Source organism: Colossoma macropomum, unplaced genomic scaffold (genome assembly GCF_904425465.1).
Source record: "Colossoma macropomum unplaced genomic scaffold, Colossoma_macropomum, whole genome shotgun sequence".
Classification (NCBI taxonomy): domain Eukaryota; kingdom Metazoa; phylum Chordata; class Actinopteri; order Characiformes; family Serrasalmidae; genus Colossoma; species Colossoma macropomum.
The window spans coordinates 12,052,615-12,106,561 of record NW_023494809.1 but is presented as its reverse complement, the minus strand read 5'-3'; the positions used below and the strand labels follow the sequence as shown (position 1 = coordinate 12,106,561).

The window sequence follows — 53,947 nt, the reverse complement described above, 5'->3', positions numbered from 1 at the left end:
TAAAGCACGTACTACGTCTATTGTCTGTTGCGTCACTCACTACAGAGTCCCAAACTGACCCTGGAAGCAACGTCAGCACAAGAACTCTCATGAAATGGGTTTCCGTCTGAGCAGCTGCACACAAGCATAAGATCACTATGTGCAATGCCAAGCGGCGGCTTGAGTGCAGAGTACTCCACCACTGGACTCTGGAGCAGTGGAAACATGTTCTCTGGAGTGATAAATCATGCTTCACTGGAATGCAACAGGCAGTGTGATGGACAAAATTGGTTTGGCGGAAGCCAGGAGAATGCTGTCTACCTGAATGCAGTGTCAACAGTACAGTTTGGTGGAGGAGGGATAATGGTCTGGGGCTGTTGGATGAACTGGAATGTCAGTTGCAAGACCCTCTCATCCAACATCAGTGCCTGACCTCACAAATGCTCTTTTGACTGCTGTACATTTATCACCCTCATCCTTGACAACTTGCCATGGCAACCAGTTACACTTCACATTGTTAACCATTTGCCTCCTCAGTCAGAGGTACTCAATCCTTACATGCTAGCCTTATATACTCTAGTCATAGTGTCCTTGCAGTCCTCGAGTTCCACCTCTCTTCCATGAACAGCTGATCAGTCAGTGGAATGGCATCTAAACTCTGGAATAATCTCCAACAGACCCTTGGTAGCATCTCCATCTCAACTTTCAAATCCTAGTTAAAGACTTACCTTCACTCTGCGTTATGCCTCACTTTCTGCTCTTATCTGTCTAAATTATGCTCATATCACTTCTCCCCAGCATTAAGTTTTATGTTATATCTGACATGCAGTTAAAATGTCGCTATTTCCACAGATTACTTACCCATATCAGCACCATGCAGTGGACAAGGGAAACGAGTGACCTGGTCCTGGCAGTGTATGGCATCACGCTGATCACAGGCCTTCCTGCCAACCTGCTGGCCTTCTACACCTTCGTCCAAAAAGTAAAGCAGAACGCCAAACCCATTGATGTGCTCTTGCTAAGTCTCAACATCTCGGACCTGATCTTCCTCTTCTTCCTCCCCTTACGGATGAAAGAGGCAGCCGACATGAAATGGAACATGAGCTACTTCCTTTGTTCAGTGTCGATTTTCATCTTCTTCACCACCATCTACAACAGCACCTTTCTCTTGACGGCTATCGGTGTGGAGCGCTACCTCGGAGTGGCCTTCCCGGTCAGGTACAAAATCAAGCGGAATCCTCGCCACGTGGTGACAGCAAGCGTCATGTTCTGGGTGATTTCCATTGTGCACTGCAGTGTTGTCTTTATTGTGCAGTATTATTCCCCCACCAACACCACCATTCGACTCAAGCAAAACTCCTGCTATGGGGACTTCAACAAAGAACAGATGACCATCCTCATGCCCTTCCGTCTGGAGATGTTTGTGGTATTTTTCTGTGTCCCTGTCATCATCTGCTGCTTCTGCTACATCAACTTTATCCTCATCCTCTCCCGACTACCCAACGTCAATCCCAAGAAGCGCTTCAGGGCGATCGGGCTCGCTCTTGGCACTCTCCTCGTCTTCATCGTCTGCTTCATGCCCTACAACGTATCCCATGTGGTGGGTTTCATTGGTTGGCACAGTCCAGATTGGAGAGTGTACGCTTTGCTCACCAGCACCTTTAACGCCTGTATGGACCCCTTTATCTTCTATTTCTCCTCTTCAGCACTCCGTGCAACGTTCAAACACTGCTTACAGGGACTAATCAAAAGGCTGTCCTGCTGTCCCAAAGCTCTGTGTTGCCCCCAGATGAACCGCTCCAGTGCTAAGGAGAACACACAAAGCTCCAGCGGCAGCTTTCACTAGATTCAGCATTAATTTTGGATTTCTCTTTTCCCTCATTTCTTTGTGAGAAAATGAAGATCAAGAATACCAGTAGACTGTTAACCAAGAGCAACCAGGATGAAACCCCAAAACTAAATTGATCATGTATGTCCTTGAACAGTGACCACAGGATCAAAACTCCAGCTCTGATGCCTACAGTGCTCCAAACTACAGCTTATCAAAGTTTGTGATCTGTCCTGTAGCTATGCGCATGTTTGAAAAAAAAGATTTATAGAAAGTTTTAAAGATGTAAAGAACCTTCACATAATATAAAGGTTCAAATGTAAGGGCTCTTAGAACACATTATCTGGAATTTCTTTAAATTCTAACAAAGTTCTTTATGTTCTTCACAAGTTTAGAAGAGGTGTTGTGTGGTTTCATATTTTTCCTGTCGTAATTGAGTAATAAAAACTTTTAAAAATATTAAACACTATTATTCTTTATTCAATTATGTGTTATTGTGCACTGTTCACTTCATACAAATTTGTTGTTTGTGTACTTTTTATGTAACTTTTGTGTCAACTTTTCTGACAGTTGTTTAGTTGTTTGTCTTGAGAAAACGAAAGAAACAGACTGCAGAAATGGTTGTGGTCATAGTTTTGTTCTGTCTTCTGCTGAAATCATAGTACAAAATACTTTGCTGATCTCCTGGAAACACATGAACCCAAAAGGCCTCTCCAATCACTTGGGACCGGTCAGTTATTAGTGCCCAGAATCAGAACCAAACAGGGTGAGGCAGCATTTCAGTCACTATGCTGCCAACTGCTGGAACAAACTCCCCGATGAGGTTAGATATACTCCAACCATTTTTAAGTCCAGACTGAAAATGTTCTTGTTTTCTTGTGCCTTTGTTCAGCACTGCACTTTCTCTTTTAAGCCCTTATTTTAGGTGCTATTTTGTCTTTTATTTTTAGCTCTTTAAGTTAAAATGTTCCCTGCACTTTATTTTATTGTCTTTTATTATTGTCTTTGTACTTTGAGCTATGTACTTTGTACCTTCTTTCAATTAACTATCTTTGCAAAGGCCTTTCTAAGGTGCTTGATTTTGAGATTTGATAAACTCCCTTGTTTTTACTGCACTTTATAGCACTATTTTAATTTCTTTTAATCCCTTATTTTATTTGTGTTGTGTAAAGCACTTTGAATTGCCAGTGTGTATAAAAGATGCTATACAAATAAACTTGCCCTGTCTTACATTGTGGTATACTGCCCCCACTGTTCATGTTGGTATTGCATTTCGCACAAGCATTGCATTCATTTCTGAGGATGTTCCCAAGCAAAGCTATAAAGGCCATCAATCCTACATGTAGTTAAAATCAAGAACATCCCAAGATCAGAGCACAAAAAAGCCAACTATTCCATTACAAAAAAAACAAGGTTTAAAGTGAGTTCTTCAGTAAAAATTTCAATCTTAAGCTAACCTTTATTGAAGCCAGTATCCTCTCCTTCAATAGCCATGGTCACATGCAGCCTGATAATCCATTAATAATCCAACAAATCGCTCAATTCTAATAGAATACGTCCATGTATAGGCCAGTTGGAATAGACTAGTCTGATTGTGGCCATTTGGAATACAATTTCTGTCCGACTGAACGAGGTGGGTAATCGCATAAATAATCTGTTAAATTGAATAATAGCCGTGTAAACACCTGTATCCGATTACATTCCCAATCAGAAAGTTTAAGTATGTTCTGCGCATGTGCGTTACATCATAGCGAAAATTTATAATGTTCAACATGGAGGGAGCAGAAACTGGTCTGCAGAGGAGACGAAGTTTATGCCTTGAGCTTTAAAAGACGGCAGTGGGACGGGCGTCCAGAGTCTTCCTCTCGCCCTTCTTTAATAAGCACATGTGAAGTATGTTTTCCTGAGTCTGACATTTTAAAGTAATTAAAAACACAAGTACTGCTCACTGCTGCTCATCTCACTTTGACTGGACACACGTGATACTTGTTGTCATGGTAACATGTACACTAAGCAGTGCTCTATGCATGTGCGTGATTTTGGATCAGTTTACTTGTGGTGTGCATATAAACGGAGATTTTCCATCAGATTGTTGAGTAGAGTGAGCATAAAAACACCTCAGTCTTCTTCTATAATTGGAATGTATTCAATTGGATTGGCAAATATCTTTGCACATAAAAATAGCCAGTGATGCACACATTTGAGGCCTAATAGCGCACCCTTGTGGACAGCATTTTAGGCATATGTCGTTTAACATACTACCAGCTGGCCTACACAATGATATCCCACTGAACTTACACTGTACACTGTACAAATTTGTCATTTTTAGGTTTTAAATATTTTCATATTTTGTTCCGTTTAAAAATGGCCATTTAGCTAAACATGATATCAATAACTATTTGTGTGAGAGACAATAGCAGCTGCTTACATCTCCACCTCCTCTGTGGTTCTAATGGTTCTATCTGCTGCTTAGACAGAACAAGAACTTACATGATAAAACATTATTTATTCACTTATTTTTTTTAACTTCAAACCATACATGCCCTATTTCAACACTCACTGAAATATTTCATGACGTTTTGCCAAATTAATGTATACATAGTGCACATAAGGTGGAGGCAGTTATATATTCACATAGATTGTTTTACGGGCAGTCGTGGGCTGGAGGTAACGGAACCAGCCCTGTGACCAGAAGATTGCCAGTTTGAGCCCCTGAGCCGACAGTACGTGACTGAAGTGCCCTTGATCAAGACACCTAACCCCCAGCTGCTCCCTGGGTGCTGTGGATAGGGCTGCCCACCACTCCAGGCAAGTGTGCTCACTGCCCCCTAGTGTGTGTGCACTCATTAGTGTGTATGTGGTGTTTCACTGCATGGATGGGTTAAATGCGGAGGTGGAATTTCCCCGTTGTGGGACTAATAAGGGTCACTTAATCTTAACAAAATAAACCAGTTTGTTTGCAGTAATCAGGGCTGGAATATATTTATGCAAATTCTGAAATGGGGGAACTGATCAAAGTGATGTAATTATGGAACATTATGAAACAAACTAGACAAATGAATGTAAACAGATTTATGAAAATACTATGTGTTCAAAGTTAGCCAATATATATGAGTGATATGAGCACCCTAAATAATATTATATGGTAGTAAATCTAATTTATTTATTTGCTCTATTTATTGGACCATCAGCGCAGAACCACTTTTACTCTAAAATGAATGCTGATTGTGTTAAGCTATTACATTAAAATTATATAATTTTATCTAATTCTGCCTTAGAGTGAAATTCCACCAATTTTTCTTCATATCATGTCTCAATAATTAAAGATGTAAACAAAGTCATTCAGAGTGGTTTGGTGTGAAAAGCTCTGTTCTAGAGAAAAGAGTCAGAATGTTTACCAGACGACTTAAGTGTCTAATGCCTCTAAAAGCTCCCACACGGAGAGTTCTTACAAGAAATGGTCACATATACACTGCCTGAGGCTTGAGGCCTTGTTGAACAATACTTTTGATCTCATATATTTGGCCTAAAATATTTTTTTGAAACCTTTCATGGTAGAGATGAACATGCAGGGTGTTGTGAAGTAAAAAAGTCCCCAGAGCATGACCCCTGGTTCCTATCACCACCACTGTAAAATAATGTGAGTTGGTACGTTTATTTACAATGAACTGTTTCACATCAAGCCACTCTGAATGATTTTGCTTATATCTTAACCACTGAGTTATGCAGAAATATGAATGATCATTATCAATATTACCATGTCAGTGACACTCCAGTGCTGAGAATGACCCACTACCCAAATAATACCTGCTCTGTGGGGGTCCTGTGGGGGTCCTGACCATTGAAGAACAGGGTAACAAAGTAGGCAGAGAAACAGATGGACTATAGTCTGTAATTGTAGAACGACAAAGTGCTCCTCTATGGATAAAATGGACAATGAGTGTAAAAACAAGGATGTGGTTTTTGTGGATGGTCAGTGTAGTAATCAGCACTGAAACACATTTTAAAAAACTCTCCCGAGCCTGCTTAATTACACAGTCCAGTCCAATTAGAAAACAAATAGTATGGCCAGCTAAAGTATTCTGTAATGAATTCTAATAAAGTCTAGAGATGAAATCCTGGACTGTGGTTTCTATGTACTTGGTTAACACAAGTGAAATGGAAAAGAGCACGAAAAAATGCAAAAGGGGAAGTAAAGCTTCTTATTCATCAGTCTGCGTCACTACAACATCATTAAAAAGGGCAATAATGTTGTCACATCTCAGCCATTAGTGTCACTGACTGGCAATAGGTAAGAACATGATTCTTCACACTTTCACTTCTATATTTTTAAGTGTAAAACATTTACTGCATAAATAGCAAACATCTTGACTTAGATAAATAAAGTGAAAAAATAAAGTTTTTTTTCTGAATTTTCATTGATAAAAGTGTCATTAAGTATATTTTGCTACCTTTTAGCAATGCAAGCAGATGTGAAAGGATTCATTCTGTGTGTGTGTGTGTGTGTGTGTGTGTGTGTGTGTGTGTGTATAATGTGTGTATGTATAATGTGAAATTATTATGAAACATTATGAAGCAATGAAACTAGAGAAAGTCATGCAAACAAATATGTACAAATGTTATGGGTAGTGGAAGTTTGCTAACTAGGCTCTGGGTATTTTAACATATATATCAGCAATATGAATATGCTGAAATAACACTCCTTGGAAGTAAATCTAATTAATTTGTTCATCTATTTCTTGGAACATGAGCACAGACCCACTTCCCTTTCAAATGACCACTGATTATGTTAAGCTAATACACTTTTAACTGATGTAATTATGCTTTAAGAAATAGAAATCATGTAATGAGGAATATATATCAAAACTTTCAGATGCAAAACAACAGAAATACATTTCTATACTGAATGGATAGAAAATATGTTACTTCTTCTGAAACTAACTGCAGTAGGAAATATCTGTAAACCTCTGACCTCATCTGATGTTCCAGGAAACTGCTCACTGTTCATAAACAGGAAAAACTGAGGTTACTGGGTGAATTCAAACGTATCACCCTGCAACACCTAGGAGGACAAATTTATTACTTTGGTGAAATGAGGTAAAGATTATGGAAGTGAACATACGCCATAGTTCTTCCAATACACAGAATATCGGCATTTCAGAAGCTATTACAGAGTGACTATGCAAAAACATTTTCCACGAAAACATAGGTCTCTTGGCCATTTGGTTGGGCCATTTCAGAACTACCGCACTTGGTCAACAGGGGTAATGCCCTGGTTACTCAAATACATTTGAGATTCCAGAGAAATGAACTTCTGTAATAATGACCTACATATGTCTCAGTATCAGAAAAGACCAGTCCACTCCCAAATACATTTTGCAAACCGGAGGAACCGCCTTAAAAACTGACATGCAAAGCTGTATACAGTGAAGGGAAACAAGTATTCAGAGAATTTAGTTTTTTTATTTCATACACTTTCATTGCATATATCCACTTCTAATTTATACACCTAATGTTTTTTGACATTTTACTAAACCAAAACATGTTTTCATAAGCATATCGCTGCTGTTGGAACAAAACTTTGTATCTCCATTTTTGTTGTTTTTCAGTTTTTGTCATAATTTGCCTGTTGCCCTTTACATTATGTGTACATTTCATGATGAATGGACCAAAAGAAACAGCCCAAAATGACTTGGAAAAAAGTCTCTTTCCATCGACTTACGTTAAAAGTAAAGTAGGTGCTTTCCTTTTTCTATAAAGTTGTCATTTTGGAGATACAAGGTTTTCTTCCAACAACAGCGGTAAGCAAAGATGTGCTTAAAAAATATAACATTCACAGAAAGAAAAAGTATTTAGACACCAAATTAAAAATGTATACATGTAAAGATTACATAAAAATAAATAAATCAAGTTCTCTATATTCTTTCAGAAAAAATTCTCAAGCAAATTTTACTTCAATTAAAAGATTATTAAGTGACCCTTATTAGTCCCACAATGGGGAAATTTCACCTCCGCATTTAACCCATCTGTGAAATGAAGCACCGTATACACAAGGGGGGGTTAGTGAGCACACTTGCCCGGAGCGGTGGGCAGCTCTATCCGCAGTGGGTGTGGAGCAGTTGAGGGTTAGGTGCCTTGCTCAAGGACACCTCAGTCATGTGCTGACAGGCTCTGGGGATCGAACCGGCAACCTTCCGGTTACAGGGCCGGTTCCCTAACCTCCAGCCCATGAAAAGACGTTGCTGTTGCTTGGGAAGGTTTCAAGCAAGAGGTAGGACATCATTGTGAAGGTGAAGAAGCTTCCTAAAATTCTCAGGGATAATATTTTTAAACAACATGCAATGATAAGAGAGGTAAAAGACAAGGCAGCAGTCACTTAAGAAAGAGTTGCAGGATGACCCGAAAGCAACATGAACATCAGCTGCTACTACATCTCAGTTCCTAAAACACAGGCAAAACTCCTCTGCTAATAAACTAACACAGAGATCTAAATTTTCCACAAGAGCGTTTAGACAAATCAGAACCCCTTGGAACAATGTACTGTGGGCAGACAAAACAGAAATAGCACTCTTAGGCAATAATGCAGCTTGTCATGTTTAGAGAAAGAAGGGATGTGCATATGATTCTGAGATCACCCACAGTGAAGCATGATGGTGGGAGTACCATTATATGGGGCTGCATCTCTGCAGACGGTGCTGGGGAATTACATGTCATCACAAGATGCATGAATGGAGCAATGTACTGGTAAATATTAGAAGAGAATCTAATCTCAGCCACCAAGAAACTGAATCTCTGAAGAAGTTGGACGTTTCAACAATACAAAGTTTCTAAACATATAGCCAAATTGACTCCATAGTGGTTTCTGGGGCTTGCATGGTGTAGCCAGTCTCTTGCTTTGAATTGCTTTGAAAATTTATGGAGGTCCAACTAAGGACAGTTTGCCAAGAGGAATGGGCCAAAAAGGAAAGTGCAGTGCTGAAAAAAACTAAATGCTTCTTAAAGTAGACGTCTCAAAGCTGTAATTGCCAATGAAAGCTTTGCAACACTACTGTTATACTAGACAGTATTAATGTTAAAGCAAGGCTACATAGGCTTTGGGATTCTGGTGGAAATATGTATTTGTATGCAACATGTGGAAGAACATTTTGACCTATGCTTACAGAAGAAATCCATTTTCAGTTTCAGTTTTATTAAAATGCAATATTCAGTCATGATTTCTCCATTTCCACAGATTACTCACCAATATCAGCACCATGCAGTGGACGAGGCAAATGAGTGACCTGGTCCTGGCAGTGTATGGCATCACACTGATCACAGGCCTTCCTGCCAACCTGCTGGCCTTCTACACCTTTGTCCGAAAAAGTAAAGCAGAACGCCAAACCCATTGATGTGCTCTTGCTCAATCTCAACATCTCGGACCTGATCTTCCTCTTCTTCCTCCCCTTACGGATGAAAGAGGCAGCCGACATGAAATGGAACATGAGCTATTTCCTTTGTTCAGTGTCGATTTTCATCTTCTTCACTGGTATCTGCAACAGCATCTATTTTTTGACGGCTATCAGCGTAGAGCGCTACCTCGGAGTGGCCTTTCCCATCAGGTACAAAGTCAAACGGCATCCCCGTAATGCCGTGATAGCCAGCGTCATGTTCTGGGGGAGTTCCATTGTGCACTGCAGTGTTGTCTTTATTGTGCAGTACTATATCCCCACCAACACCACCATTCGTGAAAAGCCCAAGCAGAACGCCTGCTACGCGGATTTCAGTGCTGAACAGATGACCATCCTCATGCCCTTCCGCCTGGAGCTGTTTGTGATATTTTTCTGTGTCCCTGTCATCATCTGCTGCTTCTGCTACATCAACTTTATCCTCATCCTCTCCCGACTACCCAACGTCAATCCCAAGAAGCGCTTCAGGGCGATCGGGCTCGCTCTTGGCACTCTCCTCGTCTTCATTGTCTGCTTTATGCCCTTCAGCATTTCACACTTGGTGGGTTTCATTGGTTGGTACAGTCCAGACTGGAGAGTGTATGCACTGCTCACCAGCACCTTTAATGCCTGTATGGATCCCTTCATCTTCTATTTCTCCTCTTCAGCAATCCGAGAGACATTAAAACTCTGCACACAAGGACTCATCAAAAGGCTGTCCTGCTGTCCCAAAGCTCTGTGCTGCCTGAAGATGAACCGCTACAATGTTGAGGAGAACATACAAAGCTCCAGTAACAGCTTTCACTCAGAATCATAATCAGAATTTTAAGAACCAACATTTTTCCAAGTAATTTTGGGTCATTTCTTTTAATCCATTCATCATGAAATTTACATACAATGTAAAGGGTAACAGGTATTTTCAAATTATGTCAAAAACTGAAAAACGTCAAAAATAGAGATACAAGGTTTTCTTCCGACAACAGTGATATATATATATCAAATTTGCCAGAAATTACTGATTTGAATGACATCATTGCAATATCTTAATTCTTACATATTTAAGATCTTCTTTAAAGCTGATGAAATTTGCTTATGGCTGTACTTATAATACAGGTATTTTGTTAGTCATCATTCTGGTGTAAATTTCAGTTTGATTTTCTTGGTTTTTGTTAAGTCCAGGGATCTGTAAAAACTGTAAACTGTAAAAAAAGCCTTGCTGTCACCACTGCCACCACTTTAGTGCTTGTTAGAGTAACAATTGCATTATATTCTTAAGGTCTATCTAGTATGAGCTGCTGACACCACAAACGCCATGAAATCAAAAAGTGACCCGAGGAGGCCACCTCCATCAGTCCCTGATTTGTCTAAAAGCTGTTAACCCTGCATAGACCCGTTTAAGTGTGCAGCATAGGTTGCCATGGTGATAAAGCCCAGTAAATAGCGATCCACCATCTTGAGACAGAAAATCCAGGGTTAGATTGAACTTAAAGTTAGCTGGCTAATGCTAAAAGCCCTGCTTTGTGAGACAGGGCCCAAGACTATGAGATTTCTCTCAAACAATGTCACATTATCCCATACAGTGGTCCTTGAAAGTTGTGAACCCTTTAGACTTTTCTATATTTCTGCATAAATCTGTATAAAAAGTCCGAGAGGTAGATAAAGAGAACCAAATTAAACAAATGAGACAAAAATATGAGACTTGGTCATTCATTTTTGAGGAAAATGATCTAATATTACATATCTGTGAGTGGCAAAAGTATGTGAACCTTTAGGATTACCTATTTGAACAGTGTTTTGTGGACGGATGAGACAAAAATAGATCTTTTTGGTTTAAATGAGAAATGTTGTGTTTGAAAAAAGGAAAACTCTGCATTCCAGTATAAATAACTTTATCCCATCTGTGAAACATGATGGTGGTAGTATCATGGTTTGGGCCTGTTTTGCTGCATCTGGGCCAGGATGCCTTGCCATCATTCATGGAACCATGAACTCTGAATTAAAAACAGCAAACTCTAAAGGAAAATGATAGGACATCTGTCCGTGAGCTGAAGCTCAAGAGAACGTGGGTCATGTAGCAAGACACCGACCCTAAGCACACAAGTCATTCTACCAAAGAATGGTTAAAGAAGAATAAAATTAATGGTTTGGAATGACCCAGTCAAAGTCCTGACTTTATTCCTATAGAAATGTTGTGGAAATACCTGAAGCAAGCATTTCATGGAAGGAAACCCACCAACGTAACACGGTTGAAGCTGTTTTATACGAAGGAATGGGCTAAAATTCCACCAATCCGATGCACAGGACTAATCAACAGTTACTGAAAATGTTTAGTTGCATTTAATGCTGCACAAGGGGGTCACACCAGAGGTTCATATACTTTTGCCACTTACACATATTTATCTGTATCTACTATTAGGACTTGTCTGAAAATCAAATTTATACAGACATACAGAGAATTCTTAAGGGTTCACAAACTTTCAAGCACCACTGTAAACTCTAACAGTTTAAATCTGTGTTGCTAGAGTGTTGCGAAGAGTAGCTTTCCTTGCTCTAAGTCACCTGATGCAACTCATGATGGATAATCAGCTGCTGTATTGCATATTAAAACTTATTTTCGTGTGTCTAAGGGCTATTGAACATTATTTTGACTATGTATCAGTGTAGGCACACAGTTTTTTGTGAGTGGCATCGCGTCCGGTTAGCTGCAGCTTTTTGTGTTACAAGCTACATCCAATGCCCTCCTTGACTTCCTCTTATTTTGCACAACAAGGACATCACTGAACAGTGACAGACATCTTGGGAAGATGCCATAAAAAGACAGCAGAAGTGGTTGTAATCATGTTTTTTTTTGTCTGCTGCTGATACCATGTATCTTGGTATCTATGGTATACTACCCCCCACCGTTTTGGCTGGCACTGCGACCACATTGCACTCTGAGGACAAAACAACCAATGCTCTGAACAAATGCTGGACAAACAGGGCAGCCACCTTGAATATGCATAGTTAAAATCAAGAATATAGTGCAGTGAATATTTTAGTGCAGTGGTCATCTATCCTGGGGCCTGGAGGAACTTCCTGTGGAGTCTAGTTCCAGTCAAATTGCGCCACACCTGTTCCAACTTCTTCATTAGTCCTTGACTTAGGTTTAGTTAAGGGAGAAGCAGCATGTTAGGACCAAAGTCTGCAGGAATGTAGATCTCCAGGGGGAGTTGGTGAGCAGTGGTTTAGTGAGAAGTTGCATCTGCTGAATATATTCATTTTTGAATATTAGTTTATTGAACATTATCTCAAATATTTTAATGTTCTAGAAAAGCTCAAGATGTATCAATTTAATAACTGAATGGAAAAAAAAGTTATTCTTATTGCTGCTTTTATTATTTTTATTCTATTACTTTTACTCACTGTTATTTATCACTGTTATTATTGTTGTTGTTGTTACTGTTGTTATTATTTGTATAAAATATTGTAATTTCCTCTTGTAATCATTATTATTAATACTTTGTACTATTTGTGAAGATATTAGAGGGAGCTGTTTTTTAGCACAGCAAAGACTCTAAAGAGATATTGATTTTACATAACAAAACAAATGCATTCTGAATTAAGAGATGTGTATATATAGGAATGGTGGCACTGCTGCATGCAAGTCCGATTTCCAATGTTAGTAGAGAATTTTAGTTTAATCTCGTTATTAGCTGCAGACACCACATAATCCAAAAGTAAACCAGACTAAAAACCTGTCAGGTTTGACACGGCTTCTAATAACCAGTCTTTCATAATAGAAAAACCTTCAATCTAGTTAGATAGCAATAGCTAATCCATCTGAAACTGTGGCAAGTTTTAAAGGAAGACCATTGTTATGCTCCCCAGGAGTGGTCGACCAACAAAGATCAAGGCGTGTAATAGTCTGCAAGGTAACAAAGGAACCCAGGGTAAATTCTAAGCAACTAAAGGCCCGTCTCACAGTGGCTAATGTTCATGTTCATGAGTCCATCGTAAAGAAAACACGGAACAACAATGGTGTGTTTGGCAGGGTTGCAAGGAGAAAGCCACTGCTCTCCAAAAAGAACATTGCTGCCCCTTTGCAGTTTGCTAAAGATGACATGGACAAGCCAGAAGGCTATTGGAACAATGATTTGTGGGCGGGTGAGATCAAAACAGATCTTTTTGGTTTAAATGAGAAGCAATCTGTTTGGAGAAAGGAAAACACTGCATTCCAGCATAAAAACCTTATCCCGTCTATGAAACATGGTGGTGGTATCATGGTTTGGGCCTGTTTTGCTGCATCTGGGCCAGCATGGCTTGCCAATATTGATGGAACAATGAACTGTGAATTATAAAAGGCATTTTTTAAAGGAAAATGGCAAGACACCATAAATCCTCCATAAATAAATGACCATGTCTAATATTTTTGTCTCATTTGTTTAATTTGGTTCTCTTTATCTACTCCTAAGACAAAATCAGATGTAGTTTTAGGTCAAATTTTTGCAGAAATATAGTAAAATCTAAAGGGTTCACAAACTTTCAAGCACCACTGTAGTGTACTAGCTACCATACTTTCTATCCAAACTTCATGCTAGCCAACAGTTTTGAGACATTTTGCCTCTTTCCTTTGAGTGCCACATTTACTGCATGAAGAGCTCTGTTGAGTATATCAGACTAAAGGATTTTCTAAAACGAATGGCTCTTTATTTGAAGCTGTATTGAACTTGATGCCACTGAACTGACATGAAAAGTCAGTTAGGTAAGTTCACACTTATTAGTCCCACAATGGGGAAATTTCACCTCTGCATTTTGACCCATCCATGCAGTGAAACACCACATACACACTAGTGAACAAACACACACTAGGGGGCAGTGAGCACACTTGCCCGGAGTGGTTGGCAGCCCTATCCAGGGTGCCCAGGGAGCAGTTGGGGGTTTGGGCACTTTAGTCACGTACTGTTGACTCATGAAATTGAAACGGCGACCTTCCGATCACAAGGCTGGTTCCCTAACCTCCAGCCCACGACTGCCCCTATCACATGTAAGGTTGAAAACAAAAGGTTTTATTCATTTACTGCATGAAAGTTGCCAGACCCAGTTTAATCGGTTTTGTTTGTTTTTTCTCAGGTTGAAATTTTACAAGTTCTGAGCTGAGTCAGGAGTCAACATGAGATTAACCATCTCGGCTAGCATGTGATGTGCTGTTGACCACTTAGACTGGAACCCCTGGGCTTTGTCCAAGTCGTAGAAGTGCTTTAACCAAGCTGTAAGGTGTTAATTATATAAAATGAAAACACACAACCAATCTTCATAGGATGGAAAAGCAATTAAAATCGCAGTGTCCCTATAGTTTAGAGGTTCTGCATTCCTACAGTGTTCTGTTACAAATATTAAAGAGTAATCTTTACAACATCTTTACACTGAACAGGGCAGTTCTTAGTAAAACGAATGGAACATGTAATCACACACACTTCCTGTATCTCTACCCATTTTTTTGTGCAATTCTCTTACTTGTTGCACAAATTGGCTTCAGATGAACATGTATAAGGTAGAAAACGCAACTTCCGTGCACACAGTACGCATACTTTCGACTTGTATCTGTTCCCAGCCTTCGTCAAATACTACATTTGGCCCTTTCTGGTTCTAGGATGTCTACACCAGGCAGCTAACATGTAGACTACTTAGTGAACTTAAGAATAGAATTATAAGGCATTTGGCACTTTAATGTAATCTGATAAGTGAAAAAAGGAACTAAGGTTTCCTCATTCCTGAGCATTGACTTTAACAGACACACTCGACCACAGTCAACATTTACTGCCTTATTAGGGCATGCTGTGCATTAACTTTTACAGTAGGTGGTATATACTGTACACTGAGTAAAGCATGTGCCCTATGAGGTGTTCAGTACATTTCTATTGTTCGGTAAGTAAAGGGAAAAACCACGTCTCTTTTTTTCTGAACTCACTTGTACTTATATCACTGTAGCTTTGTTAAGACAAGAGCAGTCAAATATCAGCCCTTAGCATCATCGACAGGCAATAGGTAAGAACTCAAATCCTCACATCTTCACTTTTGTATCTATAACTTCTGAATGATTTCTATGTAAATAGCAAATATCTTGACTTAGATCTATAAATAATGTAATACTTCAATTGTATGAATGTGTGTTAATAAAAATAGTGCTAGGTTTTAGCAATGCGCAAATTCAGTTAATTCAGATAAATTATATTATTTACTTAATAAAGTTTTGAGTGAACTGGACTAAAACGTGAACTGAACTGAAATGTAGAGCAAGGAAGATGTACAGTACTGTGCAAAAGTCTTAGGCAGCTAACACATTATTTAAAGCCATTTGAGTGTGATTTTGCTTGTAAAATCACCATATATTAGAATACATGCCATCAAACACAGTAAAAAGTAACAAGAATTTTGTTTTTGAAAAAAAGTCACTACTTATTCACATCTTATTGCATTAACATAATTTGTATTTATAGTGTACAGTATATAGTGTATAGTGTATCAGTGTTGTACTGAACAAATAAATGCTGATTTCCTAGATAAATAGCTTTTTAAATTAATCCCAATAGTGTATGGTATATAGTATATAGTGTGCATTATCCAGTGTATGTTACATAAGTGTTTTACTGAGCAAATAAATCCCTATTGCCCATATGAATTGCCTTTTAAAGGCTTTTTTGGGTGCTTATAACCCATATCACTTACACAGTACTGTACATAAGAAGTAGAATTACTCTCAACTTACTACTGCTGATTAAGAAATAATAACATATTGAATATGAAAATGAAACATACCAAATACAAAACCATGTAACTGAATTTCTGCCCCGAATAATGTCTACTGCTCTGTCTGCATGTATACATCTGCAAAAAAGCTGCAGGACATTTCTTCATTGTTCTTCTGATACAGAATGTCAGCATTTTTTATTTATTACAGAATGACACTGCAGTTATAAGTATGCCAAAAATATGTGGACACCTGACCCTCATAGCTATATGAGTTTATGGGATATCCCATTCCAAACACAGGCGTTCCTGCATATGCAACAGACAACAGGCAATTGTTCTGCACTTTGGCACTGTTTTGGAAGTTAAAAAGGGTTGTGTATTTGATACTAAGAACATTACACCCTCAGTGAAGCATGGCGGTGGGAGCCTCATGATATAGGGCTGCTTCTTTGCAAATGGTACTGGGGCATTACATGTCATTAAAGGATGACTGGAGTGATGAACGGCCTGATGCACCAGGACATATCAGAAGATAATGTAATCTCAACAGACAAGAAACTGAATCTGGGAAGTAGTTTTAACAAAACAACAACCTCAAACATGCAGCCAAAATAACTCAAGACTGGTTTCTACAAAAAGGCCAAGGTGTTTACGTGGCCTAACTAATCTCCTGATTTTAATCTCTTTAAAAATGTGTGAAAGATTTTGAAATTGTGAGTCCATCAGAGGGACCCTCATAACCCTGGGGAACCCTAATTACTTCTTTCTGTTCTTTCTGTCTTCTCAAAGCTGCGACTGTAAACACATGGTTTTCCAAAAAGTACTACTGTTATTTAGGATCCTTTTTCCCTATTAATTTAGTTTTTGAAATATACATAAACATTGAAACATTTTTGTCCATATTTAGAAGAATGAAATCAAATGATTTGCATACATTTGAATTTTTATTTTACTTAAATGTGACGTAGTTAAAATCTTTCTACAGATTACACACTGACAACAGCACCATGCATTGGAATAGGGAAATGAGTGACCTGGTCCTGGCAGTGTACAGTATCACGCTGATCATGGGCCTCCCTGCTAATCTGTTGGCCTTCTACACCTTTGTTCGAAAAGTGAGGCGGGACGCCAAACCCATTGATGTGCTCCTCCTCAGTCTCAACATCTCGGACCTGATCTTCCTCTTCTTCCTCCCCTTCCACATGAAAGAAGCAGCTGACATGAAATGGAATTTCACCCACTTCTTTTGTGCAATGTCAATGTTCATCTTCTTCACTGCCATTTATAACAACACCTTTATCTTGACGGCTATCAGTGTGGAGCGCTACCTCGGAGTGGCCTTCCCTATCAAGTACAAAATCAAGCGGAATCCTCGCAATGCTGTGATAACTAGCTTCATTTTCTTGGTGATTTCAATGGGACATTGCAGTGTTGTCTTCATCGTGCAATACTGGATCCCCACCAACAGCACCACTCAAGAACAACTCACACAAAATGCTTGCTATGTAGAGTTCAGTAAAGAACAGTTGAAGGTCCTCATGCCTGTCCGCCTGGAACTGTTCCTAGTACTTTTCTGCATCCCTTTCCTCATCTGCTGCTTCTGCTACATCAACTTCATCCTCATCCTCTCCCGACTATCTAACATCAGTCCCAAAAAGCGTTTTAGGGCGATTGGGCTTGCTCTTGCTACTCTACTCGTCTTCACCATCTGCTTCATGCCCTACAGCGTGTCACACTTGGTGGGTTTTATAGAGTGGCACAGTCCCCACTGGAGAGAGTATGCACTGCTTACCAGCACCTTTAATGCCAGCCTGGATCCCTTCATCTTCTATTTTTCCTCTTCAGCACTTCGAGAGACACTAAAACTCTGCACACAAGGACTCCTCAAAAGACTGTCCTGCTATCCCAAAGCCCTATACAGTCAGAGCTCAACTGACCAATGAATTTTGGAATTCCAATTCTATTTAAGAGCTCCACAGTGTCCGGCATAAATTTCTGGTTGGCACGTGCCCGTCCCCTGGGACCCGATGATGGCCACGAGAGCTGGCAGGAAGGCAGGGTCCGAACTCTGAGCCCAGATGAACCCCCCCGAAGACAGTGGGGAGAGGATAAGATCCAGGTAGTGGGGGACGATGTGCGAGTCCCGAGCCCCACGTCCTGGGCACTGCCTCCGGTCACCGGCTTGTCCGCTGAGGTCAAATGTGAGACAAATTAAAGAGTTCGGGCCCTGCCTTCCTGCCAGCTCTCGTGGCCGACGTCGGGGCACAGGGGACAAGCACATACCACACTCTGTTTTCTACAATAACCTGGTTGTTAGTGGCTCTTAACAGGTCCCCTGCCATTTGTTTGGTTCAAAATATGCACATTATGGAATTTGATGCTTTCTGGAATAAATCAGTGCTTCATTACCAGGATTTCCAGTGATGAGGTGATGCATGAATCTGCAGATCAGACCAGAGTTGCTGAGGGGAAATCTCCATAGGTGCTGATACTATGTCAAAACGGGGGTGCCCAAGAGTGGTGAAGATCTATCTCTGTACATCCTTGTTTATATTACCTTTTTGCATGCACAATGAGCAGCATAGAGAAAATATTTCTGACGATATATATTTTTAGTTCATGTAATATTTTAAGATGAACTCAAATTTCAGTCAAATTCCTACCTGATAACATCTACCGTGTGTAACAATTAAATACTATTGAAGAATAAACCGCTAAAGAGTCTAATTCAAAGTGTCAGCATTAGTCCGTTTCTGCGATTATTATCATTATCATTATTATTATTATTATTAAAATTATTATTGTTATTATGATTATTATCATTAAGTGCTGTCACGTCATTTCCGACTCCTGGCAACCATATAAATATAATATATAAATATAATATATAAATCTCCAGAAAATCTTGTCTTCTATCTGGCTCTTCAGGCTTCTGAATGGCTGGTTCATGATTAGTTTGATTGTATCCATCCATCTTGTAGCTGGTCTCTTCCAATGAATCGTTTTTTCTCAGAATGTGTCCCTTGTTCTGCTGAGCGTTAATCTATGTCAAATTTCTTGAGTGCTGGATCCCCTGTTGTTAAAAATTTATCAGAGTAGGCCAAAGCTGTCCATTATTTCCACATCTTCTCCATCAATGGTAAAGTTAGTGGTCTTTCCTGTCGTCATAACCTTAGTCTTCTTTGTGTTGAGCTGAAGTTCCATCTTTTCACTCTGTTCTTCAACCTTCCTTATAAGGACCTTCATGTCTTCCACACTGTCTGCTATGAGTGTTGTATCATCCACATATTGAAGGTTATTGATGTAAATTTCCCACCAATTCCAAATCCTTGATATTCTTCCTCCAGCCCTGCTTCTCTCATTTTATGTTCTGCATACAGGTTGAACAGGTGTGGTGATAGTGGACAGCCTTGTCTAACTACATTGCCAATGTGAAACCAGTTTGTTTGCCTGTTTTCTGTTCTGACCATGGCTTGTTGATCAGTGTAAAGATTCTCAAAACTGGTCCGAAAACAGGTAGTTGCTGGCATGGCCTAGCCAATCTCCTGACTTGACTTCATTTGAAAACTTATGGGCCTATACTGAACCACAATGCTGCAAAAAGCGAATTACTTATTACTCTAGAGGTCTCAAAGCTGAAATTGTCTAAAATGGCTTTACAGCAAAGTACTACTGTTATTAATTTGTGGTGTCTGACTACTTTTTCCCCTGTTAATCTAACATATTTTTTACTTATTTATTTTTATTTATGAACATACTTTTTTCTTTATAAATAAAAGCACAATGTCAAAAGATATTATGTGTGCAAACGTGGTGTGGATATATGCACTGTAAGTACATAAAATAATAAAAACAAAAGTGTCTGAATACTTGTTTCCTACCGATGTTGTAATAATCTGGGAGAGGCAGGATACATTTGCAAGAGAGTTTTATTGTGAGGAATCCATGAAAATGAGTGATTCAGTTCAAAGAAAATACAGTTATGATAAATCCATGCTGAACAGCTCCAGTATTACAGTAGTACTGGAGTAGAAAGGCCTAGAATTAAGGACGTGTTGACCTGTGTGATGATGTTAGGATACTCTAACACATCACCAGAACTGCAGTACACCTCTTACCTCCATGAACATTAAGGTGACTTTTATTGTGGCAATGGAATAAATTTAAGCTTCTACTCACCAGGGGGATCCAGGTGAGGTGGGATCCAGGTTGCTGGTACCTGTAAAAGAGAAAACACAATGTTAAATAATGCTAGATTATCACTGTTCATGTGTTGAATGTGCACATGTATATATGATGAGAAATGGCTATAGTCTGTATGTATGTAATATATACACGTATTGTTTGTTTTCACCCCTGGATCTGAACAGTAGTATGACCCAGATCCAATGTAGGAAACGCTACCAGTTTAAGAGGGAAAGGGGACAATGGATGATTTTGTTCCAGAGAACTTGTAGAGAGAAGAATTACCACTTTGTAATGTCTTCTGGTTTCTCAAACGCTAGAGGGCCCTCCCGAGTGACTCCAAAATAAATGGGTTAACATAGCGCGTTTAAGCAAAACCATAGTTTTTAAATGCTTAAACATTTTTAAGATAAAAGAATGTATTCATATTCTGAACACACAACAGCATAAAACATTTAAACACCACTGTTATATTTTTGAGCGCACTCAAAGTAACGCTAGCATTGTACTGCCCAAAACCCATTTGCTTTAGAAAAAAGGAAACATACAGGTAGATTTTCTTTGCTCTTTTAGTGAAATACATCCTTCTCCTTCCTAAAATTAATGGAAAGTTCTGGGTGTTTAGAAACTATTTTAACTATTAGTTTTTTGCCGTTTAGCTCCATTTCTTCACATTCATTGAGTACTCGCTTGCGGGCGCCCTCTGCTGTTTCGCAGTCATGTTTTTGATATAACGAAGGAAATAGGAAGTGGCCAGGCTCCTCATGAACCAGCTCTGTTAGTTCCTTTGTGATTTATAAAGACCTTCATGGCTTCAGATCTAATTGAGCAGAATTGCACTAGTTCTGTTTGGAGAAATGACTGCCGGATTCTGACTGAAAGGTCAGATATATACAGCTTTGGTTTTAAACTTTTCCTCGTTTGATATAACAGTGTAAATATTTTTATGTGTGTTAGTTTCAATAAATTTCAGAGTACTGGAGAATGGAGACCTGATGTCTAAGCGTAATAAATTAGGAGTATCCGGGCCGCTCACCCACCACAACACCATCTATAGTGGTGACCATACTTATCACATCCTCCTGATATGAATCAGGCGATGGGCGGAGCTGGGAGAAACATGGTGAAGCAAAACCCATGTGTCAAGAGCACATACTCCAACATGGGAGTATGTGACAATTGTATTTATAGTGTTTTTGTAACTGGCAGCTTTTTTCCTGCCCCATGGATTTTGGGCCAAATCAGTTAAAGAAATGCTAATGCGCTAGCAGATTTCATATGTCACACTTTATGTTGTGTTACTTCACCCATGCGATTGTGGTTTACAGCACATTTAGCCATCGAGGAACTCTCTGTGGTCGAAGGACATTTTCTCAATTTTTGCATATCTTTTTAATTTCCCTTAAAGGCTCCTGTGTATAACATAATACTCCTATGTTTCATATCAAAATGCTCTGTTATCTTTGTAGCTGTAGCATCTTCAACGGCTATAAACTCTCTGCACACCATTTCACGTGCCTCCGATGTGGACTGAGTAAAGAATGAATTGTTTCCAGCATGATGGCTCAGTCCTTAGTGATTTCCTGAGTGTCCATTGGTCAGTTTCACACAGAACGTAGACGGGCACACAAATCCACCAATTACACACAGTTAGAGACAGATGGCCGGTATCTCAGCCCCTCTTCATGGCTTCATAACGCCGGATGTGAATCACATACAATCTCGTGATAAGATGGAATAGAAAGGGCGACTCTACACATTCGGGAAATGAACCATATTTCTGTGCTGTATTATAACAAAGATAGAGAAACATATATAGAAGCATTGAATTTGATGCAAAGAAAAATGGCAAAAAGTCACTCACGTGTGGAGCAAAGCTTTATGATGAGCTGAGTTTAAGGCACACTCGAGTTTATGTACATTTTAAAAACTCTAAAAAATACCACACTAATCACATTTTTAAATCCATGAGCCTGAAACAGGTTTACTTGCTGCTTCTTTACTGTGTCAGCGCAAACGGCAGGGAAATCAGCAGCAGCAGCTTCACCTTAATGGGAGAACGCAAAAGTTCACGTGAGTTCAGTGAGTTCTGTTTGGTTCAGCGTTGAGTAGTGTGTGATCCCTAATCATTTAGTGTGTGATCCCCAATATTTCAGTCACCCAAAAAAACATCAAAAACCAGTCGGATGGTGTGAGATGCCTTTTTTATAAGTCTTTTTATAACCTGTTAAGACTTTAAAAGTTGTGTAGTGTACCCAAGGCTTTACTAAACATGGCTGATAATACTAATAGCTGAGGTGCTCATTTTAAATCCATTTAAATCAACACATGTACACCAATGTAATGTTGCATTCATGTTCAAACAGAGCAAAGACCAGTTTTAGTGAACATCCCTAAAGGGTTTTATTATTATATGCAATAGTACTTTCACATTATCAGGCTGGCCTATTACTGCTGGATGTGTTTTGATTCTTCTAGCTGTTATGAAATTGGCACGTCAATTCACGAAAATCCATGATCTTATTTTGAAGATTTCATGTATTCAGTGGTTTTAGTGCATCATTAGAATGTAGGAACTTGCATACACAATGGTTATGGACAGGGATGCATCGATACTGACATTGGTACACACATAAACACAATCACAACCACCTCCCCAATACGGGTGGACACATAGGCAAGCAAAAAAGAAGGGAAAAAGTCAATATTTGTGGTACCAAAGTCTGTATGTGCTGACTTTACTCTGTTTGACTGAACAGAATAGTGAGGTGTAAATGTGAATATGTTGTTTTTTTTTTTAAATTGTCTTTGTAAAATAGGCTGTAAAGAGACTGTGTCATCCCACCCATGTAGTTTCAGTGCACAGTGTTTGTTCTGTGTTTTGAATGAAACAGCTTAATTGACAATCGTTCGTAGACAGAGCTGTCCGAAGGAGCTGCTTTTCACATAGCATGTCAATTGGACCGAGCATTTTTGTACCGTATGCGCAAAATACATCATAGGCTTGAAACTGCACAGTGTATGACTGGTCTGTAGACCACATACAACTACAGCTCAACAAGCCAAACAAAGGACTTCAACAAGACGTAAAACTTGAAATGAGAGCTCCTCAGATGCATTAGCCTCAGATGTGCTACAGATACTGTTGTTGAAAGAAACCAATGAGGATCAAAATGTACTTTACTTATAGCTGCACAGAAGCGTTTTTCTGATTTGGAACAAAACTTGCTCTTCTCCACTGCAGTGCAACTACAAGGTAATTTAACACAGCTAATCCATGTCATTTAAAATCAGCTAGATTTGAATGATTTCATTGTTAAGCTTTATTGCACCCATTTACACAGACAAATGCTAAATTTTGGGTGACTCGTTATGGTATCAGTATCCGTATGAGCAAGCACTGAAAAACATATACATACTCAGTCTTCAAAAAGTGATATCAATGCATCCACAGTTCTGTGTATGATTCGAGAAACACTGGTTTCTTTAGCTAGACTGTGGAAGACCAGAGGCACAGCAGCAGGGGCGCTACTGAAGAGAGGAAAAGGGCCAGGCAGTAGAGTCTGGTCACTGGGCCAGTGTGTTAGAATGAAGAAAGGTGGCAAGGCCCTTCCAGTTTTTTTCAAAACCACACCACACCACTGGAGTCTAATTCGAAATAACACTAGTTTAAAAATAGTTTGACCATAATCCTGTATTTAAATGTGGATGTTTGAGAATAAATACAGAAAAACTTTGCAAGATTGGTAGGTGCACTGACCACGTAGCCAAGGCCTAATGTAACGTATGTACATATTTCACGAAGTCATCTTCACAACTTCAGACACTGCTGTTCTAATTATATTCTCAGTCAAATCCGGTTCTCTAACACCTCTTCACCAGGCAGCTAACCACACGCAGCTTATATGACCTTATTAGGACATGCTGTAGCATTAGCATTTTCCATTAGCCAATCATCTTACTAACATAGTCCTGTAGCATGAAATTACCATAAACAGCTGTTGTGTTTTTGTAATGAATTCTACATAAAATGCAGTACTGTGATGTATATGTACACTAGCTGGTTAACACAAGTGAATAGAAAACAGTTAAAAGGCATTCAGCACATTAACATCAGACAAGGAAAAGGGGAACCTAGACTTTTTTCTTTCATGAACCCTTGTATATATGTCACTGCAGCATTAGTAAAATGCGTGAGTGTGATCAGATCTAAGCCAGTAGCATCCCAGACTGGCTATAGGTAAGACTCTTTACATCTTCACTTCTACATCTGTAACTGTCAAAAATTTACTGTATAAACCATTGATTTCTTGATTTAAATGTATTATTAATGTCATGCTAAGCTTTTTTTATGGAAAAAATCAATTTTAGTACAGCATCATAGACTATATTTCAGTTGTGTTCATACACATATACTTGAGATTTGCATAGTTTTAGTTATGCATGAAGTAGATGCTGAAGGATTCATTTAATTGAAATATTTACACCCGACAAAGTTTGAGTGTAGTAAAGCTTGCAATCGTAGGGCACAACAGACGCACATTAAAAGTAGGTCACTGTGTCAAATCCAGCCTAGTTATGCAAATTCCGCAATGTGGCAAAAATGACTGATCAAACTTCACTATCAAACACTAAGAAACAAGCGGACCAGACAAATTAATGTATACAAATTAATAACAAAAACATATTTAAACAGGAAATTTAACTCAGCCAAGTCATTTATCAGTATTTGCACATTTCATATTTGAGTACATATCTTTACACTATTTGGTAATATCTCTTTTTTGTGATATCTTAGCTGGCTGCCGATTGTTTTTCTAGCTGGACTAACATATAAATTGTCATTCTGCCTCAAGAAATGATACACAATAAAAACACTTCCATGTTTCTACATGCATTGTCCATTTTATCAGCTCCGCTTGCCATATGGGTGCACTTGGTGGTATAATTACAGGCTGTAGTCAATCTTTTTCTCTGCATACTTTGTTAGCCCCCTTTCACCCTGTTCTTCAATGGTCAGGTTGTTGGTGCACCTTGTAGATGTAAAGTCAGAGACAATAGCTCATCTGTTGCTGCACAGTTTGTGTGCTAGTCCTTTGTCAGTGCCTGCATGATGGCTGAATATTTCTGGTTGGTGGACTATTCTCAGTCCATCAGTGACACTGAGCTTTTTAAAAAGTCAGAAGGACTAGAGGATGACTAACACAAACTGTGCAGCAACACATTTGCTGCAGATTGCTCACATCTACAAGGTGGACCAACAAGAAAGGAGTGTCTGATCCACTTGCATAAACGCAGCACACACTGACACATCACTACCCTGTCAGTGTTACTGCAGTGCTGAGAATGACCCACCACCCAAATAATATCTGCTCTGTGGTGGTCCTGTGGTCCTGACCGCTGAAGAACAGGGTGAAAGGGGGCTAACAAAGTGTGCAGAGAAACAGATGAACTATAGTCTGGAATTGTAGAACTACAAAGTGCACCTATATAGTAAGTGGAACTGATAAAATGTGCACAAGGTGTAGAAACAAGGATGTGGTGGAACTTTAAATTCATCTAAAGTCTATCCACTGTACGAGACTCATTAATAGTCAGCAAACCAGGGTTACACCACTTGAGAAACACTTGGATGTTCACAGTTCCTCTGAATGTTCTTGTGCTTATATATGTGAGTTTGTACTGATAGTAACCAGCTCAAAACACTACTGGCCTACCAAGTATTCTAAAAATTCTCCTAAATATCTCTGGTATTGTTCTTTACTGAACATTTAAATAGCAAATGGACACGACCAAACAAATTAGTATTGCTCCAGCGTTACACTGTTAGTTTGCACTTTGGCTGGCAACAAAAATAGAGCTCACAGTTCAGGGATTTGGCAGGGATACTTTTCCTGTCACATTTGCTACATTAATGATAAAAAAACAACTTTTGTTTTTTAAAATTTAACTAGCTATATATTCACGTCTATCCCTCACTTACAGTCTTGACGTCTTACCCTACACACTTAAAAAGCTCTTCTTCAAAGGTTCTGTTATTGTTATGATGTCAAGTAATAATAGAATAATGTAATAATGGTAATAATATTGTAATTGTAATAATAGAAGAACCCTTTTGGATCTATATTGAACCATTTTCAAAAAAAGTTCTATATAGCACCATATCCAACACCATAGAACCCTTTCATGATCCAAAAATCCATGATCCAAAGAGTTCCAGCCTAATGTTCCTAAAATAATGTTTAATAGGCCAACTATTTTGCCTGAATTGTATGTCCTTGGAGCATGTAAAATAATTTATTTTACATTTTAAATAACATTTTATATTTAAAGAGTAAAAATACAGGACTCTTATTTTGATAGCAGTGACATTCCTGTCTAAACAGTGCAAAGCTATGCAGTATGCTATGAAATCTGTATCCCATGTACAGATAAGTACAATTTCATGGAGAATTTGTTTCATAGCTTTATTGGTTTCATGTTGCATCTATCCATTAAGAGCATAACAACAGACTCTATCTGTCAGACCCTAAGATGATTTCAGTACTCGCACACTCTCACTCAAATTTCTACAGATATGTAGAATCATGTATAAAATCAAGTAAAATGTACACTTTCTTTTAAGAGTGTAAAGATGTAAATAAAACCCTAGCTGCTAGCAAACATGGTGATAATGCTAGCAGTATAGATCCTGAGCTAGCTAATATTAACTTGGCAAAATCCTAACAAAGTCATCATTTTAAGAAAAGAGAACTGCACATAAAAATACTTTTACCAGTTTACATTTTGGTGCACTTGGTGGTCATGTACCCTTGCCTAGCATTCTCACTTGGAAGAGTAATGAACACTGATACTGCAAGGTATACTTCCACACTTCCATCTGACAGATACAGCCTGAGCTCACAGGACCCTCCATTGAGTAATTGCACTTGTGTTATTACAGCTTTTGTTGCTTTTGTAAGACCAATTAAATGTTTCAATTAATGTGTTTTCTGGTTTCTTTTATTATTTATACTGTAGCCCTACACTGGGGGGCGACAAAATTGCTTTATTTAATAAAATAAAGGGTATAAATGCTACCAACTGTAACAAGAAATGTGTGAAACAGGGATGTCATTCAGGGACTTGTCATTCAGTAAGTAATAAAGAGTCTTATAGGCTGGCCTATATATATATATATATGTATATATATATATATATATATATATATATATATATTATATATATATATGTATATATATATATAGTTATATAATTTACCAAAGCATTCTTTTTTATGATTTCAGTTAAAATATCTTAGTGAGAAAAATCTGCATCTGGATGGCAATGAAATATCTGTAGGATGAACTAGTTTCTAGTGGGTTGCATTTTCTAAGAACCTGGATATTTGCATCACATGTAGTCATATGAAAACTAGGAAAGTAAAAGCTGATGTTATGCGTGTGTGAATATAACGCAAAGCCGCAAAGCAGCTGTCATTATCACTGCCCCTTTAATTAGCCTGTGGGATCTCACTTTTCTTACTATTTTCTTGCTCCTCCTGTTATAATGCCGTCCCGGTGGAGAGAGCATAGAGACCCATCCATCACCTAGACGAAGTAAGCTGTGAGGAATCTCTTCCAAAGCATGTTTTTTTTGCAATCTGTTTAGCATGGATATGCATGCTGAATGACCGAATAGCACATTTTAGAACTTGAAATCTGGAACAGTAACTGTCTTTTTTCTGACATAGTATTGTAAGTAAACCAGGTTCTGAGCAGGTGAGTTTCACAGCAAGTTGCACAGTATCAGATGTATTAAAGTGAATGACACCATCATAATCAAGAAAAAAGTTCCGTCAATTCATTGAAAAAAAAAAAAACCATAACCTATACAAAGAAACCTGATGAAGAAATCTACCGTTTTATTTTATCAATATCCATGCAATGCATTTTTTTGTTTCTACAGATTGATTCACGTACAAACAGCACCATGGAGTGGACGAATCAAATGAGCATCCTGGTCCTGGTAGTGTATGGCTTCACGCTGATTACAGGCCTTCCTGCCAACCTGCTGGCCTTCTACACCTTTGCTCGAAAAGTACGACAGAACGCCAAACCCATTGATGTGCTCCTCCTCAGTCTCACCATCTCAGACCTGATCTTCCTCTTCTTCCTCCCCTTTCGCATTCAAGAGGCGGTAGAAAGGGAATGGAAAAGGAGCTACTTCTTCTGCACACTATCAATTTTCTTCTTCTTCGCCACTATTTACAACAGTGCTTTTCTCTTGACGGCTATCAGCGTGGAACGCTACCTCGGAGTGGCCTTCCCCATCAGGTACAAAGTCAAACGTCATCCCCGCAATGCCATGATAGCTAGCATCATGTTCGCGGTGATTTCTATGGCGCACTGCAGTATTATCTTCATCACACAGTATTATGATCGCACCAACAGTACTGTGGTTGCTCTCTCGCAACGGAACACCTGCTATGTGGATTTCAGTGCTGAACAGTTGAAGGTCCTTTTGCCTGTCCGTCTGGAGCTGTTTGTGGTTTTTTTCTGCGTCCCTTTCATCATCTGCTGCTTCTGCTACATCAACTTCATCCTCATCCTCTCCCGACTACCTAATATCAGTCCCAAGAAGCGTTTCAGGGCGATCGGGCTCGCTCTTGGCACTCTTCTCGTCTTCATCGTCTGTTTCATGCCCTTCAGCGTTTCCCACTTGGTGGGTTTCATTTTGTGGTACGATCCCGACTGGAGAGTGTACGCACTGCTCACCAGCACCTTTAACGCCTGTATGGACCCCTTTATCTTTTACTTCTCCTCTTCGGCACTGCGGGAGATGCTGAAACTCTTCACGCGAAGACTCGTCAAAAGGCTCACCTATTGTCCTAAAGTTGTTGGCTGTCCCCAGATGAACTGTACCTATGTTGAGGAGAGCACACAGAGCTCCACCAACAGCTTCCGCTAGAAAACCATTCCAAGATTGCTCTCATTCCATATTTCTTTGTGGTGGTATTCAGACCATTAAGACCACTGGCCAAAAGAAACACAGCACCAAGATGAAACCTCAGGACTAAGCTCACAGTAGTACAATAAACTTTAGGTCAGCATGCCTTACACATAGTTTGCTGGTGTCTTATTACCAGTGACCCCAGCACGGAACCAACCTCAATACAATCCCCTAAGAGTGACCCTTTGTCGCTCAAATTTCACATGCATCCTATGCCATGCAGGTTCAGCAAAGCTTTAGTTGTTTTTTTACATACTTAAGTATTCTTAATTAATAGGGGAGATATTTTAGTAAGTGTATCGCTTCTGATACCCTCAGTAGTGCAATAAACTTGAGCTTAGCATGCCGTTTATTTTACTGCTATTTTACTGCACTTTATTTTATTGCTTTTTATGTACATTATCAAGTAAAAGTCATAGATCACCTTTCATTGGCTGTCAAAACAGCCATTAAGTAAAAGTTATTTCTCTTTTAACAGACATTACTGACAAGATTAGACCTTCACTTGCATCAGGCGGGAGGAAAGTTAAAGGAAAATAAGTGGAAAAACAGGAGTTTCCAAAACTTCAGAGTTCAAAACATTATTAAAATAGTTAGATAAAACTGGACGCTTAACAATCATGCAAACCATGGTAGACCACCAGAACTGTCCCCATCAGATAAACAGCACTTAAAGCTCACAAGAGGAGAAAATCAAACGACACTCCACAGTCCATCCTTTCACTGTGAGAAGACAACTCAGCTCTATGGCCCCAGAATGAAGGACATTTTCAAATCTCAGAATGATAGAGTTACCAACCTGAGAGTTCAGGCCTCAACATCACTGAATGTGTTTATAATTACTTGGATTGACAGAAGCAGAAAATGCAACTTTTTGGACTGAACTTTGGAGGTGTGGACAAATGAAAGTGCTAATAAATGCAAAGGGCCATCGTACATACTGGAAAAATTAAATATATGTTTTCTTTTTTTCCTGAATCTTAAAATGCACGACTGATACTTAAGGGCTATTTGGGAGAAAAAAATGAATAGGCAGTCTTTGACCTTGCACAGCACTTATATCTATTTTGATGTCAGAATGTACTTTTATGAAATGTCTCATTTAAAAAACTCTCATTTAAAAGTTAGACAGTTATATATGTAGCATTCAGTTTGTGTTTGCAGAATGAGGAGTGAGTGAAAGCTATGTACATTATATATTACATTCAGTGGAACTGAAACATGTTTAAAAAAAAAATAAAGTTTAATGAAATAATGTTCATCCTGTAAAGGAAATACTCTTTTTTTTTTGATTGATGGACAGAATTTGCCTTCATGGTCTTAAATTCAAATATAAATTCAAAAAGTAAAAGCAAATGAAGAAAACTGGCATTTTTTTTCCATTAGAGGGAGCCAACAATGTGTAGAATGTGGATCCTCTGCATAAAGTGTCTCATTTACTACACTGACAAACCAGACCGGCCAACACACATCACCTGTAAGCAAAAGGCTTTCATATGTAACAGGCTAATAAAGCCTTGCAAAGTGGATAGAGATTCATTTCCACTTAAATAACAGGCAAGAGTGTAATTTAAATGGGTTGACTCTCAGCATATTGCTTATACTAAATGAGTGCAAATCATTGCATGAAGCTACTTTTGAATGTAAAATGTGCACACATAGTGTTCTCCAACACCTCTTCACCAGTCAGTTACACCACTAAGACCACTTCCGTTACAATATTAAACCACATAGTCCACAGGAGGGGTTGTATCTTAAAAGTCTTCTAGTACTTATTTGTTAAATTAGAACACACATCTGTTACAAAATGTTCTGTAGGTCCAGTACTGTAATTTGGGAGCTTTTAAAATTGACATTTCCTAGGACTTAAGATATATAAACACTCTTAACACGAGATAAAATGTTGATGGTAGGAGTTAAAATTGCTGTTGCTGACAGGTTGTTAGACCCATGATCAGTGGGTAAATCACTAGTTGTAGCGGTGTGCAAGGAAGCGCCTGTCAGATCTGTGTTGATAAACATCCCCTTTGCTTGTTCACATCGCTCATGGACACACTAGATTTCTGGGTAATTACGACGTGAGATAAAAAACAGGCCAATCTAATTATCACATAGATCCATCTATCAGCGGAAGACCGCTGATTGTATCAGCTGAAATGTCAGGGGAGGCGGTGCAGATTGCCGCTGCTGCTGCTTAAACACGATGCACATTTGGACGTGACGTGACGAAAGTGCTATGTGCTGTAAGTTCCTCTCACCTACAGACAGTTTCCAAAAAGAGCTTGTGGTACATGCATGTGCATATCTGTTTATGCTGTGAGGCGGACACAGCGGGGCTTTCACAGCTTCCAAATAATTCAGAGATGACAGGCTGGACAGGTTACCGATAAAGTTGGAGGATGTTAATGTTAACAAAGGGATGGATACAATTCATTTCATTGTTGATGAAGTGTGGTCTATGCTCAGCAGCTTGACAAACTTATCAGGATAGAATTCTGCGATGACAATGAAACCTTTGACACAAAGTCATTCACAGTAATTGGCACCACTGAATGCTTCCCCCATTGCCAAGATTCTTTACTTGACATGTTTGAAGAGGTAGAAATAACAATGACAATGCAGGATAATGAGGACAATCCAGAAAACCTCTCAGAATCCTCACTCTAGCTCATTCCATTAGTTTCCAGGGAACTGGTATAGTTTTCTGAAAAGCTTGACAATAACCTGATTTGGAGAGGGGCCCTGGGGTAATTTTCTCTCTGTTGGTGTTCTCCGTCCTCCCATGAGGAAATTACAGTAGGTAATTACATTACCTACTGTTTTTAGCGGTGCTCTAATAATTTTAGTCCCAGATGTAGCCTTGCGATAACCAAAAAGGTTTTTGAATGCTGCTACTTGCCGTATTTAGTCTTCTAGCACATATATCCATATTAAAATCTTCCTGAATCACTAAACGATGGACACTTGGAGGAACCATTTACTTAGTCTAAGTCTGATGTTTCAAACAGATGAGGCCCGCGACATAATCCTATCTGGCCTGCAAAAGTATTTACATTTTTTATTAATATTAGTTCGTTTCACAATACGCTGCACTACAGTCCCCAGCGTGCACTGCAACGTAATGTGCTCTGACTCTTCTATCCCAACAGCAGTCTATGGGACAGCAGCTACACCTCACTTCTACGCAATTCTACACAATTCCACACCAGTCATATCACCAAACACACTAGCTTCATTTACAACTAACGTTAGCTCAGCATCTCAGCAGTTGAGCCCAAGTCCTAATGAACGTGCAGCAAAGAAAGGATGCCAGGTGTCTAGTTCAAGCAAATAGATTTACAGACCAAGCTCCTGGGACATTTAAATTTTGAATATTATAGGTATTAATGCAATATTTCAAGGTCTACTACAAGTGCTTATATTTTACTGTTGAAGTTTTTGCGTGTTTTGAATAGACAAAGGCCAGTACAGGTTACAGCACAACATTATTTAAAAATGAAATAAAAACACATGCGTTCTTTGGCCCATGGAGATTTTTAAATATGACCCTTTTTGTGGTTGAGTTTGATACTCCTGGTCTAGGTGGTAGAATTTCCATTCTCTCTACACTGGGGAGCATTAGCAAATGGAGAAAGAAGCATGTGGATTGAATGAGCGATTATAATGGCTGCTATGAGACATAAACATCTGGGTTTGTAGAAAATACAACCCACTAGAAACTGACTCACCTCCAGCAACTTTAATACCATCTGGATGGAAGAATTTTATCACTGAGGAGACGTCTAAATCTTTTATTACAGACGTTCCCCTGATAAACTAATCCAACCTGAATAAGGCTTATGAGCGATATATGTCTGAACACTTTAGTTTTAGCATCTCACCATCACCGCTAAGTCCTGTAAATTGACTTTATACTCCCTGGTCAATATATAAACCAACAGATGACTTCTAAAATATCCTGGAACTTGGAATCCATGTGTCCTAACAAAATTCCCAGGGCCTTCATTTGTTCATGTTCTCTTTTTGGGCCAAATCCAGCTATGGTGTTTGTAACCAAAAGGCTCTATGTTGGTCTCATCTGACCAGGTTCCAACTGGTTCCAAAGTTGAGCCTGATGACATGAAGCAGATTCTAAGCGCTTAGGTTTGCAGAGCAATGAGAATAGATGCTTTCTTCTTGCAAGATTTACAAATATTTTGCTGGTGCGAAGAAGTGCCTTATCATAGTTTTGTAGACTCAGTGATCCCAAGATATAACCAACACCAAGTTTCTGGCACATCTTCAGTTGCTTTTATGTAAGTAATTATTCTCGCTGAACAGTGCAGATATTTTGGTATGTGCATGACTTCTTTCATCAATAGTTTCAGCACTTTTGTTCGTTCCCTGGCTTTCCTCATGTTGATGGAGAAGTCATGGGTCATAGCATATATGTTACCACAGTAAAATGAAAAGTTATGATCACTTAAGAAAACTATGATCAGTGTAAAAGTAAGCGTATTAAGTCAAATACAGTTTAAGTGCTGTTGAGTTTAGTGGTGTATATGGAGCTCCATATAGAAATATGGATGATGATAGATCATTGTTGGCATATCTAGTCTTGTAAATTGGTCTTATACTCCCTGGTCAATATACAACAATGCAGAACAGGTAGGATCCCAATAGATGACTGTCAAAAGACATACTATCCATCTGCATGACTAATAGATACCAAAAGACATTGTTTGACATTCAGAGGCATCCTTTGTTTTCTCCAAACTTAAACATGTCTGGATGTAGCAAAGGATTAAAAACAACATATCAGACTGTGTTACTTTTTCCATTGCTTAGTGATTCAGCGCTCCTTAACAGAGGTTTTGTTTCTTGGATACGAGAGGCTTCCAAACAGAAGTTACAAGCTTATTAGGTACACTACTCACCTTTACACAAACTGTACATTCCAACAGATCACATGTCATGTGCAAAACACAAAGCGTATAAATAGCGTATAAATCAGACAAGCATTTCTAGCATCGGTTAGTTTTCAATTTGGATAAAACTGGATAAAAACAACTTCTGGATTAGAGTGGTGGGAAGAGAATGATAAAAATCATGCAAGAAAACTGAAGGGCTAAGCAAATTACATCCAAGTTCAGAACTGATGTCGTCTCAGGACACTCAGCTTGGACTTTGTCTGATATGGGCTAGAACAGCTGAAGACCATGTTTGGTGCCCATGTTTTCAGTGAAGAACAAAAAGGCATGTCTCTGCTTGGCAGAGAAGCATCAAAACTGAACAACTGAAGAGAAGAAGAAAGTGGCCTGGTCGGTTGAACGGCCAGCTTTACACAAATACATGCATTTTGTGAGTTGCATGCAACATTTTTTTCATGCAACTTCAAAGCTCTATGAAGCAGTTCAAAAATAATCATAGTTACTTGCAACACATTCGATTACCCCACTCGTTGTCCATTTTATCAGCTCCACTTACTATATAGGTGCACTTTGTAGTTCTACAATTACAGACTGTAGTCCATCTGTTTCTCTGCATACTCTGTTAGCCCCCTTTTACCCTGTTCTTCAGTGGTCATGACCCCCATGGACCCTCACAGAGCAGGTACTATTTGGGTGGTGGATCATTCTCAGCACTGCAGTAACACTGATGTTGTGATGGTGTGTTAGTGTGTGTTGCGCTGGTCTGAGTGGATCAGACACAGCAGTGCTGCTGGAGTTTTTAAACACCTCAGTGACATTGCTGGACTGAGAATAGTCCACCAATCAAAAATATCCAGCCAACAGCGTCCTGTGGGCAGCGCGCTGTGACCACTGATGAAGGCCTAGAGGATGACCAAAACAAACTGTGCAGCAGCAGATGAGCTATCATCTCTGACTTTACATCTACAAGGTGGACTGACAAGGTAGCAATGTCTAATAGAGTGGACAGTGAGTGGACACAGTGTTTAAAAACTCCAGTAGCACTGCTGTGTCTGATCCACTCGTACCAGCACAACACACACTAACACACCACCACCACGTCAGTGTCACTGCAGTGCTGAGAATGATCCACTACCCAAATAGTACCTGCTCTGTGAGGGTCCATGGGGGTCCTGACCACTGAAGAACAGGGTAAAAGGGGGCTAACAAAGTATGCAGAGAAACAGATGGACTACAGTCTGTAATTGTAGAACTACAAAGTGCACCTATATAGTAAGTGGAGCTGATAAAAAATTACCTAATTAATTGTAAGATGATGCCTCAAGACTAAGGTAAAAGACTCACTGTGTACATTAAACTCATTTAGAACAGCACTTCCAGTCATCCATCCGACAGCGATCCTGTGTTCAGAAACTGACCACTGATGAAGGTCTAGAGGACAGCAGAACTGATCAACTTAAGCACTCTGTGTCCAATCTCAAAACATATATCCACGTTTGATTTTCAAACAGTAGATAAAATAGACATGAACGCATGCTTTAGTTCCACTATTGTGCAGTGGAAGTTGCATTGTTTCTCGCTCTGTTGAGTTCAAAGTGTTAAAAAAAGTATTTTTAGTTAAAAAGTATTAAAAGCACTAAATTGAAATTTTAAAATTGTACAGCTCACCTAATGTGCTGTTTCATTCTGTGGTAATATCTGGGTTTTGCATTGTTTAGCAACTATCTTGCTATCTATTGTGCTGAGGTTTGACTTGCAACCACTGTTCCTTTTTTCTCATCCAGTTTGTTCTTGTTTGACATTTCTTCTTGACAGTATTTGTGAAGCTGACGCACCTGCAATTTTTTTACTAAAAGACTTCTTTTGTTTTCTTTAGAACTCTGCTTAACAGAGAACGTTTACCTTACATTTCGAAGTCCTGGTTGTCAGATCTCTCTATAACTGACACTATGCAAATTAGCACCCATTTGTGTAGCTGCAAATATCACACTTTACAGCTTTGCTTCAGCGTGAAGCCCTTTGTCATGTGATGTTTGTCCCCTGTAAACAGAAAGATTCTTTTTAAAAACTCAATACACTAAAAGCCAGTAAAGTAACACTTAAGATTTCAAGCAAAATGTTTATTTCGTGATTATCATTTTTTTCATTAAACCTGTTGACTTTGCTCAATGATTACAGTTCTACAATATTTTTAGTACAACAACAATCGTTATTATTTACTCACATATATAGGGGCTGCCTCATCAAGCAGGATTTCTTGACCCTGTTTACACTTGGTCACTTCTTGGACCTTGAGTTATCAGGATTATTTCTTACATAAAAATGCAAATGTAAACGCACCCAAGAGGCATTTAAAACATACAAATCCGAACATTCAAAGCCCTTCAGGCGGTCGAGTGAGACTATAGATACACATACCTAGATGCTGCATTGGGTCCAGCCAGGCACGTCAACAGTGCCGTCATTTTGGGGTGGTCAACATTGCTGCTGGACTGCATTCAGTACCATTACAGAGCGGCAGTTTAGGAAAGATACTGTCCAAAATCACACTATTTCAAGAATATTACACTCAGAAAGCGGAATAGGATTATATAACGGAGGGAACGCAGCGATCCATGCTTATGTTTGTGTGATGTTGATGTGTAGATATGGCCGTGTGGTTGGTGATGCACAGAGAACCTGTTGATGTGTTTATTTTTCCTCTGGTTTTATATTAAGCTTATTTCATTTAATAGTCCTTACACTCCTTAATCTGTGTAGATATTCATAATAGATTAGCACATTATTACACAAACCCGAAGTTAGGTTCTTATTTGCCAGTTTTTTGTTCAAATTTTCCCATTCCACCTTAAATGGTGCATCAGCCAGCTTCTTGTTCGAATTTTCCCGTTCCACCTCAAATGGTGCATCAGCCAGCATCTTGTTCGAAAATGGACAGTGGGTGGTGCTATATTACTAAATTTAACCCTTTTGAGTGCTGTAAAAAAGTTGGGTGGGTTACACTTTATGATGTGTCAACTAGAGAACCATGGCAAATAATGCTGCGCACCTACCCTGCTCAAGATTTCAGATCATAACCGTCTCTTGGGCCAGTCAGGACCGAGCTTCTGACCAATCAGGTACAGCCTTCTTACAGAGATGGACCCCTCTGGCTCGTTTCGGGTCACTTTTCTCTTCTTTGCGACATTTGTGCCATTAATTAGGTCAAAGATATGGCTTTTCATCAGAGAAAACAACTCCAACTACATAGATATCAAGGATATAAAGTGATTAGAAATCCAATAAACACTGTGTCAGCTGCATTTTACTGTTATCTTCACTTTCTTTGTAGCATACTGGCAAAGAAGAAGACATGGGAGAGGACATGTTATCTGCTACAAGAAATGCCTTTTTTTAACGCAAGCTGAAAAAGCACTGGAATAGCAGTCTGGTCACTCCTAGCCATATGCTTCCTCCTTGTGGTTAAGACACAACCGCACACAAATTACCCCACAGCCCAACACTATAACACACCCACACCTTTAACTAACGAACAGTGATATTAACATACAAAACAACATTTAACATCCGTTTAAGGAGTGGGGAGGCGAAGCCCGGGCAAAGAATTGCATAACATGTCTAAAGAGTCCCATCTGCGAACTGGCAAGTGGCAGCCGCCACAATATTTATGTAGAAGGATTTCTTTTTCTGTTTTTGAAAAGTAGGCCACTCGACTCCTCCCCATGTTTCATGAGACTGTCAGTCTGTCAAAAACATTATGCTTTCATGTGTGCATGTGCACAAGGATTAATCACAGCCTGAGCCTCTAAACCTGGTCAACAGAGAAAGCTGTTAACTGCTGTCAATACACAAGTTAATTGTGGTTACATTTGTTAGGTTTTGTGAAGCTGAAGCTTAGTCAGGAACCCTGTCTGAGCTGAACATGCTTCATGAGACAGCCCTCGTAAACAACGACAATGACAACAATAATAGTATTGCCTTTACCTTTATCTTTGCCAAGTGTAGCAATATTTCTTGAGGGCACTATTTATTAGTTACACGTGCTGTTTATCAAGTATATCTTTTCAGAGAGAGTTTTTCGGATTACACTGTTGCATTTTGCCTTTGGATTCCACAGACAGCCTAATGATAGCTTCACGCATTAAATGAAGAGGAGTACATCTAAGGACACAGATTGATGTCCTTGAAAAGAGTTTTCCAAAAAACACCATACCTCACTGCATCCACAAATGCAAGTCCATAATTTACTATGCACTCCGGAAGCCTTTTATCAATAACGTCCAGAAACAACACCGGCTTCTCTGGGCTCGAATCATCTAAAATGGACTGATGCACAGTGGAAATGTGTATTGGGGTCTGACAAGTCAACCTTGTCAAGATTGTTTATGGAAATAATGGATTTCATGTTCTCTCGGCCAAAAAAATGAAAGGACATTCCAGACTGTTACCATTCAAAGCCAAGGTCTGTCATGATACAGGGATGTACTAGTGCCCATAATACTGAAAAACATTTACACATTTTGAAGAAGCACATGCTGCCTTCTAGACGCCGTCTTTTTCAAGGATGTCCAGGCTTAATTTGACATCTATGCAAGCCGCATACTGCATGTGTTACAACAGCATGGCTGCATAATCAGAGAGTGCGGTTGTAAGACTGGCCTGCCTGCAGTTAAGACCTGTCTTTCAGATGTGACGCATTACAAAGCGCAACATACGATAAAGGCGGTCCCACACAGTTGTACAGCTGCAGACTTATGTGGACGAATGGCAAAAATTACACTTTCAAAGCTGGATGAATTAGTGTCTTCAAACTTTGAATGATTATTTAGTGTTGTTAAAAGGAAATGTGCAGTAACACAGTGGTAAACATGCTCCTGACCCTACTATTTTGGAATGTATTACAAGCATCAAATTCAGAAGTTCATATGGTAAAAATTGTGTTTTTATACCAATTTTAATTCAATACGGGTCAAACTGAATTTATTTATACTTGCTTCAAATATCCATTTTTTCACGTCCTAAAATATTTCATGTAGTGTATTCTCTGACATGAGTCTTATGGGGAAATATTTGTAGAAGTTACGCAAAATGCTTTATAACTCATCATGGAATCATAGCATAGAGATCTGTGAAAAGTTTCTCAATTTAGAGAAGCGATAACCCTGTACCAGGGGTCAGCAACATGCAGCTCTGGAGCTGCGGCTCTTTTACTGACCTGTTGCGTCACCACAGCGGAATTAGATTTTTAGATAAAACAAAAATAATATGGACATAAAATGTTGTGGCTCCCAAGGTGGTCTGAATTTTGTTGAAAGGACAAAATGGATCTTCTTAATATTTGGGTTGCCACCCCCTGGATATGGATCTGTTATAACCATACATTTGCTGTTAATGATAAACAAATGAAATACAGGCTATTCAAACAAAGGAAATGTGAAATCGCAACTGATGCTTATCACATCATGAAACATATCTTCACATATTTAATTTGTCGTTTTGGCAAAAAAAAAAGCCTAATATTTGAGACATAACAGATTATTATATATGACAATTTACCACAGATACTAAGGGTAGTTTTCCATGCATGTTGAAATACAAGGAGCTAAGGCTTCCGGAGTTACACAAGGCTCGAACATTTCCATTTTGCCTATTGCACCATATAGTACAACTAAGAGTTTCACTGAAACACATTTTGCTGACCTTTCTAGGCACAGTAACTTAGTAAGGAGAGTAGGTTTCAACACAAAGGTCAGCAAAAATGACTGTGGTTTTGAGTTATTCTAGTCAGAACTGTTAAGAGTGGTGGTGATGTCTAAAGAGTTTAATGCCTCTAAAGCTCCCTCACAGATAGTTATTATATGAAATGCTTATGAATACACTGCCTGATGTCTGAGAGACTGTTTTGCAATAGATTTGAGAGAAGATATGCTTAAAAAAAAATTAAATTAAAAATTAAAAAACAAATATCCATGCATGGTGGAGAGGTACATGCAGGGTGTTGTAAGGTAAAACTACTAATTGACCATCATCAGTATAAAAGTCATGCAGGTTCACTAGTGGTTTTGTATAGTAAATAAAATGGCTATATTGGCATTGTAGACATTGCGATCCCTGGTCCGTGACTACCCTGAATGACTTTCCATCTCAACTCAACTGAGTCATGCAGAAATTTTGAAAAAATCCAAGCTTCAGTTAAACAGTATATAATATGCCTTGTCTGTTAAACATACTGTAGACCACACTGACAGTATATTTTTGTGCTATAGACAAGAAGCGGAATATGTGCTGCTATAAGCTTACCAGCATTTCTCTGAGAATGAATGGCTTCATATTCTAGAAAGGTTAGTGTGCCTTACCATTTTGCCTGGGGATCTCAGTGATTGAACGACGTGCGCATCAAAACTGCCACATTATTAGTGCTTTTTTATAAATTAACATATGTGCATTACAAATATGTCACTCCGATCAAATTTAAGTAATCCTCTGTCACTGATGTCTTAATGCGTATAATTACTCTTTGATCATCAAATGATGTATTCTGGAGTGTCGCGTTCCCTGTTTACCTCAGGTTTATGTACAGTTCTTGCTGTTGCTGGTCTGCTATAGGCAAACGACAGTTTTTCCACAAATAATACTAGTTTGAGAAGTTTTATTAAAAGATTATTCATGTATATAATGCTCTATGATAAATATGTAATCTTGAGCAGGGGTGCTCAAACTTTTGAGCTTGGTGGAGGAAGGGGGGGGCAATGTTTTTGGTGGGCAAAAAAGATAAAACAGTTTGCAAATAAAAAAGGTAGGTTTGTGTTTTGTATTTTAGAACATTACACTGTACCTTGTTACTAAAATACTCCCAGGCCTAAAATCTGATTTTTAAATCTGATTATTAAATTAAATTATGTAATTCTGGCTATGTAATAGTTATTATCCAGTGTTGAATAGTACACATCCTAAACGGCCATTTGTTAGACATTTTAAGTAATGTTTGAGTGCAGGGGAAGATTTTAATTCCTACTTAGTACACTAGGAAGTAAGGAGCCAATGAGATTCAGCCTCATTTAGGGAAAAGGTATAACACAAGACTGGAAATCACATAGAGGCTAAAAATAAGCATTGTTTTGGTTGTGGTAGTAATTCGCTGAATGTAAACAGCTTATACATTCATATTAAATACTGTTGTATTATGATATTTTCATCATTATATGAAATGTTAACCCCTTAACAATCCAGGTTTATTTCATACAAAGGCTTACAATTCAGTAACTACAAGGACTTCAATGTGAACTAATAGAGTTATTCTTAGGTTATAGAAATGTATAATAAAACTTTGGCATGTTAAGGGGTTAAAAAGTTAATGAAATGACTGCATTAATGTGTTAAAATGATGGGCAACTAACTTATTGGCAACAATAACATACTCTAAATTAACCACATTTCTTGGCAGAATAATTGCGTATCACTATTATTATTATTAATAACTTAAAATAAAATTGTTTATTTGATCATATTTCATGTTGTCTGTCATTTTATGAAAGCAATAATCCACTTGAGGCTGTATGTAACAATATTTTATCACTGGTAAAGGGGTTTTACACCTCTTTGCGTTGTCACTGATAACACCCTTACTGACGATAAAATCACTGTAATGTACGGCCTCTTTTAGCTAATTGCTTTAATATAGTCTACATATATCATGTTATATATCATATCATGTCATCACTGGGTGAGGGGGTGGTGATTAGGGTAACTTTCTGGCAGGTACAATCAAACATTGGCCAACTTTGAGCTGTGGGCCCCACTTTGGGCAGCTAGAAATCAGGTTTATAGATTCAAATTTGCTGGTCTGTTGACCTCTTTTTTATTAGAGTTGAGGTTTCTGTTGATTTTCACTGCCTCAAAACCTTAATTTTCAGGTATACATAAAGTACAGTTTATTTGAATATTGGTAACGGCCACACATTTGTAAATCTCTACAGCTAAATAACCTGAATCTGCAGTTTAACTCTTTGGAATTATGTATATGTATATGGTTAATACTGAGCAAAACTGTCTGAAAAAAAGAAACAGTGATTAATACAATAGAGCAAGAGGAAGCATTTCTTCGTTCCTGTATTTCATTGGTGTGTGTGTGCGTCATTACAACATCATTATTTAAAGTGCAACGTGAGGGTTTGGATGCATTACTCACATCTGAGGCTGGGCTACCACTGACTACCAAAGGTAAGAGTTGGATTTGGACTTACAAATGTCTTAGACTTGGCCTCGTAGGTGTAATCTTTTTTTTTAATATTTCAGTTTGACTCTTTAAAGGTAACAAGGTTGTGAAGCCCTGAAGCCTTAACTTCGCTAGTTGAAACTCACATTATGTAAGCAAGTGAAAGGAAAACTCACTCTTTCATGTTTCCTGACGTCTGCAGGTGGTCTTTAGTATAGATAATTGAACACCTCAAAAACGAAATAAATATGCTTTAAGCTGTTCCCTTCTTGAGATCAGTGACTGGACTTGGGCTTTAATGCCCGCTGGAGAGTGTGATTAAAATTTGAATCTGCCTAAAGACACACAGGCAATAGAGAAATGAGTGGAATTCTGATGTGTCTGAATATGAATACATTGGTGCATTTCATATATCTATGATCTTACACTAATTCCATCATTTCATACATTCAGGACATTCTTAATACTTTTTATACACATTAGCTCCTTTTAAACTAATAGTAGGTATACATGGTGCATAATACTCTCCTTGCACTTGACTGTTGCACATTTACACTTTTGAACTATTGGAATTAACACATCAAGATAAGTCTATGTGGACTAAGGTGATCGGCCAAGATACCATCGCTATCTCTTAGCTTCAGTCAACTTTTCCTGTGCATTTCACACACTTGTGTACATGTTTACTGACCCCATAAAGAGAGCTACTGGAAACTATTGCTATTTGTCCGCACCTACTAATTTCTCTGAGTTTAATGTTAAGTATTTACAATTTTTGTAGTCAATTCAATTTAATGAAAATTCACTTTAATCACTAAAATTGACTTGCATTGCAAATACAAATGTTTAGGTTTTGTAGTCTTTTCTGTGACATTGTTTAAACATGTCACTATCTTGATTTGAGCTGTTTCCCTGACTGAGAACAAACTGGAGCATTTAGGTTTTTTAAAGATTGTTTTACTTTTAGTACTACTTATTATTACTTTTTAAAGTGTGTAAAGTGTTTATGACATAGGTAATGACCATGAATAAGCTCATTTTAAAGCATTCATGAGTGCTTTATGAGGTAGTCTTATTTGTAGCGGTACCGCTTCAGCTTAAAAGTAAAAAGGCAGATGAAAAAAACCCAATTTAAAACCTAAATGCTAATTGATCTTTATAATAAGTGTTTAATAAGTTGTTCTCTGTTAGGGGAACAGCTCAAGTCAACATAGTGATGTGTTAGAAAGAAAACACTTATTATTTTACACCTTAGACCTTAAAATCATTACTAAGTAGTTACAACATAAATAAATAAATAAATAAAAAGGGCAGCCGTGACCTGTTGTTTGGCTAATAATAAACCCTCATTCATTTATACTTTTAAACTTTTTAATACTTTTAAATTTATACTTTTAAACATCAGATTTTGATGTTTACTGATCTTACCTTTGTAATTATTGTTATAACAGCTAATTAGCAATTTCTAAGTGTTTATGACTTATCTAAGAACCATTAACAAATACATTTTAAACCATTTATAAACGCATTATAAGGGCGGTCTTATTTTAAAGTGGTACCACTGAAGCACCTGAAATACATTAGCACGTTTCCAATACTAATACTGTCTATTAGTCAAAATTGCAATATAAATAACATAAATAACTTTTTAATATGTCACACTGGAATTAAATTCATAAATGAAAGTAAAGGTGTGTTTCTACTGATTGGGCAGATTTTATTACGCACAATAACTATGATCTGACTAAACCCTGCTGTTCTTGTTGACTTTATTTATGTCTTGTTTTATCTGGCTTGTAATACTGGGGCAATAAGCCATGAGACTCCCTGCATTAGTTTTGCATGGCGCAACATCCTGAAACACAGCCTCAAGTGACTTTCTGTTTTTACAAAATGGAGAAAGCTCAGTGCCTTTAATACATAATAGAATTTATAGGGTATGTATATATACATAGAGTATTTTGTAATGACTTCAAACGTGCCTCAGCCTCATTTTAAATCCCAAACTATCCGCTCTATAATTACTGATTCAGAGCTCATGAAGAGATGATAAACACATGCATGTTCAAAACAGCATCAGCCGCTCTGAGAGGAGACGACAGTTCAGGCATTTTTGATCTGTATCACATTCATGCTTCAAACAAACTGCACCAGAGCTAGTTTCGGTCTCTGTCCACTTATTTAGTGCACACCAGAGTTCGGATGGCATCCACCAACCACACTAACAGAGCAACAGCTCCAGGGTTCATTTAAATCGAACCAAACCTGCCATGTCTGAATGCACCCTAAGAGGCAACTTAGCACAATGAGTCGTGCATAATTAAACTATGACATATTATATTATAAAGATATAATAACACACTAGATGTGGCAGAAACATTCAAATACAATGCAAAAACACTTACTTGCTCATGTTTTTTGTTGCATAAAATTGCAACCCAGATAGGCCAAAAATAAAAAGAATTGGCCGATTACCCATTGCAAGTTTCGAGCAAAAATCTAAGAAGTTTAAACTCACACATTTGGATTTATAGTGCAAAGCCAGGAACAACAAATAGCAGGCCAAATTTGGCCCATGAGCAAGCTTTCTTTAAAAAAAAAAAAGGTTTTCATTTCTATTAAAATTATGTGGTTGGATAAAGCATTGAACACCATTGCTGTATCAGCTAGGCATGTGCATTCTGACTAATTTTGATGTTCGAGTATCCGTTAGAGTTACTGAAAAAATCTTTGGTTAAGTAACACAGAACTAGGGGGCTAGAAAGCAGTAGTACGAAATATTAGCATCACGCATGTGAATAAATATGAAAACATTTGTAATTATTAAGAAAAAGCCCAGAGAAATCAGCAGGCTTTTGTGACGGATGAGTAACGGAGGCTGCCTCTTCAGATGAGCTGATGAGCTTACACTCTAAAACGTGATGTGTTAAATAACAACACACTAACTTGTGCTAGCCTTTTGTGTTGTATTGTTTTCTGATTTAACATATTGTGTGTTAGAAGTAACTCAAAACGTGTTATCCGTAAGTGGGCGCAGAAATATTTCGAAAGATTCTGTGTTAAAAGTGACACAAAATGTGTCGGTTCCAAGACACTGATGTGTCTATTTAGAGACAAAATGTGTTGTACTTTAACAAAACACAGTTTTAAGAGTGTACACTACAGCTGGATGCTGATGAGGACTTGTCTTTTAACTTAATGCTTAACTTAAACTGTTAACTTAACACTTCAGAACTCAGGCACATCCCTACATCTACACTTACTGAAATGTATAAACATAATGCATGTAGGGGATTTTCTAGCAATATAACCTAATATAGTAAAAAGTAGGGTGTATTAAAGAGGCTAACTTCCCTTATAGCCACAGCTATATAACTGATCAGACAGTGAGGCCATATAAGCCGGGGTCTGACCCAAAGGGTATTCACTCATCAAGAATTTGGCCCAAAGTCAAATCTATTTGATGATCCCTGGTATAAAGGCCCAAAGATTATTTGCCGTATTTTGTACATTTGCTGCCCCATGTTTTAAAAAATAAAGAACTAGATTTTATGTTTTTCTCACAGCTGTATAATAGTTACTGATGCCTATCTTAGAGTTCATTTGGAAAATGCTAGCAATGCTCTGGCCACGCAACTGCATATCAAGATGCCTTGTCATGGTTACAGGCAATACCATTCATGCTTGGCTGTGTGCCCTGTCTCAGAGGTGCTGTTGCGTGTATTAGCCTACAAACCACCATGATGACACTCACTCATCAAACAACGTCTCTGTATTAGGATCAGCAACCAGAAAGCCTTCACTGTGATGTCGAAATAATGTTATTTTTCGGCAGCGCATAAAGGGAGTCGAAGGGCTTATATAGACAGAGAGTATTAGACGAGGGATTAACAGAGGCTTTTTACAAACTTCACTCTGGAAAGCACTAACAACATGTTGCCTTTCCTGCTGATAGGCTTCTCTCTTGTCTGCGGTTAATAGCAAGCCTCTTTGGAATTAAGAGAGAGTCTTCTTTTTAATACATGCATTTCCTGAGCTTGAGGGCCAGTGCTAATTGGCTCTCATTTGGTATGTGAGCCATTCTTTCTGTTTTGAGTAAACAGATTCATTTTTGCACAGTTTGGCCCGGCAATAATGATCGTCAAATTAATGTTTCAGTTACTATCGAAATGAGTACCCAGAAGAATTATTCTCAACTCGTGACTAGCAAAACTGCTCTTTTTTGTGCTCAGTCTTCATTATCATAATCTACGAGATGTGGATTTAACCCATAAAGCTCAAAGTGCACTGCCGCAACATTTCACCTAGGAAATAAAGCAACATACTTAAGAAGGCCTCAGTGTTTGGATAACAAATGAAACAAATGTCCGTCATTTTAGTTTAGACCCCCTTATGTCAATACAATGTCACTTATTTTTTTATAAAATGTAAAATATAAAATATAAAATGCTAGTAATTGCAAGATGGACATGTGTTCCATTTGTAACACTGTTATGAAGCATCATTGCCAAGTAATAAAGCAGAGACCACTGATTTACATGTTATTCAGTTCTTATGCATGTGTGATGAACTTGCTATGAAAGTACCCTTCAAATAAAATATTACCTAATAGTCCACTGAAACCAAGATTAGAACTCATTTGTCTCCACAATGGAAACTGTAGTTTTGTGCTATAACTCAGGTAGAAATATGTTCATAACTAGTTTGAGGCCTTACAAGTTCCTTGGGAATAATGCTTCCTAACAGTGTTATGAATGGCTCCTTCTTTTAAGGTCCCTTAAATCAATATTTACTTAAAATTTACTTCATACAGCTTCTTAGGTCGCCTTGCAATTTCTGCCACTGTTCATATTCAGCTTCTTAGGTCGCCTTGCAATTTCTTGCACTGTTCATATATACTAAGGTATTCATTATACACATTATTCAGTGCCATGCATATGTTATGAAGTCTCATTAAGGCAGCCTTCAAATGAAGTGTTACCCAGTGTCTTAAGGTTATCAGCTGTTCCAAAATAAGTCACTGAAAAGCCAAATTAACCAGTGGAAATGGGAAGAACATTCTAGATTCTCCTAATAATCACAAACAGGGACAACATCCCAGCCCAGAGTTTACTGGAGAATATCATACTTCCTATAAAAATATCTGACGCTATTTGATCTGCTTCTGTCTCTACAGGTTACTGTTGACCTACAACGGCACCATGCAGTGGACAAAACAAATGAGTGACCTGGTCCTGGTGGTGTACAGCATTACACTGATTACAGGCCTTCCTGCCAACCTGTTGGCCCTCTACACCTTCATCCGAAAGGTGAAGCAGAATGCCACGCCGATCGATGTGCTTTTGCTTAGTCTCACCATCTCGGACCTGATCTTCCTCTTCTTCCTCCCCTTCCGCATGAAAGAGGCAGCGGACATGAAATGGAACATGCCCTACTTCCTCTGCCCGCTTTCAGGATTTGTCTTCTACAGCACTATCTACAACAGCACCTTTCTCTTGACAGCTATCAGCGTGGAGCGTTACCTCGGAGTGGCCTTCCCCATCAGGTACAAACTCAAGAGGCATCCTCGCAATGCTGTGATAGCCAGTGTCATATTCGGGGTGATTTCCATGGCACACTGCAGTATTGTATACATCATGCAGTACTATGACCACGCCAACAACACCGTCCTTGATCCGTCACTGCGGAACACCTGCTACGAGGACTTCAGCCATGAACAGTTGAAGGTCCTCATGCCCGTCCGTCTGGAACTGTTCCTGGTACTTTTCTGCGTCCCTTTCATCATCTGCTGCTTCTGCTACGTCAACTTCATCCTCATCCTCTCCCGACTACCTAACATCAGTCCTAAGAGGCGGTTCAGGGCGATCGGGCTCGCTCTTGGCACTCTCCTCGTCTTCATCATCTGCTTCATGCCCTACAACGTATCCCATGTGGTGGGTTTCGCTAATTGGGACAGTCCAGATTGGAGAGTGTACGCATTGCTCACCAGCACTTTTAACGCCTGTATGGACCCCTTCATCTTCTATTTCACCTCTTCTGCACTCCGAGGGACATTCAAACTCTGCTTGAAGGGATTTGTGAAACGGCTGCATCTGTCCTGCTGCCGGAGAGCTTTTAGCTGGCCCCAGTTAAACTGCTCTACGGTCGAGGAGAGCACACAAAGCTCCAATGACAGTTCTCGCTAGATTTTGCAGCGAAGTCCAGGACTATGGATAAGTATAGACTTTTGGTGGCTGATTGTCACTGTGAATGTTGAAGAGAAAGCTTGCCTATATCCAGGCACTGTCCACAGATAACGAAGCAAATTCAATACACATGGCCAGTAGATTTTTGACATATTTTCATACGCAATCATGTTACGGTGTCACTTCCCATAAAGGACACATCGAAAATGTGGAATGTGGCCTTTGTTTGCATGTCACAGGCTGTGGTACTGACTGCCCTTAGCACTTGATAGAGAAGAAGTGCTCTCATTTCAATGAACTCGGTTCAGTGATTCACAAGCAGACCCTTGCGTTCTGCTCAAAATGGCATTTCATGGTCACACACCACAGAATGTGATGAAAAGCTCGCTGTCAGTGTGGGCCAGGCATTACAATAGAATTCTTTACACATTCTCCGGTCTCATGTACAAGTTCAACAGGGTCTTGACTTTTTGAGATAATGTGTACTGAGTTTTATTTATTCATAAGCTGTTGTATAATATTCTTTACTGTAGCCTATGGATACTTTACTGATGAATTCCAATGTTAGCATTTGTAGAAAAAAATGTATTTTTGTACTGTCAGTGCTGTCAGAGACCACCCTTCATTTATTTAATTTCCAGTCTAAACAGCCATTAGGTACAGCGGATGCATCTGAAGAGATTAAATATAAGATAATCCACTTGCATAAGGAAGGAGAAAGCCACATGAATGTAAGTGGAAAAAATTGGGTTTAAAAAGGGATTAAAAATTACACAGAAAACAACTGGGCGAGATCTGGTAGACCACCAAAACTGTCCTCGTCAGATAAACAGCACTTAAAGCTTTCATCTTTGAGAGAGAGGAGAAAGTCAAGCTGCTTCAGATCTGAAATAATCCACAGGTGTTTCTGTCCATCCCTCCACTGCGAGAAGACAACTCAGCGCTGTGGGTCTGAAAGGATGTGTAGCTGTCAAGAAGCTATTACTGAAGAAATGAGACAGACACATCAAACAACTGCCAAGACTAAACATGGGAGGTGTGGAGAAATATCCCAGCAGATTTCTTTGGAAAAATGAAAGCAAGTGTCCTCAAAGAATAAATATTGAAATGATTGATTATTTTCGTTGTTAAGCTTTCGGCTGATTTCACTGGAAATTAAATACATAAATACAAGGGTGGTCTCTGCACAATACTGTATATTGCATTTTTTGGAGAGTTGATCTCATAATGTTAATGGATCTGCTGGCGGGTCCAGACTTCCATTCCTCACTCCTATAACTTAACAATGACCTTTAAAATATTCATTCTGCATTGTTTTCAATGTATTCCATGCAGTTTTGCTTATTATTTATCATTTGTTTTTTAATAAGGGTAATGTTACTCAATAAACGCCAAGAAATAAAATGACATAAGCTTATTTTGATATCAACGATGTAATTCAGCAATGACAAAATACACTTTGTATGATATTTTTCTGTATTTTGCATTGTGCAGTGTTCATTCTTCACATGTCTGCAAGTATAAAATGCATTCGATAAAGCATATTAATTCCAATTACTTGTTAAGAGTTATTTCCTTTTAGTTCACATTTTAAGGGTGATAATTACATTTTATTTTGCTTGTTTAAAAGACATAAAATACAGTTTTAGTGTTTTGACTACATCCTCTAAACAGTTTTAGTACAGAACTTTAATTACTCACAAGACGCAATAACAGTTATTCTGAGTGCTCTGATGGGAAAATAACACATTTTACAGACATTTACTGACTTCTTTACAGTGGTTGTGATAGGAACCAGGGGTTATGATGTCGACAACACAAATATAGCCATTTTATTTACTATCTTTACTTTACTATTAATTACTTTGTTTACATTTTAAATATTGAATTATTTAGAAATTAAAAATAAAATGTTCATAGAGACTGTGCTCGAGCAAAAGCACTCATCCAAAGATCTACTTGTGCTCTGGATAAATAAGCACTGTACTTCAAATTGTGGTACACTTTGCTGCCCAGTTGTGTGGAATTAGTATGGACAAACCACTTTGGCAAATTACCAAACTGATTCCAGCCCTGAAGCTAAGACACAATTTTATAATGACCTATGCAGATCATCAGTGAATGCGGCACTTTGGGTTTCTCATGAATGAGAGTGCAATGAGATATCATACAAACTCTACAAGCACCGTAATTTTAAACGCTGCAAAAACAACAGCAACTCTTGTGTCTGTTGCAAAGAGAAATTCAAGTACATGCAATTTGCCTACTTTTCACCACTTGTCAGTAGAGTAAATTAATATTTTCTCTTTCTATGGCCATTCAAACCACTGTCAAACATTAAGTGACACAATACATTCACAGCAAAGAATGAATAATTAGGATGAAAAATGAATACAAATTTAGATCCTACCACCTTTCTTTTCTCCAAAAAAATTAAAACGTGCCTATATGGAAATCTCATATATGATAATATGTGGAATCCAAATCTATGACATATATTAACATATCATTGTTGTCAGAACAAAACCTTGTATCCTCCGTTTTTGACATAGTTTGAAAATGCCTGTTGTCCTTTACATTGTGGGTGAAGTTTATGATAAATGGACCAACAGAAATGGCCCAAAATACTCAGAAAAATGTTTGGTTCCATTGACGCACATTGAAAATAAAGTAGGTTTTTTCCTTTTCCTGTAAAGTTATCATTTTGGAGATAAGAGGTTTTGTTCCAACAGCAGCGTATATGGATTTTCTAACTTATATATTGTGGACATATATGTAACATATGCCAACTCAAATGAAACTGACCATTTTCAAATAAGGGACATATATTAGTCATTTAATCAACATAAATAGACATATACATATAACACATATATTTAACAATATATAGTAGTATTATTCATATATGGATGTGTAACGGTTCGTCAGAAACCAGACGCTCGCAGATTAATAGGGCTAGGCAGATGCGTGGTCAAAAAGCAGGCGTGGGTCAAATCCAAAAGACAAACCAAAAACAAAGTGGTGATCATATCACCGAGCAGACAAAGTCAAAAAGGAGCAAGGCAAAAACGAAGTCAAAAAACAGGCAAAGGTCCAAAAACACAGATCAGCAAAGACAGGCAACAGTACAAAAGGGCAAAGGCAAAAGGCAAAGTCAAATAACGAAACAATGGTCAAAAACTTACAGCAAATAACACTTGGAAAAAATGCTCAGTATGTTCATGGAGAAGCAATACCTCGCAAAGAGCTAAACTAAAGCCCGGGCTTAAAAGCTAATCTAACTAAGTCATATGACTGTAAACACAGGTGCAAACATTTAGTATTCGGGTGAATGCGACCTCTGATAGGAGCGTGTGATCTCTTCAGAGGTCATGTGGGTAATGCAGTCCGCTGAGTTTTCCGAGTCAGAGGGAAGTTGCGTAGTCACGTGATCCTCCTGAGGGGTTCGGGGGAATGAGGTCCAATTTGTCTTGTGGCACGGGTCGATGCGTGACAGGATGGTTTATATTACTCATATATGCTAGCTTCATGTTATATTACAAGGTTTTTTATTTCATATATGTTGCTGGTGTACTTCATTTTAATTATTCGCCTTAAAAAATGTCATTCAGTATTTGTATCAAATGTATATTGGGCAGATAGTATATATATGTCGATCCATATATTATGCATGTGTTCACCTATCAGACAGATATATACAATGATGATTTATATGTACATAACATATGTGTACGTATATTTTGTAATATATGCCTGGCTCTTAATGATATATGTGCATATATGGCCATATATCAGGTTTCTGTAAGGGTGAATGCAGGGGAAATGGCCTTTAAGCAAAGCTAGCTGCTAAAAACAAGTTGATATTTTTGCTTGAGGAATAAAAAGCAGTAGACTTCACAAAACACACAAACATAGTGGTATTATTGACTAAATTAGATACAACATGACATATTGTTGGTCTCTGACTTAGTAATGGCAAGTAAATCTTAGCTTCAGTTATGCTAACTAAACAGAATTCATACAAAACTGGCTAGTAGCTCCTTTCACCTGAGGAAAATATGTGAAAGTATGAGGGGGATATGTGAAAAATGTGTGAGAAAAATTTGTGAAAAATACTAAAATGTGATAACAAAACATTGTTGAGCTCTTACCTTAGTGTGAGGAACAATTCAAGCATAGGCATGAGCAGCAGTTCATCCTGTCAGGCAAAATAGCTGCTAATGGCTAGGCTATCAATAACGCAAACTGCATTTATAGTCTAGCCTTTGTGTTTTATAGCTTTGAAAGTGATGAATTTGAATTAATTATGCACGTTACTAAGCTACTAAGTTATTATTGTTCTATTTTTCATCACAGTTACCGCCTACATTAGTCTAACTGCGGTCACGTGTGGTAGCTTTTGAATGAATCCTGACGTGAATTCAAGTGATAATTGTACTGACCTGTCTTGTAAGACATTTTCAGCTAACTAAACCATGAGAGGAAAATATGGGCCAAATTTTACTTGCAAGCAGTTTTAAAGGGCCCATGTCATTTTTCACAAATTTTCCAGATTTTTCTAAATAAACATGCTTGACATAACATGTAAACATTGTTAACGTTCCAGACTGTTCCAGTCCATGCGCAATGCAAACAGAGCATTTTAAATTGTTTTTGTTATGTCATGAAAACCAGTACATTTACACATTTGACTATTCAGCCTATGGCAGTTTAGATCCACCCTTTCATGCTGAAATTATAAGGAGTGTTTCAGCCAGCCAGAACAAAGATCGTTTACATACGTCAGTCTTAAAGGCGCAGTAACAAAACCGCTTGTTAATTCTTAAAGATAAAGACAGCTTAGAAAAGGGTCATAAAAATGAATTATGATCACTTTTTTGTAGCTAAAACCACATAAATATTATAAGACGTTTCAAAGTATGATGTGCAATATGTGCTCACTTGATGCGTCATCTCCATTTTGGTCAGGGATGTGTGATCACATGATGTTTTGATGGTCTGTTTCATGAAACTTCCCAGACAGCAAGACAAATATTACAACTGGGAGAAAAAGTAATGACCAGGGCTAATATAAAATGATTTAGTTGAAAATGTTATGGCTGACACTGTCCTAGATGAAAATTATTTACTAAACTAATTTTCAAAGGACATTTTGTGTAAGAGTCTGCTTAACCACCAGTGGGCCACCAGGAAAATGCTGAGCAAAATGCCAGTGGACTGCCGGCTTTGCCATCAGTGGGTCAACAGTGGTCCACTGTATTCTCGCTATTGGGTTTGTTTCAAGTTTCAAGTTTGAATGAAACTTAATGCGCTGTTTCATGAAACTTGTTCAAGTGAGTGGCAGGACGCTTGACATTATGCAACTCAAGTGCAAGTTAGTTTCGTGCAGTTTTTAAGCAACTAAAGTCTCAAACTAAAAGTTTCGCCATGTAAAGCCAACCGATTCTGATAGGAATTCCTGCAGTGTTATTGTGGATGATTTTCCATTCATTTTATACACT

At 38.4% G+C, this 53,947-nt stretch overlaps 4 protein-coding genes and 1 pseudogene across 4 annotated transcripts; all 5 read left to right on the top strand.

Moving 5' to 3' along the window:
• The first annotated feature begins 836 nt into the window (after positions 1-836).
• Positions 837-1,825, top strand: LOC118798532 (free fatty acid receptor 2-like). Its single transcript, XM_036557913.1, has one exon. The coding sequence runs from the start codon at positions 854-856 to the stop codon at positions 1,823-1,825; it is 972 nt and encodes a 323-aa protein (XP_036413806.1). The 5' UTR covers positions 837-853.
• Positions 1,826-9,060: 7,235 nt separating this feature from the next.
• On the top strand, positions 9,061-10,048 carry LOC118798531 (annotated as a pseudogene).
• A 5,097-nt stretch (positions 10,049-15,145) lies between these two features.
• LOC118798978 (free fatty acid receptor 3-like) lies at positions 15,146-17,992 on the top strand. The gene is made up of 2 exons (XM_036558633.1): positions 15,146-15,255; positions 16,946-17,992. The coding sequence occupies exon 2, from the start codon at positions 16,968-16,970 to the stop codon at positions 17,901-17,903; it is 936 nt and encodes a 311-aa protein (XP_036414526.1). The 5' UTR covers positions 15,146-15,255; positions 16,946-16,967; the 3' UTR covers positions 17,904-17,992.
• Positions 17,993-24,200: 6,208 nt separating this feature from the next.
• LOC118798530 (free fatty acid receptor 2-like) lies at positions 24,201-29,094 on the top strand. Its single transcript, XM_036557912.1, has 2 exons — positions 24,201-24,385; positions 28,093-29,094. The coding sequence occupies exon 2, from the start codon at positions 28,117-28,119 to the stop codon at positions 29,092-29,094; it is 978 nt and encodes a 325-aa protein (XP_036413805.1). The 5' UTR covers positions 24,201-24,385; positions 28,093-28,116.
• Positions 29,095-42,203: 13,109 nt separating this feature from the next.
• Positions 42,204-49,303, top strand: LOC118799160 (free fatty acid receptor 2-like). Its single transcript, XM_036558879.1, has 2 exons — positions 42,204-42,266; positions 47,438-49,303. The coding sequence occupies exon 2, from the start codon at positions 47,463-47,465 to the stop codon at positions 48,444-48,446; it is 984 nt and encodes a 327-aa protein (XP_036414772.1). The 5' UTR covers positions 42,204-42,266; positions 47,438-47,462; the 3' UTR covers positions 48,447-49,303.
• Positions 49,304-53,947: the final 4,644 nt, after the last annotated feature.

Bases quoted from the DNA above. Each gene is read 5' to 3' on its own strand.
- LOC118798532 (XM_036557913.1), top strand. From the start codon at position 854: ATGCAGTGGACAAGGGAAACGAGTGACCTGGTCCTGGCAGTGTATGGC.
- LOC118798978 (XM_036558633.1), top strand. From the start codon at position 16,968: ATGCATTGGAATAGGGAAATGAGTGACCTGGTCCTGGCAGTGTACAGT.
- LOC118798530 (XM_036557912.1), top strand. From the start codon at position 28,117: ATGGAGTGGACGAATCAAATGAGCATCCTGGTCCTGGTAGTGTATGGC.
- LOC118799160 (XM_036558879.1), top strand. From the start codon at position 47,463: ATGCAGTGGACAAAACAAATGAGTGACCTGGTCCTGGTGGTGTACAGC.